The sequence below is a fragment of the Bacillus rossius genome (genome assembly GCF_032445375.1).
Source record: "Bacillus rossius redtenbacheri isolate Brsri chromosome 4 unlocalized genomic scaffold, Brsri_v3 Brsri_v3_scf4_1, whole genome shotgun sequence".
Classification (NCBI taxonomy): Eukaryota; Metazoa; Arthropoda; class Insecta; order Phasmatodea; family Bacillidae; genus Bacillus; species Bacillus rossius.
In genome coordinates this window covers 8,795,871-8,861,057 of record NW_026962010.1, presented here as the reverse complement: position 1 = coordinate 8,861,057, position 65,187 = coordinate 8,795,871, and the positions used below count along the sequence as shown (strand labels likewise).

Sequence of the window (65,187 nt, the reverse complement as noted above, 5' to 3'; positions counted from 1 at the left end):
AGCAAGTCCATCGCATGATTTTTCTTTATTTTGTAACTTTTTTAGCATGGCAATCTAGATTTGTTACATTTAATTGTAACGGCGATTGGTAGACATCCACATTTCAGTGCATTCCAATCACTCCTGAAGCTATAGTACTTGCATTGCATATTTTGGGATCTTGTTTTTAGTTCACATGTAAGTAGCTAAACTTTCTGAAGAAAATTGACTTTCTTCTACCTCTTACTCCTGTAAAACTAAACAAATTAAACTGCCTTAAAAAACACACTTTAAACTAGTAGTTTTTGTAATGGAATGTTTTTCTCAATTTTAAATTATACTATCAGTTTGTATGGATCTTGGCCACGCAATAGTTCAAATAATTCTTTAGCGCGAACTTTGTTAACGTTCCCTTTTTTATTTCGTTCTTGGCCGAAAAATTTATTTTTGAAAGTTGTAGGCATTTGGAGAACATATCTGAACTGGAGAGGTAAAACCAAAATTTTAATTAGTATAAAAAATAATTTGAAGTCTTTTTTCTACAGAAATATTACTTTCTAAGATGTTTGAAATATTTCAATATTCAACTCTAAAGCTTAGTAGGAACATTCGATTACCTTTTCCCTGAAGAAATGCGATTATACTTACTTGAAAAAGCTGATTAACTGCATAACGCATTCTTTATTGTCTTGATACTCAGCCTCCATTCAAAAACAACCCCTCTTTTCATCCAAATTTATTAAATGTGTTATAAATATGTCCAGTTGATACATCGAGCACAGTGATGAAAGTCTGTCTGCAAAACCGAAATAGATTCTGTGTTATTGTTTTTTTCACAAAATATTTATCTGCTGCTTCCCGCTCAGAATAAGTTCCTGGCATCGCTTTCCTCCATTTAATGTTGCACATTATAGTATTTTCATACAGCAGACTTTTGGCAAAATAAAATAATAATGCCATGGCGGATGAAATTTGGAAGAATCGTGGAATCAAACTGCACTTAATCCAGTGGAGAAAGAGCAGTCTGTGTCCAAGTAGTAGTATCCTTACCTGAACACAGAGCAGTTTGATACCAACCAACTAGAGTATCATATATCTTGGAACTCTCTACGGATGAGTCAGAATTAGACCTACGAACTTCCGTCTGCAGGTTCGTCTCGACAAAATAAGTTAAAAACGTATGTGCGACTTATAGTCATAAGTTCTTCCCAAGTCTGCTTTCCGATTTTGAGGATGGAGCTGAGCTACAATTTAATTGTAAATAATAGAGATGGTACACTTAGCTTCTGGATTATATTTAATTGAATGAAGTCCTACGACCGCCGCGAATTTTGTCGATGTTGCAAAATTATTTCATTTAAATAATTGGAGGTAACACCTATATTTTCCACGTATTTTTGTGACTTAAAACTACCCGAAATTTTTCAATCAAATAATTTTTTTAAGTGTTCCATTACTGCGAAGCACTCGTATGGACATTTTCAAAATATTTTGTCGTCACGAACCTACCGCCGAAATTTGCCGTTCGAATTTAGACTCATCCTGCATATTAAAACTTGCAATAATCTCGATTTTCAGAATTACGAATAAAGTGCAGTTTAGTTCTAGGTTAACTCATATTTGTATGTCGCAATATCCATAACTGTAATGTTCGATCTAGTCATGATTCGTGTTTCTGGATGAGCAATTATAATATCGCTTTGTCATGTAAATAATAAGTGTAATGTTTAAAGCAAAGTCTTAACTGAAACTTACGCAGAAGTCCATAGTTGTGTAACTATCACCTTCAAAATGAAATTACATTAGTGGGGTCGGAGTATCAGTTATATTATCTCAAACTGTTTTAAATATATCACAAGTTTGTAGAAACGTTTTCCTTTTCTTGTATCCATCCATTCCTAGTCTGTCTTCTGTATTATTTTAATTTGCTTTCATCCAAATTTCTCTTGGGTTTTTTATCCAATGGTATTTCTCTTAAACTGTATTCATTTTATATTATATTTAAGTGTTTCTTGCTTTGTTCTATTTGTATTCAGAATCATTATTATGTCACAATTCAGCTACTGCAATAATTTTCCCTGTCACATTATCATTTCTTTAACTTCAATTCAGCCTGAAACCAATTTAACATTATTTTTTATATACAAATACTACACATGTTCGGTGTCTTCCTCCGGATTGCCTTTTTTGAATGAATGCTCTTGTAAATTTTATGTTAGCTGAGATGCTAGAAGTATTTCAGTCATTGTAAGTCCTGTTTCTTCTGGGTCAGTTTCCCATTGGAATCGTAGCTTTTATACTTTTTTTGCAATTGTGTTCCTTGCTCTTAATAATAATATTTTCTGTTAATTATGATTATTTTATTTCTTGAGTTGATTTATCCATTGCTCCATTTATAGGGATTTATCTCCAGTAGATTTGTTTTTTTCCAATATGCGAACATTCCCTCTCTCTCCCCCTACATTATCTTCTGAACATTCTTCTTTGAATTCCTAAGATGTTGGTTAGCCTCTTTTTTATTATATAACTTTACATCTATCGAATGTTTATAAAATGCGGGGCATAGATTTATTAGTGAAAGGGTTTGCCAAAACAATAAATTTTTGTTAAGGAAAATATATCTGAAAACACAACCTGCAAAGTTTCAGGCGCAAACAGTAACACACAAATGTGAAATTCCCACGCAGTTGGCATCACTGCAGTAGTTGAGAGGATGAGTGATCGCAGCAACGAGACGGGCGCAGACGTTTAGCGTTAGCCATACGTAAGAAAACAACCCGCAGTCTGATATGCATCACCCCATGGGGGAGAAACTCTAATTGCTGAGACTGAGACCTAGTTTTTTAAAAGTAGTTTCGAGCCCATCCGCTAGATAGTAACTTTCATAATAGATTACTAACATATCTATATTGATTGTGAGAAGTAATGCTTAAGCTGTTATCAAGCAAACAAACCAGTGAAAATTAATTCACTTTATTTTGGTAGTAACATGTTTTGTGGTGTGGCATACCAGAAATTTTGCATCTCCTATTCATTTATATAGAACATGCTTTTTTTATGGGTCGTTACCACAACGCCGAAATACCACAACGCCGAACGTACAATAACGCCGAATGCCAAATTGACCGCAAAGCCAACAAACAGCTAGAAAACTGCTGTGTACCACAACGCCGAAATACAGTAACGCCGAAAAATGTTGCTGCGGGGAGGGGGGGCCACAAAAGCAAAATGAAAAACAACTGAATGAATTTGTGTGCTAATCTTACCTAACCTAACCTTTGTGGCAGTACTGCAATGACATTTTTCGGCGTTAATGTATTTCGGCGTTGTGGTAATTCGGCGTTGTGGTACACAGCAGTTTTATAGCTGTCGGCGTTGTGGTCAATTTGGCATTTCGGCGTTATGGTTTTCGGCGTTATTGTACGTTCGACGTTGTGGTATTTCGGCGTTGTGGTGCGTCGCACTAATTGTTTCTTTCACAGTTTAAATCTCGGTTGTTAAGCAATTAGTAGTCAAGTAGTTAAATTTATCTAATAAACCTAACACATTGGATTTGAACCTCCCCTCCGAGCTTTTTTACACGGCTTCAGTTTCCACTGTAAGAGTCTCACTTCTGTATATCCCTCCGTGTTCTATGCACCACCCTTCATGTTATGAAACTCCTAGTTTTAGGTAGTCGCTGGTTAAGACGTACGAAGGTCTGCCTGTTCGGTGAGACGCCCTTGGTAGAAAACGCACTGCTTCTGCTGGAATTCCTCTCGTCTCTCCATGCACCATGTGCCATTAAAGCCATCTTTGAGAACGTAAAGTCTGTCATGTTCAGTGGCGGATCCAAGGGGGGCCACCAGGGGCAAGTGCCCCCCCCCCCCCTCGAAAAACAAGTTGTCTGCTACATTAATATTGCCGACAAAAATGATTGTTTCTGAAACTAATAAAATATTTTAATATAATTAATGAGTTTCTTGTAGAATCATAAAATCTGGTGGTTGGATGATACGTGTAGTGTGAGTAGATTAAATACAAATTTAGTAATTTTAAGACATTTTTTCTCTGGCTATTCTGAAATCCTAGAGTGAACCTGTGGATCCGCCACTGGTCATGTTGGTGTTCGTAAATTCTGTGATCGCAGCACCGTGACCAGTAAACTGTCAACAATGCGCTAGTCACCTCCGGCCGAACGGCAGAGCATGTCACAGCCGACCATCCACTGATCTGCACCCGCTAGGTTGCTGACTGCTCATGCGTACGGCTGACTAAAGCTGGGTTTACGATTGATTTCCTTAAGAATTATAACTTAACATCGAGCACACGATTAAGTCAAAACTAAATTTTCCAGTTTATGATTGACATAGAAGTCGTTAATTCTAACCAATCACAGCACAAAACACATGGTCGGTTATTGTTCGAAACGGAGAAGCAGGTTTGAAATAGGTTATTGACAAATGGGTATCTATTTTTCGAAATGGATGATGATTACTAATGACAAATATACGAATTCTAACCCAAAATACTGCCTCGCTCGGTCCAATAATAAGACATAAACTTCCAGTTGAAAGGTTCCGGTTTGTTGTGATTGGTCGCTTCCCTTAAGTCTTAACGAAAAATATAAAATACCATTTCTGTTAAGTCTCAAGGGGCCCGCCTCGTCAGGGGTGTATGTGTGTTAGTGAGGCGGGATGATAAGCGCGACGCTCGATGGTATTTCTAGCGCGGTGTCGCCTCTAAGCGCAAGTCTCTGAATTGGCGCGCAGTCTTCTCGTCGTCACAGGATAACCGTGAAATTTTAGCGGTGACCGCAACATTATATGGCGGAGAAATGAAGATAAAGGTGTAATGTAAGCCCCTTAAGTGCTTTTAATAATCTGTACTGGTTGTTTTACGCCTAAAAATTACTCTCAAAACATGCGTTTTAGCCATTTTAACTCTTCTAGAAATACTGTTTAAAAACATGATCCAAAATTAAAAGTACTTTTCGGGCCTCAGCGAACTCTTAAATGCTTTTAGTAAACATACCTCACTAGGATATCTTGAGTAGTTTTGAAATCGCGTTGTTTTTCCTGAAGCTCTGCGCACCGTCTGTGTGACCAGGTAGGCGGGCCCCTTAAGTCATCATATGGTTCGCACACGACCCGTCAAAATTCACACACAACAATCATAAACAATTCCACTAGTTTACATAGAGTCATATGGAAAGTACACGACTAAGTCTTAAGTCTTAATTCTTAATTTTCAATCGTAAACCCACCTTGACTCGTCTGCTTCCGTCTCGTCGTCTGCTTCCCGCGGCAGTGCAGTGATGCCAACCACGCGGGAATTTTAAATTTTGTGCGCTACTGTTCGCGCCAGCAACTTTGTAGTGTTGCATTTCCCGACATATCTTCCTTGCCAAAAATTGGTCGATTTTCATTTCTTAACAACCTTTAAATGTCTGCCAAGAACCGCCTGAAGTTTTAACCCTTCTACTTGACAATGCTTCTTCGAAATGTCCCCTTGTTTTGCACTGTTTTATTGTTCGTTTTCCACACTTTATTTCAGCTGCGCTAAACACTTTAACTGCCCACACTCCGACATTCTCTTCCCAATTATTTTATTCGCATATTTTCTTTAAAATTTACGGGTATTCGTATATTTTATATTCATCCTGCTTCTTTACTTCAATCAAATATTTTTTTAACTTAATTCTTTTCTGCAATAGATCGGCTTCCTAATACAAGACATAAATCTATATATCCCTGTGAACTCTGGAGTGGTTATTATTGACAATAAAAATTCTGTGCGAAATTGTTTCTTATTAAGATTTCATAGAATTTTTAAGGCCCAAAATATTTTTCTTATAAATTTAAAACACAGACATAAAGAAAATGGCATTTTAACGCTAGTTGATTAAATATTTTAAAGTAAGGGTAAGTAGGTGTTTAAATTTTATTAAAATAATCGTGTAATTGCTGTGATTGTTTACAACATTTCTATACTATAGTATGTATGATAGTCGTTGATCGATAAAATATATGATCTTGGCCCACGCAGTCTAAAAATTATGTCCTTGAAAATCTGTAACACAGGAAGATACATTTTCTAACCATGCCAAGCTGTAATGTCCCTCGTCATTGAAGTTAATAAAATTAGTTCATTACTAATAATCCTCCAAATAAGTGAACTCAGTAATACCTATAAATGAGCTAACACTTACATAAGAATTCCCCAAACTTTTAACATGTATGTTCTCTTCGTCTTCATAACATTTTCCACCCCTAAATCTTGCGATTTGTATATATTTTAAATGTGCATTGTCATCACTTATAAAAGAATGTAAGTAAGTGATTTTTTTTCTCTAACAGTTTGATAAATAGTAATTTTTATTATGTCTGTTCTGTTTCATAATTTTCCATGATTTTATGCCCATGATTTTCAAGTATATTGTTATTAACGATAATAGATCTACATGTTTGCAATCATTGCGTTGTTTGAAGCCACTTAAATGCTTTTCTTGCCACCACGTCAAATCTTTTTCGCTTTACAATATTTTTATGTCTTTACTTTCCAGTTTAATAAGAAACCTTAAATTATTCCACAATGTTCATTCTCTGCCCATTTATTTTCTCTTTATTCCAACGTCCTAAAGTTAATGCTTTCTGTTATTTCAGTTGTGTCTACTTTTTTCTTTGATCGTATCCTGAAGTTCATAAAAGCGTTATTTCGTAGTCAAGGACTTATTTTGTTTTGTTTCCTGGACATCTACTGTTGAAATAGAAATAACTAATGTCAGTTTTTGAGTTCAATAATAATATTAAATGTTACCTTTATAATTGCGGCAATAATGGTTAGGAACTAAACATGAAAACCAAGCAGTCAGATTTCGCCGTTATTTTGAATTAAAATAAATGTTTTGGATGAGTGATTAGGTATTATTTAGAATTTGTAAGTTTAGCTTGTATTTTTATTTTAAATAACTCTTACATTCACTTAGTCACTACTAATAATTCGTTCAGTTTATCCGTTGGTATATCGCAGCGAAAATGAGATGAATTACGTTCTAAATTGCAATTACTGTCATGGTTACAGTGAAAACCATGTTCCCAGTAATTATTTTAGCCTCATGAAGAGACCTCCCGTGCAACCCTTGAAAATTGTTAGTTATCATCATTTCTCGTCTGTACTGTTGGAACCAAAACTGCTGATATTTACCCAACCGCCTGACTCTACAATAAAATGATAAAATGCCAATACACCACCAACATGTCAGTATTTTGTATTTTTTTCTACACCAGCATAAGATACATAGAATATATCGAATGCCTACTGTTTGGTTTCACAAAGTGTGTTTCATTTCTGAAATTATTTTATTTTATAACAACTATTACTATAGTGACATGGGAATCCACTATTGAGTATTTTTGCAGGTACATCATTTATTCCTTAGTGACAATCTCTGCAATTAGCTATAGTATTTGTTCTCTTTACGATTTGACTTTTTTGTAGTGTAAATAAGTATATTAATTTAATATCCCATATGAGACTACAAAAAATATAAATAAGTACTTAAGTGTTTAATTTTGTTGCATTTGTAATGTATATTCGAGCCAGAGGAGTATTTGTAGTTTGCAAATTAAATTTGTACCGCAGAGTATCTCAGCCGTAGACTTCTTTAAACTTTATGCCAAAAAAAAAACTAGATTTTGCGAAGTGGGGCTTGATACTGTGTGGTGAATGGAAATAGTGTTAACCTGTTTAAATGGCATTACAAGTTCGTTTCACGAGTATAATATATTTCATGTGCATTTAATACTAGATAAAAATCTGTATTTAACTGTAATTACAAACGATTGTAACAAAGAATACATGAAATTTATGTTTTACAAAGTCAATAGTTTATTTCACCTGTAATGACTTAATTTAAGTTGGGATTTGTAATAATCGGAATGACAAATTTTTTTTTCAGGAAGATCCTCTACAGAATCACCATAGTATAAATACATGGATATATTCAATTCAGGAAAATCGCTGCAATTGGGTACAAGCCCGGTGGCAAGCATTTCGCTTTACTTCTCCGTCACTCGTCTCTTAAACTGAGCTACAATCATTGTCATAGCACACTCATCATCCAACACCCACGCCATTATTGTTTTCTCTCCTATAGAGTTTCCCTAACATTCTTGCTCGAGTTCTCCCATCTACTTATAGGTTCTCCCCTCACAAATATTTTATCTAATTCTCCACATCATTCCACCCCGCCCAACATTTGATTACCCTAACTGGATGGTGTTTGCACAAATGAGTTAACCAACAAAAGGAAAAAAAGTTATTGAAATAATTGTGTAGGTAAAATGACACTTTTAAGTGAGCTAAAATTTTTAACCGACATTCCTTGCTACTATGCCATCTTGCGACCAAACATTCAACGCACTGCCACAATACCGGTTATTGTGTGTTCAACTTTGAGATCAATTTACTCAGTTGAAAATGTTTGTGAGTTGAACCATTTTTTTAATAACACCGTCCAAATAGCCTCTCCACCTGCCTTCTGTCTCTTGGGCTCTATCGCCCCATTTCTTCATCAGGTCTGTGGAGCTAATTTCTTCACCCTCACACCAGTAGACACTCTTATCCCCTTTTTTTAATTGAAACTTTTTTGCTGAAGTTGCTACAATTTTCTAGCGTTAAGAAAATTCCGATCGCATGAGGGGAATAGTTCTGTGGTGTTATGGAAGAGAGGGTTAAGTCAAAAACATAAAATGTTAAGAGAGGTGGAAGAAAGTCAAGGATTATTTGAAGGATATGCCTTTTGACACCTTATATGGTTTGTTGTTTTGTGTTGCCTGTATAAGATATCAATAATTAATAATATAAATACTAATATTTGATCGTGAAAATAATATTAGACTTTTTTCCACCTCTCTTAAAATTTAATGTTTTTGACTTAACCCTCTCTTCCATAACACCACAGAGTCAGGTACGTTCGACAGGGTAGAGGTGGAAATGACGTGGCATACTTGTTACTCGCATACTTACACATTCGCAAACTTTCACACTCGTGTATTTGCACATTCGCGTATTTTCACACTGCATACTTGCACATATTCTTACTGGCACACTCCCATACTTCAACATTTGCATAGGTACTGCACACTTGCATGATTGCACAGTTTCATGAATTCATACTTGAATACTTGTATTATTGTATACTTGCATACTTTACACTTGTACAATTGCATACACGCATACTTGCCTACTTTCACGCATGTTTCTTGCACAATACCATAATTTAGCACTCGTATATACTTTATTTATCTACGACCTCAGGCAAAGAGAATAATGTTTTATTCCTAATAAAATAATATGCAAGAAGTTTCACTTCTGTCGCGTGTGGACTCCAAGCACACATTATTTATTTATTTTAGTAAATCTCACCGCCCTTGCTTTGCCCACGTTTATCCTCATGTCATTCCTATCTACCCACTCTTCCAGTATATTCAAGTCCTCTTGTATCCCTCCCTCATCTGCATCTCTATAACTACACAATCGTTCGCAAAGAGTCTCATGAACCCTTTATGCACTCGCCTGTATCAATCCCCATTATGGTGAAGAGCAATTACACAGATCTGAACTAGCACTTGGCTAAAATGGACATAAATGTTTTTTTGTGTTGTTTTAGCATTCGAAAAATTAATTATGCTGTAATTGGTAAAAAAAAATTATTAGAAAAAAATATTATTACTAACAATAAAACCCATAATAGCACAGGAATTGCGAAATTAAACGCAGAATATATATTTTTTCTCATTCGGAAATTGATCCCTGTGAACATAATAAATAAAATAAACTAATATTCGGCACAGTCTAGTCACCACAAGCATTCACTCATTTATTAAAATATGTTCTCAAATGATGATTGCAGTGTGACATTTATAGCTTCTGATTGGCCAAAAACACATCACAGTTTTGATAATAACATAGTATCAAGCAAGAGTCAAACCTAGAGCGAACTCTACTTGCTGCTAATATCGGGCTAGTGTAAATACTAATCGCAACGCACGATATTAGCTGGTCAGATTGAATCATACGGAATTCAACTGTTATGTATAATACGTTTTTGTGCTTGTGAAAAGCTTATGTTTATTGTGGCCGGGCATTAAATATATATATATATATATTGTTATCAGGCACGGTTAACAAAGAAGCATTTTTGGGTTTTATTTTCCCCATAGGATAAATAACATAATTCCCTACTCGTACCCAGTATGCTTTGGCTCAAACCATATTGGACGGCGTAACCTTTGAACAGCTTCCTGCTTACAGTTCGACTTTCTGATGGTTGACGTTCCGCCAGCTGCACGGCTCACATCTGCCAGTGCCGGCTGAACGCATATGCACTATTCGACGTGTCGGATAGCTGACCTTCGGTTAGCTTCGAATTCCTACAGCTGCTTGTCTGCCACGTGCAGTGCTTGGAGAGATGTCTGTCGTTCAGGTGGATGAGCTTCTCCTTCAAGTACAAGGAGTTAGGAATTGTCAGGAGACTGCATTCTGTGGCGTGGTTGAAGTCGCGTTCTACCTCACCATCGCCATACTGAAACACACAGAACATCGCGGAAATGGTACTTGACCACGTCTGATGATCCCCACTGCCATAGATTATAGTCTTTAAACCTTGTAACCCCTCCGTTTGAAAGGAGAAGGAAACAAGGGTCTCAATTTAAGAGTAGGAGCAAATGCACATTTGTATGAGCTCTCAAAATTTATCCATAACGTAATAAATACTGAGGGCAGTTTTAGAACAACAATACTGATAGTAGCTTGGCTTCTGGGTTGTATGCCGCGTCCTTGGCGAATAATTCACCGACGTAGGTAACTGCTCCCTGATGATGGTGACTGCAATGTCTACCGAGACGTCGGTGAATTATTCGTCAATGAAAGCGGCTACAACCCAGAAGCCAAGCTACTTCAGACAATGGCCGTGAAAGCCTGCGAACATTATTAACAATACTGATAGTTATTAGACGATAATTTTTGTGTCTCCTAGAAAGTTGTTTTGGTTGCAAAGCTAGCTCGCCCTCGAGGCCAGTTCTGAAAACAAAATATTTTCAGGTTAGAAAAACACAGCCCTTACAAGGGCCATTATCAGATTTTTAATCGAGGACCTGAACATCAATATTGATAGAGGACAAAGCTTGGCTATCGCCGCACTGTTCCGTGAACTCTTGGTGTGCCTTGCCACACCGTAAAGAAAAACCTTTACCGAACTGCTGGGCGAAATGAACTTAACACTACGAGTAAACTGTTCCGACTAAAGGCAGCGAGTTATTCAGTAGGCCTACTCTAAACACAATGCCCGATAAAAATTACCGACCTGCTGAAAACAATATTAATACAATTTGAAACCATTATGCCCTTAAGGGTCCAATATTTTCTAATCTGCCTCCAAAATATTATAAGCTGCCTGAATGATTACGAAATACATCACAAATAATAAACTGGTATTATGGACTCTCGTACAAAATTGAAAATTCAAGCAACAAGTGAGCATCCAAATGCTCTGCTCCACCAAAAGACCAAATAACAATGAAAGTTTATATTGGCAATTAAATAAATAGCATTTAAGGTGTTTTTGCAAAGTTTACTCTAAAATTAAGGCTACAGTTGAAGTGTGGGGCACGGCAACTTGTGGTTTTATACTTCTTGGACACATAGCCGCCATCGGAATATGCCGGCGTTGTCCGACCAATGGCGGTTCCAGGAAGACCTCTCGGGCAGGGCTCTCGCACACAGGAGGATGCAGTTAACAATCATGACATTGCCCTTGGGATATTCACAAAATATATGGTCTCAAATACTGACATTGAGTATTTTCGTACAAATTTTGATTCAAAGAAGAGTATAGCACATTAACGAAAGTATTTAAGTTAACATTAATATTCCCTACAAACAGGGGCGCAACAACTTAATTTCCAAAAGGGGGGGGGGGGTAATATACCTTATTATAAAGAATCATCGATACCCCCTATTGAAGCGTCTATTGAGGGGTCCTCCCCCGCGAAAATGTATTTCAAGGTGGAAAATGGTGCTATTTAAGCAGTTTTATTATCTAAAAATTGAATACACAGCACTTTCTTTGCCCCCGTTTGCCCATACTTCAAGGTTTCAGAAGGGGGAGGGGCAAAATACCCTCCCCCCCTGTTGTTGCGCCCCTGCCTACAAAGAAATAAGATGTAAAATTTGGGCTCGGAAGGGGCTATCGCCCCCTGCGCCCTTCCTCTGGAGCCGCGCTTGTGTCCGACCAAGTCCGTACTCGCCTCCAACACTGTCCACAGCGGCGTCGTGTCCACCGGCTCGCTGTGTCCTCGCTGTGCAGGACACCTCGGTCCGTCCTCGCGCCGAGATGTCGGCCCGACTGCGGACGAGTCCTCTTCCCTCGCCGTCAGCGCGCGTTGCGATCTTGGTCCGCAAAACCGCCCCCCAACTGCAACTCGGTGACAAAGACCGGCCGATCGACTGCTCTGAAACCAGTCGTTCTCCCTCGACTCCCAGACCACCTTCGGCTTCCTGGCGCCGCTGCTGCCACTTTCCTACTGGTGGAATCTCCTGCACACAGTCTCGTGCTCATCAACTGGGCGTGACTACAAATACGCCTCCCAAACAATCACTATCTGCTTTGATCTAACGCATCAGTGCGTTTACTGGTAGTGTAATTTTTTTTTTTATCTTTGAAAGATTTGTGCAATGGGAGTGCATGACTTGATGTAAGTTTTTGGACATACGCCATTTCTAAGAATTTTTTCTGTTGAAGAAAAAATAAAAAATAAAAACTAAAAAATAAATAAATAAATAAAAATACCCAAAAAAGACAAAAAAAACACAAAATTGTCTAGCAATTACTACTGAATTTTTTGAATCAGATCAATCTGCATTTGAGAGGTTAGTTGTCCATATTCATTTAAGTCTCTTTTGTCCGCTATAAGTAATACTTTAATTATATGCGGTCATTACAGGAGAAAGTTAAAAACCACGCTGGAGGACCCAAAGTTCTTACAATCGCAATTAGCTCCGAACAAAATTTTCCCCAATATGTTGCAGATCCTCTTATATTTCTCATTGACGGGTACATATTATCAAAAGTACTTGAGGAGTTCGTTCTGCCTGAGCTTGGCGCATTTTACGTGATACGGAATTACTAGCTTTTGCTCGATAGTACTCAACAACTGAAAATAACATTGAATAAGTACTCGTTTCTGTGGAAATGTTTGTTATTTGACATAATTCTGCATTGAAAATCATCTAACGGCATTATAGGATATCTCTTTCCTCTCTGAATACGTTTTTACCGTCTGGGAAAAGAAAATACCAGACCAGCTCCTCTAACCGGTGGTCTCGTTCTAAATTTAAAAGTGGAGCGATTTTCTCCTGATAGCGGCTAATATGATTTATGTTCCTGTGTCTGCGTTATTTAATTCCACAACACTTCTAACGCAGGGACATTTTCTTCAACACTGCAAAGCATAGGCATACTAGTAGTATATAATAGTTCCTCCGGCACCAGGCTTTCGCAGGAGGAGCCGGAGAAGCCGACCGCCATCGTGTATTGTGAAGTATCGGTGGCCATCTTGGATGATCTTGACCTTGTTTTATTCCTCAAAAATGCCAATGGCTTAAAAAATTCATAAAAGCAGCTTAAAAGGTCCTAAAAGCAAGCCACCATATGCCGGCAAGGTCATGACCTTGTCAATTAGGATGCCATTGCCGCCATATTGTATTCTATAACATTGCGATTTCTGTTACGGCTGCCATCTTGAAAATCCGTATTTTTTATGCTATAAATTCGGGAAAAAATTTATAATTCATAAAAAAATTAATTAACGCAATTTTAATAAAATATTATTTAAAAGCACCATTGAACATTTCGTTACGGTCGCCATCTAGATATTTAAAAATATTGCACATTTAGTTATGCCTGCCCTCTTGGATGAATATGATGTCATCATTACATGTTTGGTTATGGGCGCCATATTGTATTCTAGATCGTTGCAATTTTCGTTATGACCACTATCTTGAAAATTTGTAATTTTTATGCTAGAAAATCAGGAATTTTTTTTTTGTAATTTATAAAATTTTAATAAAAGTTTGTATAAAAACTCTCTGACATCTTGGATTATGGCGTCACGACCACCATATTGAAAATAAAATTTTCTTATATTTTGATGGGAAAAAAATTAAAAATTTATAAATAAGTTAATTAATCAAATTTTAATAAAATTTTAATAAAACACGCACTTATGTCCTAGGTTCGAACCTGGTGAGGACAAAATAAAATAAAATTATGACAGATCCTTCTTCCACAGAAGCCACCGACAGACTGACCTCCCACCACTAATGCCAAGGTACATATATATATATCGCCAGCTAGTATGACATTATGTCCATCTTGTTTTCGTCTGCTGGAAGCCACCGACTTGTTTATGTATGCTAGAGTCACTACCAACATTTCAGTTTAATTTTTACCCACTAGACACAGTAATGTTTTTATTACTACTGCGGTGCCTGCCATCTTGAAATTTGGACATCATCTTGGAAATATGTATTTATTTAGCTATAAATTCGGGAAAAATTCTCAATTCATTAAATAAAAATGCAATTAATATACTGATTGATTCGAGCGATTCCCATCTTTGGTTCGATACTTGATCAATGAAAAAAAGGTAATTTTATGTAAAAAAAATACTCTTATTCAATAAATCATTTTCAAAATCCTAAAAGAGGCTTTAGTTCCTCATACACCAGCCTCATATAAGCTGTTATGACCGCCACCTTGGAAAAAAATATATATTGACCTAGAAATTCGGAAAAAATTCCAAAAAATATTAAATAAATCATTCATTAATTTACTAATTGATTCGATCGACTCCTGTCCTTGGTTCGATCCTTGGTCAATGCAAAAATAAATTATTTTATTAAATATCACATCAATGTAACATGTGAGAGGTTAGAAAAAAAATTTTTTTTGCAGATACAATTTATTACATAGATCCTATACTACTACAGGAACACTTGATAAAGTTAGTAATTCAATAAACATTTAGTTCGGCATTGGCCTTGACTGACTAATTCTTAGCTTCAATCGGTTTACTGAAGACAATTTCTTTGCCTACATAGTATTTTTTCTTTCTGACAGAGTTTCTCGATACTGTGTTTAACAGACTGCTTCACATCGTCGGAATTGTAAATGGGAGTATTAACTGTCTTGAATGCACACTTCTTCACTTTGTCCTCGAATGGATATGGTTTGCCATATACACAGTCCAACCAAAAGTTATATTTTAAAGGTCTGTATGTAGCTACTTCATCAGTAAGCTGATTGGTTATGTTCTGCCTGATATCGTCAAGAGAAGTTTAAATATATTTTGACTCACTAAACATATTTAGGTAATAGTAGTCTTTCAAAATTTTACAGAATGCAGATTTTTCCCAGATGATTCATGTCCAGGCCTCATCTCATTCGGTTACTGAACATCTGGTTTTGTGTTTGTGTACATACGAGTCTCCAATCTAAAGCAAGGTATCGAAATGTCTGCAGGTAGTTCATCAGTAGGCACACAGACTTCGCCTTTGCAGATTTCGCATGCCATTGAAAATGTCAATACATGTAAACCAAGCATGATACGCTTCGCAGCGTAACTTCATAAGAGAAGGATTCTTCATGCATTAACTCCGCTCAAGTCTTCGTGCATCATGGACAAATGCAAACGGCATATCACAGTAGCCGCAAGGATGCCTAATTGATGAAGACGAACTTTTCAGGCCCGAAACGGATACTGAGGTAACTGAGGTAGTATTAATTCCTGGTGTACTCTTGAGCGAATCAATCCATCGCTGTTGTAGCGAAACCTTTACTTTCTACCGTGCAGCACGACCTCTGCATGTCTTCATGTGCGTTTTCATATTATCTTTTCTGGCAAACTGCTTATGACATTTCTCACAGCCAAACATTTTGCGAGGAGAATTCTTAGCACTTCCAAGTCTCGTGTCGTCGAACATTAGTGTTGTTCACGAATATCTCGTCACAAAAACGACATCGATTTGCTGAGTGTACTGTTTGTCACATCTCTTCCGTGGGTCATGCCACCTTGGATAGAAATTTCTCTCATTAGGCTGGTCTCGATGGTCATATCGGACTACACCCCAGACCAAAAGTGATCAGATCGCCGCATTGTGAAGTAAGTGTTATTTACAAATTTTTTGTATTGTTCGTCTGTCAGTTTTGAAGACATATTTTCCATATCTTGGATGTATAAATTTTAAATGACACGGCTTGGCGTAGGGAATGTGCCCTGAAGCTTGAAAGCATTTTAGCCTTGGCTTGTTTACCCCAACTTCAGACATTGTTGAAACATGATATACCTCCATAAATGTATGAGTGGGAGCTAACCACCAACAATTTTCTAGCCCCAGTCCACAGTGAGCAGCAGGCTGTACCGGATGAAATATTAAAAATTGATTTTTTATTTGTCGGTGCACATAGGATTGTGCCAACACCAAATGCGGATGCAGAAAGGTGTCTCTCAAGTGTTCCCCTGCCTGCCAAAACTGCCAGTAAAACTGGACAATGAGAATGGTGAACTCGATATCGATTCTCTGCCAGCCATCCTCGATGATTTATCCCCTTTCTCAGCGGATAAAGAAGTAAACAAAGCAGAACCCACCCAAAGGAAGCAGAACCCACCCAAAGACTAAATACACATGATGAGCCAGTACCCTCCCGTCCCAAGAGAGCCAAGAAATTATAACAGTAGTATAATTGTAATAAAATGTGTAAATATATTGTGAAATGAAATGTACTATAGTTTAACAAAAATATTTATAAGTTAATGTGTTTATAAAAACGTTGTGTACAAATTTTTGTTGACATCTGGAAACATCCTAACCCAATGTCTTTGTGGAGCAAATGTCAGATAATGTTTAATATAATTTAGCCTATGTAGGTGGTTATTATGGCTCCTAAATAACAATCCATGATCCTCGATGGAATTACCAATTTAGTGAATTATCAGGAAGTTTCCATCATGTTTAGTTATTGTATTTCGGTAAAGGTAAGAGATAGAGTTCTCGAAGTGGTTTCATTAGATTCTGGGTGTCAAAAATAGTATTTAACTACACCAAACAATATTACTTTTGTTAAACATAAATGCACCTGAAAATATTAAAATACATATGCATATATTTTTTTGAGCCACTTGTATATAGTGCATAATGTTTATACATATAAATATGTATTTACTTTCATACAGAATTAGAACAGTGGAGGAATAAAAAAAAAATGATAAGTTAATTTTTATCTGCAAAATCTCAGAATTTACCAAAAAGGTTTAAATTCCTTTAAAATTTGAACTGTTAAAAATAGGATAGTAAATTGACATATTCTTGAAAGAAATATTATGCTCTACAGCATCTTGTCTTATGACTTTTTAATAGGACAACAGCAAAAAAATTAGGTAAATAAGACAAAAAAAAATTAGGCTAAATATAATTTTTATTCAAAATAAGCACTTTAGAGCAAATATATCCTATGTGATATAGCGATAAAGTGAATCGAAAAAATGCTATGGAACATTTTGTCAGCTTTAATTTTGTGTAGAATGGTGTTTTCACTAGGTCGTATAGTTTTTGAGATACAAGCAAGAAAGAAAAAAGACCCATTACATGCCCTCCTCTCCCCTGCTCACCTCCCAGGAGTGGGGACTTTTAGTAAGTTTACCATCTAACAAGTCCAAACAAATTCCCAAAGTCAAAAATTGTGTTCCATTTCCCTCTTCACACCCTTTTTTGAGCATTTATTGACTGGACTATAATGTCGAATAAGACAGAGGATTATTAAACATAGCTTAGATAGGAATGGCGATCAAGAAATATTTCGCTGAAAAGCAAAAGAGGTGAAATCAGAATAATATATGAAGGGTGATGTTTGTTTAGAAGGTTGGGGGGAGAGGCAGAGTCATCCGAACTACAACACATACGATTTCCTAAAAAGGCCGATGGTTTATTTGGCGACGAATACGGATTCGTTGCCAATTTTATAACCTCATTAATAGCCCATGAGTTCTTCACGATTTTAAAGAATCATTGTGACGGAATTATGGTGATATGAAACATTTAACATTATAAATAATGATGTCGTACCGACCATGGCCTTTAAGCCCGTGCTCCGCACCGCCAGTACCGTATCCCGTTTTCGGAGCGCGCCCCTTGCCCAGCCGTATTGAGTCAGGCGAGCGTCCCGGGCGTGACCGCAATAGACAACAAACCTTATTAAAAGTCACCGCGGCCACTGGCCTTAATTAAAATGTCCGTGACTAGGATCGTGTCAGATTAGAAGAAATCCAACTATTACAGCTCACAGTGAGACAATATGTTGATAAATACAGTCGCCAACTTGATGTCACATTTTAAATAATTAAATACATTAAAACTATTGTTAAGCCTTAAGCACCCAATTACCAGGTGCTACATTTTAATTGGGCACCTGGAACATGTTTTAACTGGTAATATAGTAAATTAAATTAATATATGTTTTTTGACGCCGACTCACAAAGAAGAGAAAGTTTCTCTTCCTTGCGAGCGGCCATGTCCGGCAGTCTCGAACCACTCCGCGCCTGGAACAGACGTGTGTCCGTGGGCAGCATCCAAGTTTTCTTTCTGTGATCATTTTATTCTGCACTAAATATTTAAATTTAAACCTCTTATTAATTCATAAGCTGCCCACGTCGACTCGGCGCGTATTTTACGGAACCGGGCCTATCCCGACCGTCTTCATCACTCACGTAAGTGTTTCGCCGAATTTAGGAGCCCGCTCATAGAGCACCCCCTGCACCCGTTAATGTTCGGCGCTGGCCGTCTCCAGCGAGCATCGACCCGCGTCCCGCGAGACTGCCGCGGTAACCAATAGTGTCGCGTAGTGCTATGTTTTTTCTGTGGTAATTGTGTAACGGCTAGACGTCGTCAAGTGTTGGTGAGAGTGTCTTGTAGCGGAACTAGATTAAAGGTAATTCTCACCAACTCGTGTATACTAATTTTCCGGAGTTTCCCGTCCTCCACACGGCCGAGCGGCCTTCACAGTCAAGGGAGAGCCATTCAGGGTAGATTCAAGCCGTGTACCTGGCGGGGCACGCGGGGGCAGAGTACCCACGACCCAACACCAACGGCCTAGCAGCCCGCTAGCCTGGCGCCCCTCCGGACGACAAGAGCACCGCGACGCCCGTAGCGCCCGTCAGGTACCCCCCGGGCCTTTCACATAGGTCGGGTGACGGCAAATGGCGCCCTTGCGTTGGGCATAACTACAGCCGAAAATCAGACAAAGGGAACAGAAGATGGCCATTTTGGACGCGCGCAGTGGAATTTGGCGCACAGAGGAGCAGCGACAAAGGGACCACCCGGAAGCGCGCGTCAACGCCTGCGCCGACCCTCGCCAACTTTCACTTTCACCCCCACCCCTCCCCTTTGGGCCTTCAGCGAACATCCTCGCCCGCACACCCCCCCCCCCCCCCGACCACCTTCACATCCTCGCGCTCTCCGCTTTGTGCGGCTGTCCGGGCGCTCTCGGCCGCCGCTACACACGGCTATCCGCATCCCCCCTTCGCAGTGGCCAGTCTCGGCTCTCCCTTTTGTGCGGCTGTCCGGGCGCCTCTCGGCCAGCGGCCCGAATCAGCGCGCGCGCCAACCCCCCTCACCCCTCTCCCTTCATCGGTAGTCTGTTTGTAAACAGAGCCACGTGCGCGCACGAAGCGACTGTCAACACCGACGCGCCGCGCGACGCAATGGCAGACAGACTCAAGATGAACACCTGTCGAGTCTGCTACTGGCCACAGGGCAGGGACCTTGTAACGGGGAAAGCGAACCCTCTACAGACATGTAAATGCGCACCTGATTACAACTTGCCGGCAATCAAGGTCGAAGCGCTCATAGAACCGTGGCACGACATCACGGAGACGGAATTACAGGCGCGAGCACCACCGATGGACCACACACCCCTACCGAGCCGTACCACCCCGGCCATCACCGCCCCCCCAACCACCCACGCCAGCGACTGGAGCTCGCACCCTGGCCACGTGACGTGCGCGCTGGACATCACCGAGGCCAAGTGCGTGTGGCCTGGCCTGGAAGACCTGGCACGAGCCCTGCCGCCCCGCAGAGCGACTCTGCCAGAGTTCGCCGGAGCCCCGCACGAGGACCCAGGGGAATTCCTGACGCAGTGCGAGGCGCGCCTGACCGGGTGCCGGACGCACCAATCGGAGTGGGCAGAGCGGGTCAGCGAGCAGCTGCGAGGGACCGCTCGGAGCTGGTGGAGCATGTGGGGTCGGTTTTCCATGCCATGGGGCGAGTTCACGGACACGTTCCGACACCGGTTCGACACAGGATCTCCCCTCGTCAAGTGTTCCGCCTCATTCTATGGAGCTCGGCAGAAGTACAGCGAGGCAGTGGAGGCGTTCATCGCCACTAAACTACAATTGTTTCGCCGCATCTCGCCCGGAACTCCCCTGTCCGGGGCACTGCCCATCATCACGGGCTTAGTGAGGGACGAGCTGCAGCCCTTCCTGCGTCGCTGCCACACCGGCGGTGTAGCGGAGTACGTGCAGGAAGCACGCGAGACGGAACGCAACTTCAGAGAGTCTGCAAGCGCGGCCCGACCACGAGCACTCGAGGGGGTGACAGCCTACCAGAAGCCCGGCGGAACACCGCACTACGGGACTCACCCTCACACCAACACCGAGGACTACGAGCCATCGAGGCGCCGCCAACATGGCGAGCGGAGCGACCGCGGGACGCCGGAGCACGCGAGCAAGTCCCTCTGTGTCGCTCGGAATGCCCGCGTGGCGAACGTCACTGGCACAGCGAGTGCCTGCGGGATTCCGGGCGGCGCGACCCGCCACACCGCCGCGCCAGGAGACGCACGTGGTACCACCTCCGCCACAGCGCACCAGTCCGGCCCAGTCGGGAAACGGCCCCCCGGGGGACCAGGATTAGAGCCCCCTCCCCCCGCACAGACCATCAACCCCGCGCCTGGCGGGGTGCGCGCCCTCCCGACCTTGGGACAGCTGGGCCGCCTGCGGGACAACCTGTTCCGCATCCCCGTGGAGGTGAACGGCCGGCCAGCTGCCGCGCTCGTCGACACCGGAGCGAGCGACGTGTTCGTACGCCCCGCGTTCGTGCCCGCAGGCGCGTTGCGTCCGGGCAGCGGCGAGCTGCGCCTGGCTACCACCACACACACCGGGCGGATGCTGGGGCATGCTGAGATCGTGGTGAGTACACAGGAATTGAACAGTAGTGTGTCCGCAGTAGTCGTGCAAGACTTGTGTGAGGAGGTGGTGCTAGGACTCCCCTGGTTGGTCCAGCAAGATGCGGTCATGGAGCTAGGACCCCCCCGCCTCAACCTGGGAAGAGCTGAGAGGTACGTGGTGTACGCGCTAGGACAAACGCCCCCTCGACAGGACGCGGTGCTGACCCTGGCGGACGTGCGCCACGACGTCCCCCCCTCCTACCAGGCTGAGGTAAACAAGATCCTCGCCGCCCGACCCGAAGTGTTTGCCGTGGACGGAACCTTGAGGCGGACCACCGTCACTGAACACTGCATCCCCACCCTGACTGATGACCCAGTGTTCGACCCGCCCCGCGGCAACGGGTTTCGCGAGCAGCGAATCATCCGGGAGCAGGTGGACGAGATGCTGCACGACGGAATCATCGAGCCGTCCCACAGCCGGTACAATGTGTGCATTGTGCTGGCCAACAAGAAAGACGGGACAAGCAGATTCTGTTTGGACTTCCGGCCGTTAAATGCCGTGACCGTCAGCGCCCCCCCCCCCCCCCCCAGATTAGCGTCGAGGCCGCCGTAGCCGGCTTGGGAAGGGCCCAGGTCTTCAGCACCTTGGACCTGAAGTCCGGGTACTGGCAAGTGCCCATACGACGCGGGGACCGGGAGAAGACGGCGTTCACGGTGCCAGACGGACGGAGGTTCCAGTTCAGAGCCATGCCGTTCGGCCTAAAGTGCGCCCCGTCCACCTTCCAGTGCATGATGACCCGTGTGCTGGAGGGCTACATCGGACAGTTCGCCCTAGCATACCTGGACGACGTCATAGTATACTCAGACACCTGGGAGGACCACTGCCGCCATCTGGCCTTGGTGATGGAGCGGTTGGCCACAAACCACCTGACAGCCAACCCAGCCAAATGTCATCTAGGAGCCGCCGAGGTCGACTTCCTGGGCCACGTGGTCAACGCGGAGGGGAACCGCCCCCAACTAGGACACCTCCAGCAGATCGCGATGGCAGAAGTCCCACGCACCCGGAAGCAACTGCAGCGCTTCATCGGGCTGCTGAACTGGCTCCGGAACTATATTCCGAATTTTTCACAAGTCATCGCGCCTCTGACGGACCTGTTGTCGCCCCAAGTCCGCTACCACTGGGGCTCGCCCGCCCAGACGGCATTCGAGGCCGTCAAGAGCGCGTTCACCCGGTGCCACACACTGGCCCGCATCGACCCCGAGCGCCCACTCGTCCTCCAGACGGACGCAAGCGCCCTGGGAACCGGAGCCGTGCTGTACCAGGTGAACGACCACGGAGAACGGCAGGTGGTGGACTACGCCAGCACGAAGTTCGGCGCGGCGGAGAGGCGGTACCACAGCAACGAACAGAAGTGCTTGGCGGTGGTGTGGGCCGTGAAGAAATACCGTCCACACCTGGAGGGCAGGCATTTCACCCTCCGCACCGACAACCGCTGCCTCACCTGGCTCCACACCATGCAGGGGAGGAAGGGGAAGCTGATTCGCTGGGCGCTGCTCCTACAGTCGTTCGACTTTACGGTCGAGCACGTGCCAGGCGCGGAAAATCAGCTCCCCGACCTGCTCTCGCGCGAGCCAGACGGCAGACGGGAGGTGCTGGACGAGGAGGAGTGGGACGAAATCCTGCCTCCATCCCACACCAGCACGACTGCCGACGGACACCCTACCTGCACCCGCCTCACGCTCGGCGTAGAGGGGACCGAAGACCCCCCCCAGTACCGAGGCCGACCTAGAGCGGCACGTCCTCACGGCCCAGCGCCGCTCGCCAGACGCCGACCGGCGCCGCGAGACAGCGCGCGGAGGAGACCACCCCGCCTGGCAGCTCCGGGACGACCGGGTCATGAACAGACCGCCGGGGGAAGAGGACGAGTGGAAGACCTACGTCCCACCCGAAGCGCGCGAGGCAACACTGCGATTCTACCACGATCATGACCTCGCCGGACACCCGAGCTTCGACCAGACCCGGAGAGCCGTCTGCCGGTACTACCACTGGCCGGGGGTGAACCGGGATGTCCGGGTCTACGTCCGGGAGTGCGAGATCTGCCAGCGCCGCAAGGCCCGCAGAGGCGACGGCATGCAGCAACAGCAGCCTCGCTAGCCGTCAACACCGTTCCAGACGCTCGCGCTGGACGTGATGGGGCCGTACCCCCGCTCGCCGCGGGGTAAGCGCTTCCTAGTGGTCGTGACCGACATGTTCACCCGCTGGACAGAAGCCTACCCCTGCGGCAACGCACGGGCGGCCACCATCATCGAAGTCCTGACGCGCGAGTTCCTCACTCGGTTCGGCTACCCGGAGTCCGTCTTGACGGACAACGGCAGCCAGTTCCTGGGGGCCCGGTGGAGAGGGTGGTGCCAAGAGGCACACATCATCCACCACACCACACCCTCATACCACCCCAGGGCCAATCCGACCGAGCGCAGGAATCAGGATCTGAAAACTCAACTGCGGCTGCGCCTAGGGGAGGACCACACCCAGTGGGACTGCCACGTCGCCGACGCACTGTTCTGCGTTCGGCGGCGCGTGAACGCGGCCACTGGGATGACCCCCGCCGAGATGATCCAGGGGCGTAACCTGCCGCTGCCCAGCGAGCTGGCAACACACGGCGTACCGCACCCAGGAGAGCAACCGGAGGAGCGCGACGAGCGACGAACCCAGGAGCACGACGCAGCACGCGCAAGACAAGCCCGCTACAGTCAGGGAATCACGCCCCAGACAGCGTGACCCCCGGCATAACTGCGGGCCGGCGATCGGGTGTACGCCCGAGCGTACCCCCTGTCGGCAGCGCCGCGCAATTACTGCGCCGGACTAGCTCCCCGCTGGGAGGGGCCCTACACCGTGACGCGGCGCCTGGGGGCGACGTCCTACATGGTGGACTTAGGCGGCCGTCGCGTGCAGAAGATCCACCGGGACCACCTGCGAGTGGCGGTGACCCCCGGGGAACCACTCCCGGCCGAACCCGAACATGGGGACACGGCAGACGGACCAGACATCCCCCTTGATGCACTCCCTCCTGGAGGACTGGAGCAACAGCGAGAGGAAGCCGAGGACACCGCTCCAGACGAGCCCGAGTACCTCAGCGACAGGGAACTGGACGCGGACGCACCCCACGACCCCGGCGAGGCACCCTGTCCCGCAGAAACCGCGCCACGAGGGGAGGCCCCCGAGAGCGAGCCGACCCCGCGGCATGAGGAACCTACGGAGACTCACACCACGCCGCGCCGGCGGAGAAGGGGCCGGCCCCGCCACGCCAGGTGCCGGGTGACAGAAGTCGCGGTGGACGACTCCGACGACCCCGCCAGAGCTACCCCTGACCCCGAACCCATCATATCCGACCCAGACGAGGACGAAGAGGAATCGCCCCCGAGCCCGACCAGAGGTGGTTGGGGGCACGCGGCCTCCCTTGCCGACGCAACTTTCCGCGTCACCGTCACACAACCGCGCGAGGAGGGGGCTGTACGTCCCCGTCGGACACGACGCAGACCCGCGAGGCTGCGGGAGTTCGTCCTGAACACTACCCCGGGGCGGAGCTCACCCAGCCCGGCGCTGATACCCGAGCAGGAACGCCAGCCCTACGGGCGGCAAGGCCCGACGAGCCCCGCAGAGAGTAGCCCGCGAGAGCGCCCCTGACGGGAGCGCCGACCCCCGGCCCACCTGGCCGAGTACGTCCTGGGCAGTCTCGTCACGCCGCCCCACACAACACGCGCCGCGGCGCCGCCTCCCGGCCCAGCTGCCCACGCAGCGACCGAGGCGGCGTCCACCTGCGCCGACACTTCATGTGCCGCGGCGCCGCCTCCCGGCCCAGCTGCCCACGCAGCGACAGAGGCGGCATCCGCCTGCGCCAGCACCTCATGCGCCACGGCGCCGCCTCCCGGCCCAGCTGCCCACGCAGCGACCGAGGAGGCGTCCGCCTGCACCAGCACCTCATGCGCCGCGGCGCCGCCTCCCGGCCCAGCTGCCCACGCAGCGACCGAGGCGGCGTCCGCCTGCGCCAGCACCTCATGTGCCGCGGCGCCGCCTCCCGGTCCAGCTGCCCACGCAGCGACCGAGGCGGCGTCCGCCTGCGCCGACACTCCATGCGCCGCGGCGCCGCCTCCCGGCCCAGTTGCCCACGCAGCGACCGAGGCGGACTCCGCCTGCGCCGACACTCCATGCGCCGCGGCGCCGCCTCCCGGCCCAGCTGCCCACGCAGCGACCGAGGCGGCGTCCGCCTGCACCAGCACCTCATGCGCCGCGGCGCCGCCTTCCGGTCCAGCTGCCCACGCAGCGACCGAGGCGGCGTCCGCCTGCGCCGACACTCCATGCGCCGCGGCGCCGCCTCCCGGACCAGCTGCCCGCGCAGCGACCAAAGCGGCATCCGCCTGCGCCAGCACCTCATGCGCCGCGGTGCCGCCTCCCGGCCCAGCTGCCCATGCAGCGACCGAGGCGGCGTCCGCCTGCACCAGCACCTCATGACCGCGGCGCCGCCTCCCGGCCCAGCTGCCCACGCATCAACCAAGGCGGCGTCCGCCTGCGCCAGCACCTCATGTGCCGCGGCGCCGCCTCCCGGCCCAGCTGCCCACGCAGCGACCGAGGCGGCGTCCACCTGCGCCAGCACCTCATGCGCCGCGGCGCCGCCTCCCGGCCCAGCTGCCCACGCAGCGACCGAGGCGGCGTCCGCCTGCGCCAGCACCTCTGCGCTGTGGCGCCACATCCCGGCCCAGCTGCCCACGCAGTGACCGAGGCGGCGTCAGCCTGCGCCGACACTCCATGCGCCGCGGGCGCTAAGGCGCCACGCGCTATGGTATCGCGTGTCGAAGTGTGCCGGCTAAGCTAGGGGGTCGTCTTACCGCGGGAGTGGGAACACGGGACGGAGACGGGCTTCCACTGGGGGGGGGGGCATTTGACGTCGTACCGACCTTGGCCTTTAAGCCCGTGCTCCGCACCGCCAGTACCGTATCCCGTTTTCGGAGCGCGCCCCTTGCCCAGCCGGATTGAGTCAGGCGAGCGTCCCGGGCGTGACCCCAATAGACAACAAACCTTATTAAAAGTCACCGCGGCCACTGGCCTTAATTAAAATGTCCGTGACTAGGATCGTGTCAGATTAGAAGAAATCCAACTATTACAGCTCACAGTGAGACAATATGTTGATAAATACAGTCGCCAACTTGATGTCACATTTTAAATAATTAAATACATTAAAACTATTGTTAAGCCTTAAGCACCCAATTACCAGGTGCTACATTTTAATTGGGCACCTGGAACATGTTTTAACTGGTAATATAGTAAATTAAATTAATATATGTTTTTTGACGCCGACTCACAAAGAAGAGAAAGTTTCTCTTCCTTGCGAGCGGCCATGTCCGGCAGTCTCGAACCACTCCGCGCCTGGAACAGACGTGTGTCCGTGGGCAGCATCCAAGTTTTCTTTCTGTGATCATTTTATTCTGCACTAAATATTTAAATTTAAACCTCTTATTAATTCATAAGCTGCCCACGTCGACTCGGCGCGTATTTTACGGAACCGGGCCTATCCCGACCGTCTTCATCACTCACGTAAGTGTTTCGCCGAATTTAGGAGCCCGCTCATAGAGCACCCCCTGCACCCGTTAATGTTCGGCGCTGGCCGTCTCCAGCGAGCATCGACCCGCGTCCCGCGAGACTGCCGCGGTAACCAATAGTGTCGCGTAGTGCTATGTTTTTTCTGTGGTAATTGTGTAACGGCTAGACGTCGTCAAGTGTTGGTGAGAGTGTCTTGTAGCGGAACTAGATTAAAGGTAATTCTCACCAACTCGTGTATACTAATTTTCCGGAGTTTCCCGTCCTCCACACGGCCGAGCGGCCTTCACAGTCAAGGGAGAGCCATTCAGGGTAGATTCAAGCCGTGTACCTGGCGGGGCACGCGGGGGCAGAGTACCCACGACCCAACACCAACGGCCTAGCAGCCCGCTAGCCTGGCGCCCCTCCGGACGACAAGAGCACCGCGACGCCCGTAGCGCCCGTCAGGTACCCCCCGGGCCTTTCACATAGGTCGGGTGACGGCAATAAGACCTGTTCCACAATGACACAGAAACAGAGACGGATCACACGGAGCAGAATTTCTACAATAGCACTCAGACGGAGATGGACCTGTTCGGATTAGCTTGGAAATGCTCTTGCATTTACGTCGCTCCATGCGACCAATAGAAGCTGAGTACTTGGCTGCGGTGGTAGCTATGTTTGTTTACCTTCTAAATACATTAAAGATTGTTTAAAATACAATAATATGTTGCATTCTATTATTATTGGTGTGTTTTATTAATTATGTGAATGCTGTTGTGCAATACTTTCAAGCATGAGTTTTTGTAAAATAAGTTAATATATTTTGTAACATTGAAATGCAATCTCAATGGTTGCAATTTGTTAATGTTTCTGTGCATTGTGGAAACAGCAGACATGATAGTGAAATGTTCTAGGAGATCCGTCTGTTTCTGTAACACTCTAGAACTAGACAAACTAAGGGTGCGGTTACACGGGACCCTGAACTACTTCAGGTGAACATGTTTAAGTAAACACGTTTACAAACGCGAAAGTGTGCGGTTACACGGTAGTTGCTGAAAAGTGTGTTTAGCTCTAAAACCGATTGTCTACTGTCAACGAATGACTGTGTTGTTGATCTCTATTTTTTAATTGCATCTTGAAAACGCGGGATTTTCTCACTTGTTTATACAGCATTATCAGCAGAAATGAAATGTGTTTACATATTGCTCAATATTTTTTTACAAATCGGGAATTCAAACATGCACAGTAAAATATTTAAACTTATTTTTTATTATTTTTTGAGCGAGAGTACCTATCTCAGTTTTAAGAAAATTAAGGTCAGGATAAATTAAAAAATATATATAATTATCTGTTGGTTTTTTTTGTTGCATTCGGTAAAATATTACTCGAACTTGTGCCAGAAACACTTTCCATCTAGAATTTCTGCAAAAGACTGTTTATATTCTAACCAGCCAATCAGAGGCTAATGTAGAAGATATGTCGATCTGAACTACTTTGCCAACCTGTTTAAGTTAAATGAGAAATGGCCTCGAACGAAACATGTTCAGACTGTGTGTAACCGCACTCAACAGCTGAACATGTTCACCTGAAGTAGTTCAGACTCCCGTGTAACCGCGCCCTTAATAACTAAAACCTACTTCTAATTGAATGACACGAGTTCAGCAAATAGTGTTCGCTGCTTCCAATCTTACACTATCTTGAACTCAACGAGCATTACCTTGAACTACACAATATGTTCATGTTCAGTGACGTCGTTCCATAGAGGTTTCAAAGGTAGAGAGGGCAAAGTTGGTTGCATATCAATGTGTGTTTGGTATTATAACTTTATTAGATAACATATTTATGTATGTTATTTTTTGGTAATTAGTATAACATTATTTCCATACAAGAACATAAACACCCATTAAATTTTTGTAGTAAGTGTGTACTTTAGTCCACTTTATGTACTGTAGCATTTGAGACGTCCCAAAATGGTCCCTAAAATGCAGTACGTCGGTAAAACACGACAAGAACAGAGTAACAACCTTATAATATGGCAGGAGTGAAGTAAAAGTAACAAAATGAATAAAAATGATTATTTACTAAAAACTTCAAAATAGATATTAAATACACAATAATGGTTTACACATGTTTACACTGGCAAATTTATAGCTAGTCTTAAAACTAGTGGTGCACCTCACTACTAGTAAGCTGAGTGCTACTAAGAACATTTTGCTACAAAATGTGTAGGTAGGTACTCAAATTGTGATTGCCAATCTAGGAGAGTTAAGTGAAAACCATGCAATATGCCAAGTACCAACTGTACATAAAGACAAATATATATAAATTCTGAAAAAGGATAGTTCGTTACATAAAATTACATAAGTTCGCAAAATGCCACAACAAAGTTAAGTTCTTCTCGATAAGGAAGTTTATGTTTAAGTAATTTAATTCACACAATATCATAAAAGAATTTACTTAAAAGCATTCTCGATAAAGGTCATGCCGTTTATGCGTGCATATAAAACTACGCTGAATTCTGTTTCGATTTACTGCTAATCTCGGAGGCGGATGCCTGCTTTAAAATATCTCCAGCAATATTGTTTAAAGTATAGGTCGCCAACAAATCTCTAGACCCCAGATGTAAAAGTTCAGTTATGTAAATATCACAAGACTGGCGGCTAAAACAAGCATAGTTATAAATAACATTGGTTTGTGCTTAACTTTCATAAGATTTAAACTTTGCTAAACAGGAGTTTGGAGTGCGTGTTAAAATTTCCAACACTTGAAAAATGTGCATGATGATTTCGACGAGTCAGGTACAACTAGGCAGTGCTTAAGCCTAATCTTAGTCACACGCGAGTCGTTAGGCACAGTTTCAGGGCTCTGTAGTGTACAGCCAAAACCAAAATAAGTGTTAACCACTGAGCAAAGTTTATTAACAGGCAATATTGGCTTCAATATATATATATATATATATATATATTAAATGCACAAAACCAGTTAATGACTGTTTACATTACTCATTAAGCACTTTGTAATCACTCTCGTGAATAACGAAACACTATTCCAATGTAATGTTAGTTTATAATTTCGTGCCCGCAATATGGGCCGTACATTAGTGAGAGGACTCCTTATTTACAAATTAGCTGCTGCAGTCCTCTCGCAATTTCTCGTTGCCACAGCACAGGGAAGTAGTGGTTATATGCCTGTGCGATCCCCTCGGGCAGATGATCTCACCCAAGTTCGATGTCTGTTCTAGCCATGCCAGGTGAACCCTCCAGCCAGTCCTACTGCCAACAGCACGAGTGCAGCGCACAATGGCGTTTGGCGCAGCACAACTCCACTTCGAGAGCAGCGCCTCTTTGCGGCCAGCAAACAAAAAACAACAATATACCGTAACTGCAGTGCGTACTGATTGTCCAGGTACAAGAAGTCTGTAGGATGTAAAACTGCGGCAAAATACTAATAAAAAGAAATTTTAAAAAATATAAGCAAAATTATGATAAGCAGCTTACAAAAATTTGTTAAATAAAAATTAAGGAAATGTTGAGGCGTACCCGCCTCACATTGTAGTACAGAGAAGAACTGTAATGCCTCCATTTCAGTTTCAAGCAGGTCAGCAAGAGAATGGACTGTTCCTATTTCTATGAGCAGAGTGTGGTTGTAGTGTATGTGGCAGTAAGGTAAATAGTAAGAATAAATTGAGAGTAAAGTTGGGCTTGTCCATATTTGGGATATATTTGGATTTTACAGGTAAGCAACTAATGAATATTCGATATTTCTATTGCTTGATTTACCTGTTTTTATGTTTTACTAGTGCTGCGTTTTTAATTTGTGCTAGCTGAAGCATGAATGTGTGATAAGTCAAAATTGCCCTATGAACATATTTACATGTAGAATTTGAGACATTAGGCACCATATATTTTGTTTATTTAACAGATTATAATGTTTAAGATGGCACTATTTTGATTTAATAGCTTCGAATCGAATTTTACACGATTCGATTCGCATTGAAAAAGGAAACATATATAAAAATATTATACTAGTTTTTAAAATCATTTGTTCAGTTTAATTTTAAGGTTTTAATTTAATTATAGCTTGTAAGTTATAGTTATTATAGGTATTATAGAGGTTATTTTTTTCTGAACATAAAAATAGACACTTCCTCATTGATTGGCTTAATCTTCCTCTCCTGTATTATAATTGTATTAGAGAAGAAAGCATTTTTTTTTTTCCTTTTTATACTTTTTAGTGTATGTGCCCAAATTATAGCCGAACTGAGAAATTCCTGTTCCCGAAAGTACTCGAATGTAGAGATGAGCGTACCCAAATTGAGTGTGGTATGGATGGCAAGACTGTTTTTTAGCACAACATTTTGTTTAACCGTATTTGAAAATGGCTTCTACAGAAGTGTGTAAAGCAGAGAAAGATGTTTTTGAGAAAATTGCGAATAATGACGCAAGTGGACTAAAAACTTTACTGCTGCAGAATGAAATAAAACCAGATATACTTGATGAAAATGGAATGACACCATTACAGCATGCAGCTTACAAAGGAAACACAGAAATAGCACAAATGCTTTTGGATCAGGTACATTACAAAGTGTTAACTTTTAACTTGTTTGTTAAAATAGCAAATTAGTTCAATGTTTCATTGCAGATGTTTTATTACGTTTTGATCATTAATGAATTGTATCTGAATCTATAGTTGTGTGAGTGTACATAACCTTAACAGTTCGGTTGTGAATGAGCTAGTGTTTGGAATGAAGCCCTTTTCCCTCAATAGAGAACTTTTCCCAGCTACGCTATTTCTGTAAGTCAATTATGTAAAAGTTCCGTATTCAATTATCCAAGTTATCCCTTCATCTTGATGGTATGGTCCTGTGTACATAGATCAATGGTCCTGGTACATGATTCTTGCTGTTTCAATTTAGTATGTCGAAAGACCCTGGACACAAAAAAAACCTGTGATATAACAATGAATCGCAAAATGTATACAAAAAAGAAAATTTCCACAAGACCTGACATAATTTGTTTAGATTGTGATTTTCGTCCTTTTTTTACATCCAGGATCTTTCGACGTACTAAATTAAAACAGAAAATGCAAAGGACTATGCTTTAGTTGTGTAACTGAAACGGTTTTCCACGAGAGATTGTCCTGATTGTTGCCGTACTATTGTTACTTGATACTAGCTGGAACTTGATTCTGTGGTTCTCCAGAGAACCTTGGGTATGTAGCATAGTAGAGGCTGTTTCTAAAAAACTGGGGTTTTTAATATAAGTATGGTACAGCCATGGTCAAGATTGGTTTCTACCTTTATTTTTTTTCCATTTGAAGTGAATATCAAACATCATTCACTTGAAATGGAAAACGCAATTAGGATGGAAAACTATTTTGGACTTAGCCGTAACATTTTGACATTGTAGTTCCTGTCTTTTTTAAAACATTCTTGGATATGCTATATTCCCAAGGATCTCTGTAGAACCACAGGATAAAGTTGCAGCTAGTCTCAAGATAGCAACAGGCAGCAATAACACTCAGGGCAATCTCTCATGGTAAACAGTTTAAGCTACGAATTTAAAGCACAACACAAATTTACATCATTATAGTTGCATTGGAGATAATATTAACATCGCTAAATATTTAAGTCTATCGGACCAATATACTTTAATAATCTATACCAATATTATAAAGCTGAAGAGTTTGTTTGTTTGAACGCGCTAATCTCAGGAACCACTGGTCCGATTTGAAAAACTCTTTCAGTGTTGGATAGTACATTTATCGAGGAAGGCTATAATAGGCTATATTATATTATCAGTAACATTAGGGATCCTTACTAAAAGTCCAATTTAGAATCAAATGTATTTGAGAGGGTTAGATACAACATGCAGTACACGTACAAAGTGTGTGTTGACAATGCCCCGGCGCTAGAAGTTTATTTCCTATTGCCTATTAACATTGTTGCCACACACTAGATGCCTTATCATTCTTAATTTTCCCATACAAGTAAAAAACACCCGTGTGATATTAACAACGAAGCAATCTGTACCCTCATAAGAGTTCAATTAGTATTTAAATACTTTTTATCACTTTAAATCGCAAACCTAAACTATTGTTTTTTTTTTCCTCTCTGTGTTTAATTAGTTTTTTTTTCTTTTACTAGAATTATTTTTATTATTTTTAATTAATTTTCATTTTTCGGACCATCAATAATTCTCCTCTCCCGTTACAATTCTGACAAGAACTTGTATCTGTATATATATATGTGTGTGTATGTGTGTATATATAAGCAAAATACCACTCACTGACTCACTCATCACGAGATCTCTAAAACTATACACCCCATTGACTTGAAATTTAGCATAGTTACTCATTTTGTGATGTAGACGCTCACTAAGAACGGATTCTGCGGAAATCCAATCCCAAGGGGAGTTTCGGGGGCGTAATATATCAAAATTTCCAGTTTTTGGGAGGAAATCACCATGGCAACGGCTGTTGCTTTGTTGATGCTTCATTCGTCTCTATGGCAACTACATAGTCGTTAGTGCAGTACTCATCACCGTTGAAATTTTGTGGGTACTTTAAATATCAAAAATTGCCCTTTTTTTCAAGTATATATATTTTACAGACTTGAAACTTCACAGTAATGTTCATTATGTTATGCAGGATGACATGTTCCGAAAATTAGATCCCATGGGACCAGGCAACAGTGAGTACTTTGTCTGCATGAGAACAGGATTTTGCTTTGTTCATGCCTTCTGCGTCTCCATGGCAACGGGCATTGCACGGCAGTGGCGTACCCACAAGGAGGGGCATGTATAATGAGCGGCGCAAGAGTTATCTGCCTGTAGACTGCCGTAGCGAAGTACGGGTACATCAGTTGTACGTTGCGTGCACGAGTCGGGAAACCATCGGTGCTATTCATTTTCTCTCTGGTACATTATACAGCATTGTAATAAATTTTCACAGAATTTTTTTTTTATTTACCATTACTGTAAATGGGAGATGTGGCTTAATTTTTTTCCATTAGTATAGCCGTGCGAAGCCGGGTCGGGCAGCTAGAAATTCTTAAAGATACTAGCCGTATTCTAAATTTTAAAAAAAATCTTACTAAATTGTACCACTGACCACACCACTAATAATTCGTTTAAACGTAATAATACAACTTCTAGTATGGCCACTCTTCATATTTCACTTATCCCATCAGAAATAAATGTAATAGTGTTTCAAAATACCAGTACAGGTTATTCTTTGATTTTAAAACTTATGTACAAAAGTTGTGATATTCAACATTTACCTTTATCTATTCATTTACATACTATTGGTCTCATTTGAGTGTAGTCTGGGATATAGAACAAGTTGAGTTAATAAGTTACATGTGTAATACATGTATGTCGTTTTCTTCAAGCACAATATAATTAGCTTAACATTTATATTTATAACTCTTGGTTACCCAAACAGTTTGTAAGATAGTAGGCCTAATCATAAAATAATACATTTTTATTGCCTACGTTTATGTACTAGTCAATCATAGTTAACTTTGGCTGATTTTTTTTTTGTAAAAAAGGGAAGGATGATTTGTGCTAAATGACAAGTGTTCATAAACTGACAATATATAGGCCTAGTTCTGTTGTTAATATGTAATGTGTTTATTGAGTACAGTAACTGGTTTTAAAACTAGATCTGCATTCAAGAATCTGACAAAATCACTAATCGGGTATGACCATGGTTTTGAACTGGCCATGATTAAAGACTTTTCACTGTGGTTATTTTTATTTATTTATTTATTTTTATTTTTTTTTGTATATGTACCAGTTAAGTACATGTGTTATTTGATTGGTGCACATCCCAAAAGATGACATACTTGCTGCCTGATGCTGGCCGCAAGGTAAATTTGGGTCTTTCTGACTATAGCATCACAGTATAGCAAATTATATATCTAATAATAGGAAGCAGCATAGCATAGCTTAGGATCATCCCATAGTAGTAATTTTGTTTAAGTCCTACAGATGCAAGTTGACGTCTATAAGACTCTTGTCAGGTCACTGCCTTGCATGTAATACGTCTGTATTACTTATTTAAAATTATATTGTGTGCAATGTGAAGTATAAAATTATTTAAAGTAACAGCTGTGATATAATATGATATTGTACCAGTACCAGTAATATTTTGGAAGTTTATCCAACTTTTTATTTCTTTTAATTTTTATTTTTATTTAAAGTTGACAAAGTGTGCATTTGTTGATGGAAATCATTCCTTTTCATCGCTGGATTAAAGTTGTATTGTTCAAATTTCCTGTGTAGAGTTACTTCAAGGGCATTGTGTGTGTATTAAACAGCCTGGCGACATACAAACCGACCCTGGGTTGCAGGGAGCAGACGTGAACTCGGGAAGTCACGACCACGGCTACACTGCTCTGCACTTTGCAGCGCTCTCGGGCAACGCCGAGCTGTGCCAACTGCTGTTGATGGCCGGAGCCAAGAAGGATGCCGTCAACTCCGTCAATCGCACAGCAGCACAGATGGCGGGCTTTGTGGGTATGTGACGTGATTGTTATCACATTTGGTTGCAGTTTGTGAATATGGAATATTTAAACGTAATATCACGGGTTGAGGGTTCAAACCTTGCACCACAACCTGTTACATACAAAACTAAGAGTCTTTTAGTAGACTGTTCATTAAAAATATATATATATATATTAAACCATTGGTTTAGACCATGGTTTAAACCATTGTGGTATAAATCAGTCAACCCTGTTTTTGACACCTCGTTAGTGGGCATGTGCGAAGCTTTGATAGTACAATCAAGGTTATATATATATATTTTTTTTTAATATTTGATAACACTTTGAAACAATATGAACCATATACAATAAAACAAAGCTTCGTATCATTATCATCTTAATGTTGCACGTGCAATTTATTTTCTGTTAAGTTGGGAAGATTGACTTCCTGCACAAGCGTGGTGCCATAATCAATTAATCTGAAGTGTTAAGTAACTTATTTGCAGCATTGTGTAGCCTACAGTGAATTTTCTTAATTTTTTTTCTGACTAAAATTCAATTGGATAAAGAGGCAGAGGGATTATCATAAGTGAAAGATATATACTATATAGTAAAAAAAAATTTTGTAATATGTTATTTTTCACCAACACCAACCATTAGATCAAGGAGCTAGACAAAATGTGGGTTTAATGACAAAGGGGATTCAACTGTCTTGGAAGGCGCAGTGTAAATCCCATTCAAAGTAATTGTAAACCATATAAATATTTCTAAACCTTTTTACTGAAACCGTTTTTGATACAATCAATCCTTACTGCAAGGGATTACCAAATATCAGGTCAAAGAACAAAAAAAAAAAATATCAGTGCTTCCTTAGGTGACACAATAGAAAGCTCATTCAGTATTTTTGTTAATCTTATTAAGTATTACCATAATCTTTTGTCGAAACCTTTTATTTTTTCGATAACTGATCTTCCCATATATGATATAACAGCTATGGCTATACTAAAGTTTGCTTTTTATATATATTTACACATATACACACTTAAGAGTGCCTGTTTACTTGCTATTCCTTTCTCACTATGTCTTTAAAACTGATCGCTCGTTTATGACACAAATACACGTACTTGGGTTCCTCTAAAAGTCCGTCGTTTATTGAAGCCTTAATATGTTCCAAATTCTAGCCTTTAACTCCATGAATTTCTCATTTCATAGGTGGCTTAATTGTGCTCATGCCTAGTGTAGTTAAATGGGTGGTCATTTTAATGTTGTTAGGGATTGGCATTAAATATAAGCTATCAAAAATATAAATAAACTGGCATTCTATAATATTTTTAAATAACCGAACCAAAGTGTATTAGTACAATCCCTATACATCCCAGTTAATAAACATGCAACAAATTCACTGTTTATATGAATTTTAAGGGGTATTTTGCCTTGTTAGATTAAGACTAATCAGAATGTCTACCAAGAAAAGTTGAAAACAAAACACATCTTTACACTCAAAATTACATGGAAAATACAAATGGCTTGAAAAAGTTACCTGGATCGACATAATAAACAAATTAAATTACAATTAAAAAAATTAATTGTTGTTGACTGCTCTTTATATTAATTTTGATTTAGCTGAGAAAATTTTGTTAAATTTTTTCTCTGATTGTGTGAAATCATGGTGCAATTTTATCTGGGGATGAAAGCTTTTTTTAAGTTCATATAACCATGAAATGCCACATGTTGGACTAGAATTATGATACTGTTTTGTTTGAGATACGACTATTGAGTGTAATGTGGATGTTTTTAGGAAATCACAATTGTGTTGCTGTCATCAACAACCATGTGCCGAAAGCAGACATAGAATACTTCACCGTCCCTCGTGGGATATTGGAGAAGGAGCCAAAACTGCCACCAGCACTTGCTACGCCTCTCCATAAATTTGTGATGCAGGTGGGAGTTTGGATTGTCAACAAGTTTATTTTTGCTTTGACTGTGAAAACACTTGGTTATTTCAGTGCTTCTCTAAATAAAGTCCCTTCTTGTGCATGTGACAAGCATACGTTCACATCTCAATGTATACTTAGTACATTCGTATTTGTACTAATGTAAGCTTACTTTGTTTTTTTAGTTCACATAAATTTAGTTAATGCCTTTAAAAGCATCAGTTGTCACATATGTATACTCATCTGTTCAGTCTGTGCACCATCTGAAGAAAATAAAAGATATGGATAACTTGAGGTTGAAATGGAGATTATGTTGGTTCCATCTGTGTAGTCCATAAGTGGATTGGGGTTAGAGTATCCTTAAGGGGCTGAGCCCTTCCCCTTTGGGTCACCGATTTTGGCATCCCTTCTCTCAATTGTTTTCTAGAAATAGCCAACTGAAAAAGAGGCAAAAACAGTATACCCTCTAGTGTTGCACCCAGAACCGTTAAGGTAGCGTGGGCTATTGGTTAGAGCGTCTCATTGCAATGCTGGTGACTCAGGTTCAGTAACCAGTATGGATACTTTATTTTTTATAGATTTTTATTAATTACGTGTAATTTATATTTATTTGTTATAAATACATTAAATAAATATTGATTTACTACATTACAGACCATGAGTATGAAATTTTATGCATTGTAATTTTTTCCTTGTAGGTTTTTTAAAACGGAAATTTATCTGAAAGTTCTCTGCATCAATGCCCTTAATATATTACAAGAACAATGGGACAGCTTTGCATGAAGATGCCATCAAAATACATTCATTAATTCTTCGTAAATTATGTGCTCCAAAGATTACTATTAACATGTTAAAATACTCTTGGTATGCTGCAAAATTGATAGAACCATTAGTCACTTTCCAAAATGTTAATTAAATTTACTTCCCTCTGTCTTTGTTAAAAAAAGTTCATACAACATTGTCACATTTATAGAGTGTGCATGGTGTGAACAGAACACATTTTTTACATGTTTTACATGTTTTTATTATAAATATTGCCCACAAATGTGCACTAAAACTGTATAAAATGACAGTGACAGTGATTTGTAAGTAATGTCACACTTTGTTGTGTGTTTGAAAAATACATTATGTGCATTTAATAACAGCATTTGCTTTTTCATATTAACTGCCTGCAATAAATAAATACAAATTTTCATGTAATCAATGAAAAATCTGTAAAAATTTAAATAAAGTATGCATACTGGTATCAAACCCAATTGGCCAGCGTGTTAGTCAGATTCTTTAACCACTCACTGGTTCACGCTGCCTTAGCAGTTCTGAGAGTAACGATACAGAAATCATCAGTTGTGCCTCGTATTTTTATCAGCATTTCTCGAGAACTCTTGAGAGTTGGATTTTCTCCTTTACAGGATAGATTGCTATTGGGAAGTACTTTACTCTCACAAAGGGACGTCAAAATCGGCAACCCAAAATTTTGCGACCTCTCTGTGTTAGTTCAAGGAAATGAGTGTACATAAGTGTTTAAGGGCCGGTTTTATGACCCCCAGCTAAATCTTCAGGTTAGCTAGCCCTCAGGTTAGGCTAGCCTCCGGTTAACGAAAGAGGGGTGTATTATGACCCATACTTAGCCTGCGGTTGGCTAACCGGAACCTGACGAAGCATGTGGTGTAATAATGGGTGTGTTGGTAATGAAATAAACCAGAATTTGGTAACTTTTGTTGCGACAGAGTTTTTTTTCTGGTAGAATGTTAGTCAGCTGTTTGTTTGTATTGTGATTCGGAATGTTTACAGCTGCAGTAAAGAAATATGCCGCGAACTTTATCTTGCAACAGATATAATTAAATTAACCAAAAACTACTTCGACGTCAAACCTGCTTTGTATTAAACCATAAAATTACAATTTACGATTCAAAACTGTGTGTTTTCAACTTAACTCTTGTATTGAAACTCATGATTTTGTTAGGTTATACGTATATTAAGCCAAAACTAACTATGTAATTCTATACAAACAAATAAATACATTTTTGCTAGAGAACACTTATTTCTTTCATAAATTTATTTCATAATCAAATAATATAGACCCTGTTTCGGGAAAATACTTGTAGATTTTCATTTCACTGGTGTAGGTTTCATTTTTGTACTAATAGTTTCGTATCACGTATCCAAATTAATCCGATCCTGATGGAATTAGTTTGTGGTATAGGATGCTTGCTGTTTTAATTTAGTAGGTCGAGAGATCCTAGACATATTCACTGGGGAAATAATTATGATTGTAAAATGTATACGAAAGAAATAGATTTTTACAAGACCTGACATAATTTGTTTGTATCGTGATATGTTAGGTATTTTGTGTTATGTACAGGATTTTTCAACATTCTAAATTAAAACAGCAAGTATAATGTAAAACAAGACCAACATATATAAAGGGTCATGCCGATAGAATCAAGGGATAAACTTGGATATGGGAAACAGAATAATTGGGTAACATTTATTTTCACATTCAATTGTATTCATTGAATTAGAACCACGTCTGAAGTCGTATGAAGTGTATTTCATTCCCGGCATATGTCCACTGTATTACGAATAAAAATTCACAAATACAACTTCCACAAAAACACACATTTTATAGGTAATAATAACCCTCATTTTGCAATTTTAAAATGCACTAATTTACACATATTCTTAAGCAGGAACATTTAAGTTTATATACATTGCATACGTTTATGTACTTCGTGATCAATTAAAGTCAAATAATAATACACGACTCGACGAGAATCGAAAAGCGTGAATACACTTTCATGTAATTTTTAATAAAACTTTGACGAATACGGCAAAGCATTTTATATTTAGTAATAAATTATTCCATCGCATCCTGCAAATATTCAATAGAATTCCTCAAATAGTCATCATCACTATCAACAACTAACCTCGCCTGATACATCGCCATTTTATTTTCTGTCGCTTAGCCTCCGGTTAAGCAGCTAGCGGCCGGTTCATCCACCCGCTAGGTTAGCCGGGACTTAACTGGAAGGTAGACGTTAACTGGGAGTCATAAAACCGAAATAAGAGCTAGCCTGCAGTTAAATTTTAGCCTGAGGTTTAACCGGGGGTCATAAAACCGGCCCTAAGTATAAATGGTGAATATTTTCTGTAGAATGGAGAAGACAGTTTTGATAGTGTTTTATGATTGTGTTCAATAGTTTTTTTTTTGTTAGTGTTTTGAAAGTTGGCACCTTTGTAACTACAGTAGAACCCTGTTATAATGTTTTTCAAGGGAGCACAAGAAAAAAACATTATAAGCAGGAAAACGTATAAGCAGGAAATCTCAATTTAGCTCTTAACAATGTTCGAGATTTGTACCAATGGACTCACCAAGCTATGTAAACAACTTTAATGTTAAAACCAAAGATAGTACCTATACTTGATACATGAATTTTCTGAAACAAGCCAACAATTTTTCAACTTCATCATGTTCCCTGGTTAAATTTTGTTTGTCTTTAAAGATACACTGCCACATTTTTTGTCAAATTATCTCACGATTCATGATGACAACATTAAGAGTAAGAACGTCTACTCCTTCGCCACCTGAAAATGTTTAATTTTGGGATTCCTACGTATGAATGAAAAAAAAAATTATTTGTAAGCAATAGAAAACACTTTTAGTTATGCCCTCGCTCAATGGTTGGCAACTTAAATATCGCAGGACTATGTACGTGCATCTGAATACCCACTGGAATGGCAAGGAAGAGAAGAGTTGACTAAGGGTGCCAACTGACACGTAACTATGAACACTGTGTACCTTCAGTATATTGCATAAAATTGTATTTTAACAAACTTCATGTATTGTATGGCAGTGGTTGTAAACATAAACATACATAAAGGTAACTTTTTATAAGTGTTGGAATAATTTGGTTTTAAAACATTTTTTCCCCATTTATTGAATGTTAGAAAGCAAACATTATAAGCAGGAAATTACACTTATTATGAACGTTATATGCAGGAAATAAATACATTGTCCTTATAGGGGAAATATTGGGACTTTAAAAATATGACATTATAAGCAGGAAAACATTATATGCAGGAACATTATAACAGGGTTCTACTGTATTTATTATGCTGGTTGCAAGTAGTTGGATCTTGAGACTAGGTGTTGCAAATGCGTTGACAGGTAAACATGCACCCGGTGCGGATAGCGTTGAACCTGCAGAAGTTGCCGAGCCTGTGCGGGAGCCTGGACAGAGTGCAGAAGGTACTGCAGCTGATGAGCGAGCGGGAGATGAAGAGCGGCCCACGCACCAACGAGGTGATGGCGTTCAAGTTCCACTACTTGTCGTTCGTGGTGGCGGAGGTGGCGAGCTGCGCCAAGCGGCAGCAGGCGCTGCAGGAGCGCAAGTCGCAGGCGCAGTCTGCTGAGAAGGACGGCGAAGAGAAACGCTCGGATCCGGTCGAGCTGTTTGTCAGGAAGATGTTGAAGAGCAGTCGTGCCGACCCTTCTGCGACGCCAGAGTTCCAGGTAAAGGCATTTGCCCGTGGCTGTTCAGGCAAGTTCTGGCCTTCACATGATACTCTGTGAAACTTAATGACAAATACTCTGTTTGCTGGTTCTTTAAAAAAAATTACTTTATTTTTACAAATCTTGAAGCTTTCAATTATCTTACACAAAAGTAATTTTGATGATTCTAAAATCATGCAAAAGTTTACTTTGAGGTTGTAGAAATGCGATGATTTAAAATATGGTATTATGGGAGATGGTACCTAGTATATTTTCAAAATCATATTAAAAGAAAATGTATAAAAAAAATCTTCTCATACTTGAGTGATGGTGGTCACAGTTTAGTCAATTGTAAGAACCCAATCTTCAGCCCTCCCTACTTGTTAAATGGTTTAGTTAACAATTTATTATTAGTGATGGGCCGAGACTCGAAAATTCGAGTCGAGTCGAGCAAGTAGCATCGGCTCGGCTCGGCATTCGAGTTTATTTTACTCGACGGGGCGAAACTCGAAAGGAAATTCGGGTAAAACTCGATGATAATATATAATAAAATTGAATTACAATAAATTCTTAATATCTCCTTACGTGACTTCGGCCGACACTAAAAATTACGTACGTAAGACCGAAACACGTACTTACAAACAATGACGACAATCGGCTATATTATTTATATTTTAGTTTTACATATTGCCAACTTAACAGGTGTGACCACATATCAAAGAAGACGAACACATTTTTAAACAAAACACAAATTAAATTTTATAATCATAATATCGGCAGAAATATTACTTTTTTTTTTTAGTAAATCCATGCTACAATCGGCGCAACGTTACAATAATAAATTAACTGTAGCGTTATATTTGTGCGCATGTTTGCGACTGATACGCCACCAATCACGAAATGGCATTTAAAAAAACTTTGCTCCACTAATTTTACGAAGTATAGGTTGGCGAACATGAATTTTTTTCCCGTGTTTGTTTTCAATATAACGTTCGGCGAGATTGCGTTTTGTATAATTGTTTGCTATTCAAGTTAAGTGGCAAGTTAAAATTAATTATGAAGTATAAAGTATTTTATAAAGTGTAACTATTCAATACAAATACAAAAGCATGTATTGGTTGGAAGTGCCAGCTTGCGATTGGCCGGCAACGTAACGGCGTTAGTGTTGTAGCAATAATCTTTAAATGTATTATATTTGTTATGGGAACGTTAAGTGAAAGTTTTCAAAAATGTTCTAATGATTGTGTGAAACTTACCCTAACCTTTGCGTCAACAAGCCTAAATTATATTCAATGTTTTTTATTGACTCGTGAATGCTACAGGTCGCAGCTAACTCGTTCTGTTCAAAATAAGGTAAATATGTAGTTGAGCTGTATTTGCGGAGAAAAAAATGTTAAAAATCTGAAAATACTTTTATTATATGCTCTTTAAATTCCTCTTTTCATTAAAGCCGGTGTATATAAGAAATTCCAAATACTTTAGGAGATATCGAATTGTTTAATTTTCACAGTTGGGCGATATTTGTTAAATAAAATTTAAAAATTCCGAAAATACTTTTATTCTATGCTCTATACCTCAATTATTAAATTGTATTATATCAGTTAAGGATTTAACCTAAATGAATTATTTGTATTAATACTTGTATTTTAAATATAATATTTGATTAAGTGGGCCATGATATAACAAGACAACCATCTAAGGACTCTTAGCAATAAAGTGCAAATATTCAAGCTCGACTTAAGTGTCAAAGATTCATATAAAAATTCAGACTCAAATCGACTCGACTTGAATTTATGATCTACAAACTCGACTCGAATCGACTCGAACTAATTATTGTAAAATTCGACTCGACTCGACTTAAAAATTTGCAGGTTCGTACATCTCTATTTATTATGGAATCTCATCACATTCAGAACTTTGGTTATATTTTCGGATATAATTTAAATAGCAGCTTTATATTTATTTTGAGAAATATTTGTGTGTTTGCCATACGTACATTAAATAATCATTATTTACATTATTTCATGCTGTTTAAGTTATTCTGATGATTTGTTTTGCTTTATATTGGATAAGCCCCTTGTAGTTATTTTTTACCTGTTTGTGTATTTACGTTTTAATGTGCCTTAACATATAAAAGCATTGCTTGTTTTGCTACTAGTGTAGTGGGTAACTCTCCCATCATAAATTTAATAACGCCCAACTACAAAGAAGAACTTTATTTTCACCACATGTTTCACAGCTTCTTCCAAATCACCGTTACAAGCCTCTCTCTCCCTCCAAAGACAAAGTTACATATCCTTCCGGTCAATATTTGCACTTACTTCACCCAAACATACACTTCAAAGTAACATAAGTTTAACAAAAAAAAAAATACAAGATTTTAAACCACAAATTTGTTTACTTTACCATTATTTAACAGCTTACAATAACTTCTGGCAACCTATAAGGAAATAGTTCCGGCACAATATGGCGGCAGCCTACAGCAATCTTCTCCCATATAAAGTGAGACGTCACTTGGCCAATCACAGCTAACTAGGTCACACCACAGCACTTTCAAACACCTCTTGGCGCCAGCTGGATGGCCCTTCCTTACTCCTTCTTCCCCAACACCCGGCTTAAACTTAAATTTATAAATCATCTCTGCCAGAAATCACCAACAGAAACAAAGGAGTTATAGAAAAACATTTAAGTACCTAATGCAGAGACAAATATTTCAACACGAAACATAACACAAGAATAAATATTTGTCATCTTCTCAAAACCCCACGTTAAAGCATCAATGTTAGGGTAGGTCAGTGCCTAACCTCTTTACACTACGCAAATTATTTTACAAACTTATCAGATAAGAAAACAAATTTTGTATTTTAAAGAATTTTTTGTGGGCATATTTAATTGCTGATTTATACTGTCACGTCTCACTTTCGGGGGGTTGGGGGGGGGGGGGGGGGGGTGTTCTACTCTTAACAGTGTAACTGAGATAAATAATAAAATCTTTGACTAGTCATAGAGCGTCACGGCACTAGAATCATTTTAGTAGGTTTATCCTTTTACAAGAACTGAAAAATCAGGATACTGAGAAGAATAAGATAACCCTAAAAACAATAGAACACATAACATTTATCAAGAAAATTAATAGTTATCATATAAAAAATTAGGTGAAACCTTCCATTTCCTCTACAATAAATAATTACATACAAATAAATAAATAAATAAACACAGTCAAGCTTTCCTTTCAACAGGAGAGGAAAATACTCCTAAACAAAGTTAACCCAATAATAAAAGGAATAAGCCGCTTGGTCGCTGTAAAGTAAACCAGGAGTTATTATGATTACATTATTCTAACCACAAACTTTTTTAATTTAGTCTTATAAGTTTCCATCCCACCTAGTGATTCCAAATGTCATTAGTTATTCCGCAACTTCAGTATTAAAATTAAGAAGAATATTCACTAGCTAGAAAAAGACTTTAATAATTACTCAGTTTAGTTCGATAACGTCATCATAAACATGTAAGAAAAGGGTCGTGATACAAACGAATTACAGAGTTTATAATGGAAAATAAAAGAAAACTTTACTTCTGACCTCATTAAAGTTTAGTAAAACATTGTTCAAAAATTATTTAAGAGCAACTACCACGCCAAAAGTGAATTTTAAAGTTAACTACGAAGAAACATAAGTTGCGGAAGACTAAGACCCAGGCATCATCCAGACCTTACTCCTACGATGCACGGCCGGGCAGCATAACAGCCTTTCACAGGATTACAGCCACGAGGAAACATTTCACATCCCTTTTAACCAAATTACTTGGCCCCAAAACCCCTACGGGAAAAACATCCTGACTGGAAGTTTTCCTGTGTTTTCCCAACGCGTAAAGTTACTAAAGCAAGCCGGCCACGCACTGTGATGTCCACGTAGTCTGAAAACTGGCCGCTAGATTGCGACACTCGCTGCGCACGGCGACCGCGCACAATCTACGCTCTCAGCTGGCCTCAAAAGAACGGTAAACGAGCCTGCACCGAATTTCTCCAGACTCACAGCACAACAACGCGTCAGCTGGCCTGGCTGAAACGCGGTCACGCCTGCGTCCCCAGATGAATACGTGCAAGACTCACACTCTCCCAGCCCCGCGGAGACCCAAATAACATCTAAGCTCTAAGGTGTTACAACATCTGCGCTTGAGGGAAACCAAGTCCCGAACTAGAGAAAAGATTTAAATTTTGTTTCCTACAAAAAAAATTAATAAATTAATGATATAGATTTTTAACCACGTGACAATACTGTGTGTTGTAGAGAAACCTCAGGAACAGACTTATATTTAAATACACAAACACACAGAAAACAGCCTAAATCAGCTGGTGTCAAATGTTAATGAATACGCAGCACACAGAATTCCTTTCTCTACTCACCCAAAGAGACCGTAGGTGAGAAGGCTGTCATTATTAATGGATCTCTTGCCAGACAGGTACTGAGACAGGAGGTTCTACAGAGCAGATAAAAGGTTTTTACTATGTAGTGGATAGTGGTGGGTTAATACATAGTGGATGGTAGAACTACATAGCGGGAAGAATTAGAAAAATTTCATGGTACAGACGAACAGTGGGCTGACAAAGAGACCGTGAGACAGTTGCAACAAGATCATTTCTGGACAAAATCACCGCAATAGTGAGCTTTGCATATGCGCAGTAATTTTGGCAAAGGATTGGACACCAAAATTCATTCCCTAAAATTAATGGAAAGACGCTGACCCATCTAAGGGTTAGGGAGTGGTTATTTGCACCAGAAGTATGGTTAGGTGTAGCATATTCAACATCTAAACCCGTATTTTTGTGTTTTGGAACACTCTGTTTACAGATAATCTGGTCAACACAGCAATACTGTTTGTGCCTGATAGTGATAGCGTGAGCAGATTTCAGTTCCCGAAACATCACAACTATTTAGTCGTAGGACGCCTGTTGTGTTTGGCTTTCTGTCGTGAATGTAGAATGTGTATTCCAGATAATGGGTTTGCTTTCATTGTTTGGTTCGTCTGTCACTGTGTTGTCCTAGGTGGTTATTTATATTTACTGTTCGTTTTGCAATTATCTTGTTGTCAGCCAACATTTGTCTGGGCTGTGATATTGTTTTGGCTAGTTCCTTCCATGATATTCTCTGTGTTGTCTATGCATTTAACATTTGATATCAGCTGATTTTGGCTTGTGTTTGTGTATTTATCTGTTTTGTCTGATATTTATGTTTCTCTCTGATGTACAGTGTAAACCAGCGATGGCGTGTGTCTATAAATGTTTTGAATCAGTCTTCCCCATAGAGAGAACCATCCAAAATACACATTTTGAGATGCGTTTTAAACAGTATGTTTGCTACATTTTGGATTTGCTACAAGTTGGATTGAAACATTAGACTTTCCTTATGTAGGTGTCCGCTGAATTAGAATTATTATAAAAACCACAGTTAAGAAAATTCATAGGTGGTCTGTGTAGCTTGAACATTTTGCTTGGCTTGTGTACAATCACGTACTTCGACTGACTGCGTGTAGCTGTCCATGCGCTATTTTTTCTCATGCAATGCACTTGGTCTGACAAGTGTTACCGTAGTTACCGCCTTTTAAGATTAGGATATTACGAAGTCTGAAGAGCTTATAGATGCTGTTCGTCTTGTTATGGTACAGGTTGTCTGATGTGATGGTACTCTTGGCGCTGTTGCATGAAGTCCGCGCACCCACTAGTACATACTTGTGTTTCTGTTACGTGAAGGTTGATGAGAAAAAGTTGTTTTTTATAATGAATTGACTAGATTGAGCCCGTGTTTTACTCTTTGTATCCCCGTAACCTCTGCAAGTTGATGTTCTGTATCTGTCATGCTGTAATCTGTGATGTGGTCTCTTTTGCTACGCTGCAGAATTTAAGGGTACGGTACTTATGCTAAACAGATCTCCAGCCTTTTGGTTGTGGGTAAAACTGCCGGGGCTGGACCTTCTGCGAGGGTGCAGTGGTTTCTCCCCAGCCTCCCTGCCCGAACATCACGACAGTGGACTGTCTAGTCTAAGACTCTTATCTGGGAGCTAGCTAAACAAAAGCAGCAATTTTTTTATAGCTCTCTTCTTTTATAATCTACTCATAAGATGTCCTGTCGAAAATTTTCACTTTATGTGAATAAGCAAGGTAGTGCTACTGCCATTCTCTATACCTAGTGGCCTCAACTCTAATATAAATGCAAATTTATTTTACAGTTTTAAATGATGTAAGAAACTATGATATTACGTATTTCCGCGATTTAAGTATTTTTTTTCCGTATGATATTAAATTTCAAAGATTTATTTTTAAAACTTGCTCTTCTGTTCGTGTTACAGTATAATTTGGCCGGCAGCGGACGGCTTGAAGCTGGAGCGCGGGCGTCTTGTTGCAGGAGAGCTTCATGCGGGAGTGCGTGCGGGAGTTCCCGTTCCGGGAGTGCACCGTCTTCCGGCAGATGGTGTCCACGCTGGCGCAGAAGGACTCCCCGCCGGCGGTGAGCGTCGTGTCGGGCGTCATCAGCGGGCAGCGGGCGTCGGCGGAGCAGGACCAGGCGGCGTGCTGCTTCGCCTGCGGGCAGGAGGGGGCCCCCAAGAAGTGCAGCAAGTGCCGCGCGGTGCAGTACTGCGACCGCGAGTGCCAGCGCCTGCACTGGTTCGTGCACAAGAAGGTGTGCGCGCGGCCCTCGGGCAAGGCCGCCGCCTGCCCCTCCCCCCTGCCCTCGCTCCAGAGCCTCGAGGTGAAGTGAGACTGATCCTTCCGCTGCACAGCACGGTGGCTCTATTTTTACATCACCTTGTTTTTTGCATTTTGAACAGGATGTCTAATGGTCATCAAAACAATCAATAGGGATGTGCGAGTACCCGATATTTTCGGGTACGGTTCGAATCCACAATTACCCGAACCCGGAATCGTTGTAAGTACATGGATTCGAACAGTATTACGATTATTCACAAAAGTTATAAATTAATTTAATACGGCTCAAAAATACTAGCAGTGAAAAATAAAATTAGGCTACTATTACGTAAGTATTTATAATATGATGTATCAAAAAAAGATATGTAAATTAAATAATTAACACAGTGTCATTAAAAGAATTTCGAGAGCTTAAACTATAATTACGAATTTCGTCGTATAGCTAACTATAAACTAAAAACAATTACATACCTACAAGAAACAAACGTATTGCTATTTATTGGAGAAAAAAATGTTTCGTTTGCTGAAACGTTTATAAAACTGAGATTTCCCTGTGGCGTGCAGTTTATTACGATTGAGTTGGAGAATCGAATATGTTTTGGTTTTCATATTTTAAAGTATTATTAATTAATTTTATATAATTATAAACATTTCAATCTCAGTCTAATAAATAATTGCCAGTAGTTACAGTTAGAAAAAAGAAAATACACATTATTTTTAAATTAATCAGTTAATTTTATTTTTCTGTGCTTAGTATTCGGAATCGGATTCATATCTTAAATATTGCCAGGGATTCGAATCGGATTCGAACCGAACTGAAAATCAAGGATTCGCACATCCCTAACAATCAAGAAACCAAAAATTTTCACAGTTCGTCATTACTGAATTGTTCTTCATACACTTGTTAATTTAATCAACGTTAAGAAATTTGGATGTTTTAAAATTTGACTTAAAGTTGCATCTCTTTTGTGATGCACTTAGGGCCGGTTTTATGACCCCCGGCAAAAGTTCCGGCTAAAATTTAACCGCAGGCTAGCTCTTATTTCGGTTTTCTGACTCCCTGTTAACGTCTACCTTCCAGTTAAAGTTCCGGCTAACCTAGCGGTTGGATGAACCGGCCGCTAGCTGCTTAACCGGAGGCTAAGCAACAGAAAATAAAATGGCGATGTATCAGGCGAGATTAGTTGTTGATAGTGATGATGACTATTTGAGGAATTATATTGAATATTTGCAGGATGCGATGGAATATTTTATTACTAAATATAAAATGCTTCGCCGTATTCGTCAAAGTTTTATTAAAAATTACATGACATGAAAGTGTAGTCACGCTTTTCTATTCTCGTCGAGTCGTGTATTATTATTTGACTTTAATTGATCACGAAGTACATAAACGTATGCAATGTATATAAACTTAAACTATATATCCTGCTTAAGAATATGTGTAAATAAGTGAATTTTAAAATTGCAAAACGAGGGTTATTATTACCTATAAAATGCGTGTTTTCGTGGAAGTTGTATCTGTGAGTTTTTATTCATAATACAGTGGACATATGCCGGGAATGAAATGCACTTCATACGACTTCAGACGTGGTTATAATTCAATGAATACAATTGAATGTGAAAATAAATGTTAACCCAATTATCCCTTCCCTATCTTACAAACCTTTAGGTACTTATTATCTACCTGCCACGCAAGTGCCAAACGAAAACAGCACTGGAATTATTCTGTTTCCCGTATCCAAGTTTATCCCTTGATCCTATCGGCATGACCCTTTATATGTTGGTCTTGTTTTACATTAGACGTGCTGTTTTAATTTAGAATGTTGAAAAATCCTGTACATAACTTAAAATACCTAACATATCACGATACAAACAAATTATGTCAGGTCTTGTAAAAATGTATTTCTTTCGTATACATTTTACAATCATAATTATTTCCCCAGTGAATATATCTAGGATCTCTCGACCTACTAAATTAAAACAGCAAGCATCCTATACCACAAACTAATTCCATCAGGATCTGATTAATTTGGATACGTGATACGAAACTATTAGTACAAAAATGAAACCTACACCAGTGAAATGAAAATCGACAAGTATTTTCCCGAAACAGGGTCTATAATTTTTGATTATGAAATAAATTTATGAAAGAAATAAGTGTTCTCTAGCAAAAATGTATTTATTTGTTTGTATAGAATTACATCGTTAGTTTTGGCTTAATATATAACCTAACAAAATCATGAGTTTCAATACAAGAGTAAAGTTGAAAACACACAGTTTTGAATCGTAAATTGTAATTTTATGGTTTAATACAAAGCAGGTTTGACGTCGAAGTAGTTTTTGGTTAATTTAATTATATCTGTTGCAAGATAAAGTTCGCGGCATATTTCTTTACTGCAGCTGTAAACTTCCAAATCACAATACAAACAAACAGCTGACTAACATTCTACCAGAAAAAAAAACTGTCTCGCAACAAAAGTGACCAAATTCTTGTTTATTTCATTACCAACACGCCCATTATTACACCACATGCTTCGTCAGGTTCCGGTTAGCCAACCGCAGCCTAAGTATGGGTCATAATCTCATAATACACCCCTCGTTCATTAACCGGAGGCTAGCCTAACCTGAAGGCTAGCTAACCTGAAGATTTAGCCGGAGGTCATAATACCGGCCCTTAGGGTTACTTCAGAACTGCTATAAAAAAAATTAAAATAAAAATTTGATCCAACATATTGTAGCAAGCACAAATAACTGCAGTTGAAAATAACCTTGTGAAAAGAAACCAATTGTTTTGCTAAGGGGTGAATGTAAAATCATTTGGCATATAATTTTTACATTGATCTCAGTTGTTTAGTATGAAAATACAAATACATACATATATGGAAAGGTCAGAAACAAGATGCTAATTTATATTTTGCAGTCCATTAGACATCATGTTGAAGCAGGATGTTTGCAAACACACACTAAATATTTATGGAAGTAATTCCTTATGAATATTGAGGTAGAGTTTAACATTTAGCTGTCTAGCTCAATTTCTGCAGGTGATATTTGCTCTTGAAAATTAGTTTATTTATTTATTATGAAAATGGTATTTGTGAATAAATCACGTAAACAGTTTGAACTGCTGTTCAATAATCAAGGTTTTGTTCCGTGAAGTTGTGAACCCTTCTAACAATTTTTTATAATTATAGGAGAGGGGCACTTTTTTATTTCATTTTGTATTATTTTGTTCTGAATTGTTGAAATTGATGACCTAACAAACTAAACACCCCCTCTTGTTGCAGCTGCCTAGGAAATGCAGTTTCTGTATGTAACGACTTCCATTGCATGTACCTATGTCACTCTGGCGTAGTCTTCACACAATTATTTTCAAATGTCGTTATAAGCTTAGAAATACCTATTAAGGAATGCCTTTCACAGCCCTAAACACTGAATATTTCCAGATATTGATGCTAGCATTCCTGAATTAGTACAAGAGTTAGGAAATATACCGTGTTTTCTCGCATAATCGTCGCACATTTTATTCTAAAATCAAGTTTGAAAAGTAAGGATGCAACAATTATGCGGTTTTTTTTTTTTTTTTTTTTAACAAAAGTTATTCATAAAAAAACCTTCATGGAAATTACGTTTATTTAAAAAAAAAAAAAAAAAAAGGTGGAGTATACAAGAGCATGCCAAACAATTTATATTAATAATTCATTAAACAAAAATTTTCTTCAACTTTAAACAGAAAACCCAAACTGTAATGCGAAAACACAAGCCACTTGAATCTGCAACGTGAACTAATGTCGTAGTACACGCATGCTACGAAAAAATGTGGGCCATCAAATGTAGTTAACTCGACAGAGAGAGCGCGCTGCATGCAATCTGCGAGATATCGATATTCGACTACGTGCGCGCGCTCTATACGGGAAGCAACATAATCAAATATAAATGATGCAACTCGCACTGGCTACACGTTCATAAGCGGTACACCGCGGCGACGCAGACGATCAGATAAAAATGTAACATTTAAAAACGTCTTTAAAAGAAAATTTACATGTCAGACAACTTCGTATTTCTGTTAATTAAATAAGTAAGTGGTAATGTCCGAATAAATATTAAATTTCTACTTCAAAATACGTAGTTTTATACGGAAAAGATATCTACACCGGTACACCGCGGCGACGCAGACGATCAGATAAAGATAATAACGTTTAAAAACATCTTTAATAGATAATTTACACGTCGGACAACTTTGTATTTCTGTTAATTAAATAAGTAAGTGTTAATTTTCGAATAAATATTAGATTTCTACTTTAAAATACATCGTTTTATACGGAAAAGATACCTACAGTACACAAAGCGCCCGGCATCTAGTAGCGGGACCAAAAACATAATTCGATGTTTAAGCGAGAAGTTTTTTTATCCCAATTTTGACGGCCAAAAATATAGGTGCGACGGTTACGCGCATGCGACGATTATGCGATAAAAGAGGGTAAGACAAATAAAATGCTGCATATGGGAGAGAGGGAAATTACATAATAAAGATACCGAAACAGCAGGCCTAGACCCAGCTTCTAATTTTGGGAAGGGTTTATGCAGGGCCGAAGTGAAGGGAAGGATCTCCAGGAATCAGGCACCAAGCACCAGGTTGAGCTTCAGAATATGTTTCATACTAGTCTGGTAATAAAATCCTTTTAGAAACCTAACAAGTTATCCAGTATGAGCATATCACATTTACAGTTATGGTCTCTGTAACAAAAAAAAAATATATATATATATATATATTTTTTTTTTTTTTTAATTGTGGGGTTTGAAAAATTGTACATTTATTAATAGGGAGGGAGCCTCCCCCCTTCCCCCTTCACTCCTGCGGGCCCTGCGTTTCTCTTGGCGGCCCTGGGCATATGACCGAAGGCTTTAGGGTAAATTTGGAATACCTTCCAGCTAATGGGAAGTCCAAAGTCTTCAAAATATTGCCTAAAAGGTTATTTTAAGGCATTTCTGAAATCTTGAAATATCAGAACTATGGAGTATATTGTTTTTCTATCGCTAGTGTGGGAGTTACGAACAGGAAGGGCGATTGCTCCCATAGTACCACCGTAACACTGCTACTGTCAAACAGTTAAGGTTTTGTATTGCTAGTTTATTTGAAGCTGTGTTTTTAATTAGTTCCACCCCTACTTTCCCAACCAAATATTAGTGTAAAATGTTTGACATTTCGTTATCTTGCTGGTACTTGTGGCAAGCTCTTCGCCTAATGCAGCCTGCTGTATGCTGCGAATTCCCGCCAAATAAACCGCAGAATTCTCATGTAACTGCTGCAAACCACAAATTTCAACATTAGGAATGTTTTGGTACGTTAAGCAATAGATGTGGATCAACTCCATAAAATAACCATAACACAATTTTGAATGCAAAAAGGTTTTTATAGGGTAAAGATAGTTGTACAAAGGAACATTATCTGCAGTATTGCTGTTAGATTTCAAATATATTTTTTTAACATTTGGCACAAATACTATTCCTGAAACTGGAGTTTCAAAGACAAATAGTATTATGTCATCTTTAGGAATTGAGCGAGGCTCTGAGAGTATTACATAAACTCTACATCAGTATCCATGGGAAACCACCACCCAAAGTTTTTAAAATTGGGTTTACAAACCAGCTGTTGTATAAACATTTTGCAACATTTGTTTAGTTTTTAAAATTATGAAATGGAGGTTAATGTACTTGTTTGGAAAATGGAACTGTGGTTTTTGTAATAGTTGTAGTGGAAATTAAAAACTATGCTGGAGATGTTCGTGAGTTGGACTATAAGTAATAGCAAATCTGGTTTGTATGTTTTCTCTTCTCTGGTTGCAGCATAATAAGTGGACAGTATGTAAAGGACAGCACTTAAATATTTTACAAGGAGTATCATAGAATATTGCTGCAGTAGACTGTACAAATAATTGTAGTGTAAAACGTGTACTTTTTTAGTTATATTTGTGAGTAGATGTGGACTAACGTATTTCTGAGAGTTGTTTAAATGTAGTGTTTCATTAGTGGTATGTATTCTCTGAGTTTTGATACTAACAGTTAATGGTCTAATTTGTACTAATTTGTCATTTTCATGAAACCTGCCAATTACTGCATATTTATACTGTTCATAGCTTCATGTAGTCGGGAATGAAAATATAAAAACTATAAACTTTTAACTGACAAGTAACTTGCCATAATCAAGAAAAGTTCACACATGATTTTATTAATTTTTTTCTTTGTTCAGTATTTGGCAGTATAATTTTTTTTTTCAATGGGTATTCTTGTGTAAATGATGTTGTCATAACGATCTCCTGAACAAAATAATGCAATGTTGCGTGGTTTATAGTATGGTTAGTTAGAAGTTTTGTGACTTGGGTAAATCAGAACAAATTTTCCTTTCAAAAGTGCACACACAAACATTCAAGCAGTTCATGAATGCAGCAGTATTTTTTAGTTGTACCAAGCAGTGAGTTCACGAGCTTAGCTGCAAGCCATCCGGCTCACTTAAGCCCAATCGGCGGCGTGCTGCTGAAAGAGGCAACACGTCAGTCAGTACGCCTTCCCTCCAGCACAATGGGCCCACAGTCTTCCTCCTATCAGACCTTACTGGCCCATTCCATTCCATTCCATTCCTTTAACTTGCTTGATATTTATGTTTCTGTCTTTTATGTGAAGGTCTTCCAGGAAAATAAGGGATAATGTGTTTGTGGCCATAAAGTTGTTCGTTTAGTTGCAGCATGAAAGTAAATTCCTATTTATTATGATTTTTAAAATAAGTTATGCCCCTGAGTAGTGGGAAGCAAAAATTAAGTCGAAACTATGTCAGGTAAAAATGGAAATAAATAATTCAGGAAGTGAAAAAAACAGAGAAGTAGCATGAAAAATTACTGTTCTTTTTTTTTTTTTTTTTTTTAATTACTGATTTTTATTAATTTAATACATAAATAAGTTAGTGTGGAAGACAAAATAAAATAATAATACAAATTTGTGATGCTTAGCAATTTGACATGAATTTTCTTAATTTGAATTGAGATGGGCCAGTTTACTTGAAAACCAATTTTTATCCGAACAGCTTATCCAAAAAAAGAAATATCTGTTTTGATTTTGAGTTATTCTGATTTACATACAGCATATAAATACTTTATAACAGCCAGAATTGGTGGTATTAAGTTAAAATTTATATTTATGCAAGAATTCTATGTACTAATATAAATACATATGATTCGTCAAAAGTTCAACTAAAGATTGCAGGGTGAAGGAAAATTGAGCATGTATTACTCTTGATGCTGTTACATTTTTATCATTCCATGCAGTACATATTTGGTCAGATTCAAGATTAAAAACTATAGGCCCAGCTTCTGGTAAGGGATGACTTACACTACATAAACAAGTTTACTCATAAATTATGGCATATAATTGGAAAAACATCAGTATACAGTGGTATTTTATATTTTTAGGATTTCTCGATGCAGTGAAAATCATTTATGCTTATATTTTGTTGGTTGGTCAGTTATATTTTAAATGAATGTTCAAACGATCAATAATTGGTAGTCCTAGTTACTATTACTTTTCTAAATATCACAAACATAAAATTTTACTAAAGCCTGTTGTGAATGCTGGATAATTTCTGTCATATATTAAATGGCAGGGAGGTTATTTTAAAAATATGCAAGAAAACTTTTAAATTACAATTCATTTGTTTAGAACAATTAAAATGCTGTTATGTAACTGCTGTTATTGAAAAAACTTATTTATTTTGACAGTTTTTCTTGAAGGCAAAACCTAGAGCTTGAATGTTTGTGTTAAAAAATTTGATAAACATTAACAAGTAAATTTTTCTTCAAAAGGAACTGTTTTGTATAATTTTGTATAGTGCATGATTGACCAAAGCCATTTATATTTGCTCATTTTTCTTGATGTTGTAGGTTTTAAATTGTTTGTAATATTTGATACGTTGTAATTATTCATTAGTCTGTTTTGTGTTTTTAATGTATCAGGTGTCCACATTCGGGAGAATCGGGAAGTTGGAATTGGTAAGGGAAAGTCTGGGCTTTTACTTGTAATACTGGCAGTCATGGAAATTCCCACAGTGGTAGTAATTAGTACGGGCTGAAAAAATTAGCATCTATTTTAGTATATATTTTTTTATAAAGTGGCATCTATTATTGTGAAGTTAGCATTTTGTTTTAAACATAATATTTACATACATTTTGTACAAACATTTTGAAAATTTTCTAAAGAAATACATAGCATTTATGTGGCATTTTATAAAGGATATTTTTACAAAAAAATGACATTTCAAATTAATTTATTTTAAAAAATAATAATTTCTTTAGAAAATTAGTTAAAATAGGATTTATCTTTATAATTAGCAAAAAAAAATATCTTCTATTGTGTAATCAACAAAAACAATAAATCATTAATAGTATGATGCTAATATTCTGAACCCCTAGTAATTTGAGGGTAAAATGCCATTCTCCTATCTGCCTTCACCTAGACTGTGAGAGTCTTTTTGAGATGGTGGTGTATTATTATTTTTTTATTTTATATTAGTATTATGCACACTATTATATGATGTATTCAAGGTTCTATTCAAATGTTAATTTTTGTTATATAATTCCAAGCCATTTTTGAAGGCTGAATTTGTATTATTTTTTCAGGAAATAGCAAAATAGGTAAATTATTTTTTTGAAAAATAGTTCGAAAATTTAAAGTTTGGTCAGGGAAAAGTCAGGGAAATTTTATTGCAGATTTGTGTGGACATACTGTATGCTATTTTGTAGTGATTAATTTTGTCATTAGTGTATTTTTATAATTCATCAGTGAGTTCTGCTGTACATTTGATATTTTCTCTAACTTTTGTGTGGTTTCTAGTCTTTTATGTAAAAATTGTGTCATTTTTTTTTTAATTGTTAGCACATGTAACTTAGTTTATTATGCAAGTGAAATAAAATACCCACCTTGGTTTCATTTATAATTATTTTTAAATTTGAGTTAATTATATAGTGTTTATACCTTATATTATATATATTTAAAACTTAAAAGGTTTATGTTCCTGTTAATCCGCAAACTCAGCTATGACTTTCGATTCGAGTTAAATCACATTTCTTATTCATAACTTCATCATATATATAAAATTATAATATAATAAATATTAAGTTTTACAAGTGAGCAGTATTTGTAAATTACAGCACATTTGCATTTATCAGTTGCTTTGACTGCATCAGTAACATGTTTCACATGTTGCGTTGTACCATTGGGATGTGCCTTTCTGCCCACTTGTGTGCAGATGTTCTCGACTGCTCTGTTTGCCGGCTGCCCCACCACGGTGTCAGTTAGCATGCCAGAGGATATATGAAGTTGAAAATCGGGTGACATGGGAAGCCGTGGTCTGATCTAATGGATTATTCCAGTCTTTCAGACCAGTGGTCAGTTCCGTCGGCTGGCTGTGGGTTTTTGGTGGGCGTGTCTAAGACAGAAGATCTGTGGCCGTGACTTGGTGCCTGATAAGTGCAACTGGCTGCTTTGAGGAAGCCAAGTATTTACGTGAATATAAGCTCACCCTTTTTTTTTTTTTTTTTTTTTTTTTATGATTTGAGTTTCTCTGGTTACTGTTAACTTGGCCAGTTTTTTTAATCGGTTACCAAGGAGCACATAACATATCGATGTGGAGTATTTAATGTTGCCTTGTCTGCGTTGGAGGACGTCTGGCCTCATGCACCCGGTAACCACCGAGTTCAGTTCCCTGCAACAGCCTGCATTACCTCCTGGCCTGCTCACACCTGACTCTTGCTTCCTCAGGGCTCATAGGTCATGCATGTCCAGTCACCGGAGACATCCGGCTCTCAGCTCTGTCAGGGCGTCAGTGGAGGAGCAGTCAAACTGTCTCCCTCCACACACTGCTCACCATGACTCCCTTGTAGTTGTGGCACGAGTGTGTGCCTGTTGGTATCATTTATCGTCTACTGTTATTTCTAGGATTTAAACAGTCTAGTTTTGGGGCAGCACAGCACGTTTATAAACGACTCTGTGTGCATTAATATACATTCCCGTCGAGAGCCGTGTGTGCAGTTGGAACCTGTTAATGCTACGAGCTGCACCTCAACATAACACATTGTAACTGCTTAAGTAACATTTTTTTATCCATGCATACTAAGTGTTTCAAAAATTTCAAAGTTTTTTTTTAATAAGTAAAAATCTAAAATTTATCTATATGCAGCATGAAGTGAACTTTGCATGATTTGTTCTTAAAATTAGTGTCCTAGAATAATTTTTATAGAATGAATTTCAAGAAAAGGTGTGGAGGTGAGAGTTTTTGCCCCAAATACAATTCAATGGAAGATTTTTCCTCACTGTTCGGATGTACCCTGATTACTGCACTATTAGAACTTGGGTATAATCATTTTAGTGTGTGTGGCAATGATTATCCAATGGTCAACAATAACTGTGAAATCAATATGTATAAAGGCACAGTACTTTCTGAAATCACTTCTTGTCACCATTAGATCAAATGGCTATTCCACTAGTCATAACTTCAGATTATTTTAAATGGTACACATGTACGTATTTATAATATCCCTGGTGGTCACTAGGGGTGTCCGCACGATATGGGATATGGGGGTTTTATACCCCCTGTTCACCCCAAAAAAAAATCATTCCCATCGACAAGGAAAGAATTTGAAAGCAAAAAGCAGGAAAGCAAGCATGGAGGTTCTACCCCCTCCTCCCTTCTATTCTCTTACCAGTTCATGTGAACTGAAATTCCGCATACGCACCTGATTTCATAATTTTTCACATTTACCCATTATTTCTTAGATTGATGTTATTACTACAATAATATTTCACTAATTGGTAAAGTAATCAGTTCGGGCATGATGCGTTGTAGGCCTGTAAGAACATGAACTTCCTCAATGAATGGCTGGCTCTACAACTGTTGGGGCGACGTAAGACTACCATACTGGAAGACTACCATGATGGCAGTATACCGCCTGGCCTCTTCGAAATGGCGGTGTAACCAGTACAACTGTTTACAGTTATATGATTATTATTTTTTATTATTATTGTAACCTTAATTGTATATTTCATGAGCGAATATTCTGTATTTAACTATTTTGTTGTAAAGAGGACAACCAAGGTATAACAGATATAACACATCTTATTGCCATAGACAACACACTTTTAACTTCAGGGTCTTCTAAGAATTATTCTTTGGAAACTTTATTCATTTGGTCTTAGTTCGATACTCTTACACTCTAACATCCAAATTTTTATTTCACTATGCAGCTTATTCTGTTTGCTGATAGCTATAGCTCCTTGGTTGCTAGGGACTGAAAGTAAATAGTTATTAGGAGGAAGAAGGGAGACGCCATCGCCATCTTGCAGCGGGAAGACGTTTCTCGGGCTGAGGCGAACCAAAGCCTTGGTTGCCGCCCGAGAAATAGAAGATTCGCGTCATCCGCGATCGCGTACTACTTAGAATTCTCCGCTCTACGAGTTGAGAGAATTGTATCTGGACTAAATAAGTCCTAGATAGGGAGTATCGGCGACATCGAGTGCCAACTTCCGCGTCGGTCCCGTTTTCGTCCCGTAGTGGTTCCAGACATCTGAGGGCAGCGCCAGCTGCGATCGGCCACGACGATTGGTGAGACCGATCCAGATTAAACCAGACTTTCTAGGACGAGAGGGAAGTCGAGTCTTCAGCCAGATACCCGGCTACCTCAGACCTTCTGTAGTTCGTCAATTACAGCTTACAGCATCCAGTGTTCCAGTGTAGCAGCAGACCACCTGGAGGTCCTGTGAAGAGAGCCTCAAGCCTCCGACAACGTATAGCTAGACCCGGCATGATATTCAATGTGTTCCAGTGACGTCATTTGCATCTAATTACCGACACCTTGGTTGTTCTCGCTTAATCACATGTTAAATCGTAACTTCATACCCATATTCAAGAATCCATTAAAATCATATGTTTTTCCGTTATTATTATTTCATTTATATGCAAATTTCCACTAGTCATGCAACAATACCAAATTTCTTTTTTAATAATTATAATTCTGGACAGTAACACAGGGCAGTGACGTGCTAGCTGGACTATCAGTCTTGGCAGACCATCCAGTAGCAGCGTTCCTGGTATTTACTGCGACGAGGGTAGGTGCCAAGAACCCCATGAGAACACATAATATTAATTAGAGAGTGTTGAACACCATATAAGACAAGAGCAAGGAGGTTTATTAGAGTAGCTACCACAACTAGGGGCCAACAGCATAAAGATTTTATTTCAGCGGAAAGTACCATAACGGAAAACTGCCATAATTTAAAGGACGAGGCGGAATTCTGCCATATTTTCTTATACACTCCATGGAATGAGTACAGCTGCTTTTCTCTCGAAGTAGTGTGAAGAATACATCGCTAGGTAGCGCTGTTAACCCCCTAGCTGTTTCTCAGGTTAACTTAGAAGGCTACAGATAGCACTTCTGACTTCTACAATAGCAACTTTCTTTGAAATAAAGAGTACAGATAAATATGAGTTAATCCCCACATATCTTCATATTTTCCAACGTATTAATTGATCCTAAGTTTGCTGTGTATTACTTAAATAAAATCCCCAAATTTTTTTATCCTCCTCTTTTCCCAAATGGATGTTGTGTATAATTTCAGAACTAAGTAAATGTGGATATATCCATTAACCAAAAAAAATCATCCCCTTTTTTTACTGCAGATTTTAATTCCAAATTTATCTTGCCATTACAAATTTAATTGATTCCATTTTTTTTTTTATTTTTTAGATAATATTAATCCCTGTTGAATAAGAGAAAGTAGCTGATTGTATGTTTTTTATCATTTCCAGTATCTTAAATTTGATTTGAATAGAAGATATTATTTAAATGTTAAAACCTTATTCACAATACTTCACCTTTTAAAAAGTATAACTTCAACAAATTGTAAGAAATAGTTGGTAGATTTTGCATGTTAATAAATCATTTTATCACAGTTGTCCAATATTGTTTATCACCTTCATTTAATTTTGAATTATAATTATTATTCTTAAAAACATACCCTTTTTTCACGCCTTAAGGGTTGAATTTCAAAAATATAAAAATTTGTGGTAAATTCGGATATATTATTATTCATCTTTAAAACATACTTACCCTTTTCACCCATTAGGGGTTGAATTTAACAGAATATAAAAATTTTGGTGGTTTGTGTTCGTAAGTTTATTATTGGTACAATATAATTGATTATGCTTAATTAAATTCAAAGATATTCTTTTTTTTTTTAAATACTTACCCCTTTTTGATTTTCGTAAAATTTATAATTTTTGGTTGGACATTTGTATGTTAATTATTGGTTTCAGAGATATAGGTAATTATATATAACGTAGATTTTGAGTTAGCCAAATATATTTTTAATAAAAAAAATTCATATAAAGCTGTTAAGTAGTTTTTGATTGATCCTCGAACAGTCAAAAAATTCAAAAACTATATTTTGTGTTCTCAATAATGTAAATATACATTTCCAGTATTTTTTTTTTTTTTTTTTTTTCCCCCTTCATTTCATCCAATTTACAGACTTTTCGAACAGTTTTATTATTAGTATAGATAGATTAGGTTATTAGCAAAAAAATTAGGATATTATCCCTTTAAAGATAGTTTTATGATTGAAAATTAATCATTTATAAATATGAATAAGCCATGTATTTCTATTACTCAATGTATACCAGTAGAATGGTTTATGATTTATATGTGGGGCTTTTGGCGGGTCATGAGCGAATCATGTTGGCTGAAGCCGATCCATCATATTGCCATCCGGGGCAGTTAGTGTGTGCGAGACCAGAAACCGAAGTTTCTATAACTCGCTTAGTGCATTGTAAATCAGGTGCACCCCACACTTTTGTAGAATCACTTGGATCAACGGGCGGGGCGCGTGTCTTGAGGGATAAGTTTGGCACACGGGCCTGTGTGTGCGCTGGTAGGTTGTGTAATGCTAGAAAAAATTACGTGTACCTAATTCGGCGGGGGAGAGAAGCTCCCCACCAGCTAGATCGGCTAACTGGCGTGATGTAGTGTCGTGTTGGTGTGCAATAGAGGCTTGTCGGTGTGCTGTAATTTCAAGTGACCTAGTTAAATTCGGGTGTGGCGTGTAGTGTAAAGCTGTGCAAGCCGCTCCTACGAACCCCTGGGAACACAGAAACATGCTAGGGTAGTTAGCCCATTATTGCATGTAACAAGGTAGTTCAGGCCGTCACTTCACACAGGCATATCATCGTGTGGTCGTGTTGGTGATACGATAAAAGAAATTACATAGATTAGTAAACACCTGGCCGCCTTAAGGACCGAACTATTGCGTTCCAATATAGTTCGGTCAAAGTTAGGCTAAACCAGTATTGCTGTAGCTAGCCCCCTGGCTGTTGTCTTCTAAACCTGAAAAATAGAAAGTGAAATTAATAAATGAAGGTCGTCCTATTCTATTATTGTTCGAGCAGAGAGATGCCCTCGTCCAGTATTTTTTTTTTTTATTTAATTTTTTTTGTTTTTAATTTTTATATATATTTTTTATTTTATTATTTTATAAATTTTTTTATTTTTATTTTTTTTATTTTTAAATCTAGACTTAAAGCTACTGTACAAACCCCCAGAGCCCTGCCCTGACCGGCATGCATGCCTCTCGGCCCGGATCCCCAGCGAGGGCTGGGGTAGTTCCCTCTACCAGTTCACCTGCATGATTCTGCCTTGACAAGGTGCTACGACATGTGTGTGGATTGTCGCGCGTGTTGTAGTGGTGTGGCTGTAAAATGTTACGTACCCCGGGGAAGGGAAAATTAATTAGGTGATGATGGATTTACGGAACTAGCTTTTTTAATTCAAAATCCCATGCCTTTCCGAAACGCGGCCGGCACTGGAGGTGAAGCCTGCCAGGCGGGTCTCGCCCTTCAGACATAGGGAGTCAGCCCTAACACACAGGCAGTGAATCTCCCGGGAGCCAAAACCTACACCTGCGTGCTTCGGACCATTTTGAATTGTATAGGCCGTGTAAACTTTAAACTTTAAACTGTAGGCTCTGCGCGGTGTGAACACGCCCGGAGCTGGAATGCGACTGCCTTGGTGTCGGGAGAAAAAAACAGTTTTGTTTGGGGGCCCCCAGCGCCCCGACCAATCAGAGAGCTTCTAGGCCTGTGATTGGCCGGGGCCCCGAAAGCCCCCGCACGAGGTGTTCGGAGAGCTATTTTATGTAATTTAAAATTTATTGAAGACTTTTTTTAAAAACTGAATCCATGTCGCTTTCGTTTTGTAATAATTATTGTTTTAATTTAATCGAGGTTTTTTATGTTTTCGTTGCTCGGACGGGTCGTAAATCGCTATTGAATTTATCAGTGCGTTTTCGTGCTGTGGTAAATCTAGGTACATTTTATTATTATTCTTTGATATTATTTCGCGGATGTACGGAATTTTAAGTGCGTTGTGAATAGTTTCGTTACTCGTAAATCTGTTACAGTCTAAAATGGCCCTTAGGAAATTATTCTGTTTAACTTGTAGCCGATTTATATGGTGATTTGCAGCATAGCCCCAGACCTCGCATCCATATAGCAACTGCGGGCGTACAATTTGAGTGTAAAGTTGGAGTTTTTTCCTGCGTGGTAAATTAGGTGCTTTTAACATTGGGTACAGGCTTCTTAAGGATCCTGTTGCAATGTTTGTTGCTCGAGTAATGTGTTTGCTCCATAGTAATGTCCTGTCTAGCGTGAGTCCTAGATATTTTGCCTGTGAAACATTAGGAATAGGTTGGTGAAAAATTTCTAGTTCCCTGTCTGGTCTGCCTCTACGTTTTGAAATTACAAGCGTGGTTGATTTAGCTGCATTAATTTTAATTCGCCACCGAGTGTAGTATTGCTCAAGTGCAGTTAGCTGCCTTTGGACGCATACCATGGCATATCTTAGGTTACCAGATTGTTTAATTATGGCTGTATCATCCGCATACATCTGTACGTAGGCGTTTGCATGCGGTATGTCGGCTGTGTAAATATTATAGAAGAAAGGAGAGAGTGGGGAGCCTTGTGGCACTCCAGCTGTAAGTTCGCGAGTAGTCGATTTAGCCCCGTCCAGAGCAACATAAAAGTTACGACGCCATAGATAGTGGGCCACCAGGTATATATATGTGTCTGGAAAATTGAAGTTTATTAATTTTTGAATAAGACCCGGAATCCAGACTTTGTCGAATGCTTTTTCTGCGTCGAGCATTGTCATTACTGTGTAGGCTTTAGATGGGTTATTAAATCCGTCGGTAGCATCTTCAACGATTTTAATTAAGGGGTGGATTGTTGAGTGACCTTTCCTGAAACCAAACTGAATGTCTGGAATCACGTCGTGTTCCTCTGCGTGTGTTTGAAGGCGCGAGAGTAAGGCTTTTTCAAAAATTTTACTCATACTGTTTAGAAGACTTATAGGTCGCCTGTTTTCTGGGATGGCTGGGTTTTTCCCTGGTTTAGGAATTGTGATTATTTTTGCAAGTTTCCAGGAGTCGGGGTAAGTTTTGTGTGTTAGTATTGCGTTGAATATCGCCAGTAAATATTCGAGTGCCTCGAGAGGGAGTTTTTTAAGTGTTTCGTAATTTATTGCGTCCGTGCCGCCTGATTTGTTGTTCGGACTGGCTTTAATTAGCTTTAAAAGTTCCCTTAACGTTATGGGTTCAGGAACAGACTGCGTGCCTGTTTGTAAAAAGTTATTTACCGCCTGTGTTGTTGTTAAAGTGAAGTTTCTGTCATT

General features: G+C 39.9%; 1 protein-coding gene across 2 annotated transcripts; it reads left to right on the top strand.

Moving 5' to 3' along the window:
• Positions 1 to 31,096: 31,096 nt before the first annotated feature.
• Positions 31,097 to 57,396, top strand: LOC134541486 (ankyrin repeat and MYND domain-containing protein 2). 2 transcript variants are annotated; one of them, XM_063384977.1, is made up of 5 exons: positions 31,097 to 31,385; positions 35,134 to 35,332; positions 37,097 to 37,239; positions 41,401 to 41,745; positions 48,126 to 57,396. In XM_063384977.1, the coding sequence occupies exons 1-5, from the start codon at positions 31,191 to 31,193 to the stop codon at positions 48,477 to 48,479; spliced, it is 1,236 nt and encodes a 411-aa protein (XP_063241047.1). In that variant the 5' UTR covers positions 31,097 to 31,190; the 3' UTR covers positions 48,480 to 57,396. The 2 variants fall into 2 exon arrangements, with proteins under 2 accessions (XP_063241047.1, XP_063241048.1); XM_063384978.1 differs by having other exon boundaries at positions 31,101 to 31,385; positions 35,167 to 35,332.
• The last annotated feature ends 7,791 nt before the right edge of the window (positions 57,397 to 65,187 follow it).

Bases quoted from the DNA above. Each gene is read 5' to 3' on its own strand.
- LOC134541486 (XM_063384977.1), top strand. From the start codon at position 31,191: ATGGCTTCTACAGAAGTGTGTAAAGCAGAGAAAGATGTTTTTGAGAAA. The intron at 35,333-37,096 runs GTATGTGACGTG...GGATGTTTTTAG, and splicing joins ACAGATGGCGGGCTTTGTGG to GAAATCACAATTGTGTTGCT. The intron at 37,240-41,400 runs GTGGGAGTTTGG...ATGCGTTGACAG, and splicing joins TCCATAAATTTGTGATGCAG to GTAAACATGCACCCGGTGCG.